This window comes from Capsicum annuum, chromosome 6 (genome assembly GCF_002878395.1).
Source record: "Capsicum annuum cultivar UCD-10X-F1 chromosome 6, UCD10Xv1.1, whole genome shotgun sequence".
Taxonomy (NCBI): domain Eukaryota; kingdom Viridiplantae; phylum Streptophyta; class Magnoliopsida; order Solanales; family Solanaceae; genus Capsicum; species Capsicum annuum.
Window position 1 is genome coordinate 1,572,586 of NC_061116.1, and position 70,841 is coordinate 1,643,426.

General features: G+C 33.3%; 5 protein-coding genes across 5 annotated transcripts; 3 read left to right on the plus strand and 2 right to left on the minus strand.

The window, feature by feature from the left end:
• The first annotated feature begins 1,014 nt into the window (after window positions 1-1,014).
• On the plus strand, window positions 1,015-8,380 carry LOC107873732. The gene is made up of 9 exons (XM_016720681.2): window positions 1,015-1,174; window positions 2,353-2,469; window positions 3,059-3,368; window positions 3,727-4,183; window positions 4,875-4,974; window positions 5,106-5,165; window positions 6,186-6,269; window positions 7,036-7,143; window positions 7,901-8,380. Exons 1-9 carry the CDS (start codon window positions 1,103-1,105, stop codon window positions 8,213-8,215), a joined length of 1,623 nt encoding a protein of 540 aa, XP_016576167.2. The 5' UTR covers window positions 1,015-1,102; the 3' UTR covers window positions 8,216-8,380.
• A 10,412-nt stretch (window positions 8,381-18,792) lies between these two features.
• On the minus strand, window positions 18,793-21,293 carry LOC124899214 (auxin-responsive protein IAA4-like). Its single transcript, XM_047413410.1, has 3 exons — window positions 21,004-21,293; window positions 20,319-20,527; window positions 18,793-19,102 (listed from the first exon to the last, which is right to left on the minus strand). Exons 1-3 carry the CDS (start codon window positions 21,156-21,158, stop codon window positions 18,924-18,926), a joined length of 543 nt encoding a protein of 180 aa, XP_047269366.1. The 5' UTR covers window positions 21,159-21,293; the 3' UTR covers window positions 18,793-18,923.
• Window positions 21,294-32,010: 10,717 nt separating this feature from the next.
• On the plus strand, window positions 32,011-36,709 carry LOC107875190 (auxin-responsive protein IAA16). The gene is made up of 5 exons (XM_016721798.2): window positions 32,011-32,294; window positions 32,851-33,074; window positions 33,877-34,000; window positions 36,115-36,176; window positions 36,448-36,709. Exons 1-5 carry the CDS (start codon window positions 32,062-32,064, stop codon window positions 36,483-36,485), a joined length of 681 nt encoding a protein of 226 aa, XP_016577284.2. The 5' UTR covers window positions 32,011-32,061; the 3' UTR covers window positions 36,486-36,709.
• Window positions 36,710-49,782: 13,073 nt separating this feature from the next.
• On the plus strand, window positions 49,783-52,834 carry LOC107873731 (probable WRKY transcription factor 21). The gene is made up of 3 exons (XM_016720679.2): window positions 49,783-51,354; window positions 51,446-51,571; window positions 52,378-52,834. Exons 1-3 carry the CDS (start codon window positions 50,591-50,593, stop codon window positions 52,520-52,522), a joined length of 1,035 nt encoding a protein of 344 aa, XP_016576165.2. The 5' UTR covers window positions 49,783-50,590; the 3' UTR covers window positions 52,523-52,834.
• A 14,885-nt stretch (window positions 52,835-67,719) lies between these two features.
• On the minus strand, window positions 67,720-69,906 carry LOC107873730. The gene has a single exon (XM_016720678.2). It carries the CDS (start codon window positions 69,878-69,880, stop codon window positions 67,889-67,891), a length of 1,992 nt encoding a protein of 663 aa, XP_016576164.2. The 5' UTR covers window positions 69,881-69,906; the 3' UTR covers window positions 67,720-67,888.
• Window positions 69,907-70,841: the final 935 nt, after the last annotated feature.

The following is a 70,841-nucleotide window of genomic DNA, read 5'->3' on the forward strand; positions in this document are numbered from 1 at the left end:
AGATACAATTCAACTTTTATCCTATAGATCCCACTTAAAAAGACCCACTTAATTAAAAATAGTGATATTATATTCTTTTAATAAAGGACAATTTGATAAAAAATCATCAAATCTTTACTTATTTCTCAAACTCCGTGCCCGATCAAATTATGAAACATAAAATGAAAAGAAGGGAGTATTCAATATGAATTCCGACAACATAAAATTTTGCTTTTTAAAAAAATAAAATTTATATATTTAGAAATCACATAATAAGCACGATATGTCACAACAGTCAACCATTCAAACTGATATGAGAACAGACAGGAATAGACAATATGACAAACAAAGAAAAAACAAGAAGAAGACACACAGATTTACGTGGAAAAAACACGGGTAGCTGTGAAGGAATTCATTATAATGGAGAGGAGTATAATGAGGAGACGAAAATCTCAACGACGTATATAAACCGTCCAAAACAACCAATTAAATCATACTTATATAATACAAGTGTACAAATAAATCGTACACCCAAAAACATATAATATACGTTCGTACGTATATAATATGCTCGTACGTGTATAATTAATACTCCCGATCCCTATGTTACCATCACAGACCCCACAAAAATCACAAACATAGGTTACACCGCCAACTTTTTAGAGTCGTATCAACATAATTTGGATCACAAACTCTAATACAAATAATTTAAAAAATATTTAAAAAAAATTATGATTAAAAAAAGAATATTCTTTGACTGTTCAAATAATAACTAAGACAAACAAATTAAAGTAAAACAAATATATATTAAATGTTTTTTCATCATATAAAATTTGAAATGAATTTTATAGAATCCATAGCTACAACCCCTTGTGACTATAGGACAAACGGTTGAATATTTAAATAGTTCATGGACATCACGTCTATGTCACCTCAATTTGTTCTTAAAAGTTTGTTGGTGCAACTCACGTTCACTTCATTCATTTTTTAATTTTTTTTTATATTTTTTGCATTAATTATTTCATATCTTAAATAAATATGTGGATGAACCAAATATTCACAAGCATCTTGGCTAAATATTTTTGAATTTTGTGTGAAAACATTACTAGTATTTTGTTTTTGAATGATGAAATTTGAAGATTTGTTGATGCAGCCAAGCGATGAGAAACAGAAAAGAATACTTCTTGAAGAAGAGGTAATAATTACTATATCTAGCTATGTGTTTCTGAGCCGAGGGTCTATCGGAAACAACCTCTCTACTTTAACTGAGGTAGTGGTATGGACTGCGTACACTTTACCCTACCCAGACCCTATTTTGTGGGAATATACTAGGTATGTTGTTGTTGTTATATCTAGCTATGTGTTTTTGAGTTGAAGGTCCAATCTCTCTACTTTATCTGAGGTAGCGGTATCAACTGCGTACACTTTATCCTCCCCAGACCCTACTTTGTAGGAATATACTGGGTATGTTGTTGTTGTTATATCTAGCTATGTCGTGTTTGGGCATGACCTTAGATAGGAAGGTGTGGAGGACGTTAAATAGGGTAACGGTTAGCTGGAAGGAGTGCGTCGATCTTTGAAGGTAGAAGTGCGTGTTGTTTTTGTTATCTGGGTTAGTAGTCGTAGTGCTACGTTTGTACTGTCTTGTCCTTGGAGTTTCGATGATGTTTGTTGTTTCATGTAGATCGATTGATTGTTTAGTTAATACTACCTACTAAGTCTTTTTCTAGACTGTTTTTGTCTTGAGCCAAGGCTGCATCGGATACAACATCTTTACCTCATCTCTGAGGTAGTGGTACGGATTGCGTATACTTTATCCTCTCCAAACCCCACTACATAGGAATATTAGTAGATAGGAGTGCGTTGTTTTGTTATCTACACTGGCAGTTGTAGTGCCACGCTTGTAGTGTCTTGTCCTTGGAGTTTCGGTGATATTTGTTGTTTCGGGTAGATCGATTGTAGTATATATTATTTTGTATTAGTCTTGTTTAGATAATATGTGTTGTTTTGTTACTACCTGCTAAGTCTTTTTCTAGATTGTTTTTGTTTTGAGTCGGGGATATCGGAAACAACAGCTCCACCTCATCATTGAGGCAGTGGTACGGGCTGTGTACACGTTACCCTCCCAGACCCCGCTGCATACGAATATACTTGGTATGTTGTTGTTGTTGTTGTTCTTGTAGCTATGTCGCTCCGACTCTTCAAAAGTATTGTTCCATCCGTGTCGCAATTCTGTAAAAAATGTGCTATATTTTTTAGACTTTCCAAAATGTACGTTATCTATCTGTGTCGAGTTCTCCGAAAATGCATGCACTTTTGAACAATGTGACACGTGCACCCGATGACATTTTTGAATGTTCGTATTGTTAACAGGTTGAGGAACTGAGAGAAGAATTAGACGGACAACTTCAGCTCAAAACAGTGTTGCAATATGCATTACAAAGACCAAATGTTGGTTCTTGTCCCTGCATATCCACCCTCCCTCGCCGGGTACGTTTCACTATCAGAAAATCGCTAATTTTTGTTTAAAGTTTTTGGTTGAATCAGTCTAAAAATTGGCGCGCTCTAATTTTGACGAACTTTGGCACAAATTTCCGTAAAAAAAAATTAGCGATTTTCTGATAGTGTTACATTTTTAGTTTGAATTTTTGTATAGAGATAGTCAAATAGATACTAAAGAAAGAAATTGTTTGAATGCTGAATGGCATACATATGTCTTCCACTTCTATCATTATCAGAAAATCGCTAATTTTTCGTGGAAAATCGCTCGTCGATAACATTTCCAATTGCTTTTTCGTCTGGAACTCCTTACCGACGAGCCAATTTCAAATGGGATATCCGTAAAAAAATTAGCAATTTTCTGATAGAAATTTCTTATGTAGTTTGAATTTTTTTTATAGACATAATTAAATAAATACAAAAGAAAGAAATTGTGTGAATGCTGCATGGCATACATATATCTTCTGTTTCTTTCACTATCAAATTTACTAAAGAAATCTCTAATATACATCTATGTTTGTTGGTACTGTCGTTCGATTTTTTTCTTTATAAATTTTAAATTTTGAATACGTGACTGCAGGTTCAACATTTGTTGGAAGAGGTGGTGATGGCGGAGGAAGAGATAGCTTGGCTAGAGAGAAAAGTCGACGCGCTAAAGAGGAAGCTGTACCGAGAGAAAGAATTGGCCGAAAAATGGGAAGTGCTGCCACTTAAACAAGTTCAGCATCAACAGCATCAGCGATTGATTTCAAAGCCCTTACCTCCTCCACGACCCGATAGATCACAAAACTATCAACTCAGAAAACAATATAGAATTCGAAAAGACAGAAGAGCCTCTGTTGGTTCCTCCATCGACTTCCACACCATTTATTCTCCGATTAATCTCAATGGTAAGTCGATTAATGCTCGCGAAAGTTACATATTTGATCGTTCGAAAAAAATAATTACAACGATACTAGCTACATATACACTTGCTAGTATAAAATATGTATACATGTACCGATATACACTAAATATACATTATCGTATATTATTTTGAAAGAGAACTATACAGTGTAAAATCTCTTAATTGCCTAAATATAAAAGTAGGCCCCACAATGTTACCAAGATAACAGACGCTCTGATAGCAATTTGTAAAAAAATAATTTATTGACCCAAAATCTTACAAATTTCTCTTAATAGCTAGTAGCATCCAAATATATTAACACTATCAATTTTTTTATTTTTTTTTTTATTTTTGGAGTTTAGAGGAGGAAATAGTTGAGAGTAGTTCAAGAGGTTCAAGAAATTGGCGCAGGCACCACAGCCAGCCAGTAGATCTAGAAACGGATAATGAGACGCCAAATAAGTTGTCAGAAGAAGTACTCAAATGCTTAATAAGTATATATCTCAAGTTAAACAAGGCATCGTTGGAGAACCAAAGTTCATCAACTATTTCAACTTCCATTGCAAAACAATCTCAAACTTGCTCGAAGAAATCCAAAAGCAGCTTCATATGCAGCAAAACTTGTACATCATCTGCTGCTGATGCTCCGATTTTCGCGCTCAACGATTACGCATCGAATCTTGATCCTTATGGGATCTTGTTAGACACTGATGGAATTCAGAGAGAGATTGGATCTTACAAGAATTTCATCCAAGTCTCAAGAACTTCTATTAACACGTGTCATATATCCGAATGTCTTCCCCAAATGGGAAAGTTAAGGTACCATTCTCAAAAATTCACACTATAAAAAGAACTGGAATTAGCTATGAATTTCATCTCTAATCTATTGTTAAATTGCTCGTACCTAACATATTCTTTTGTTAATTCGTTGCTAATCTGTTGCTAAATAGCTCACAACTGACTTATTCTTTTGACAATATGTCGCTAAATTGCTCACAACTAAAATATTTCTTTTGATAATCTGTCACTAAATTACTCGTAGATTACAGATTTTATCAATAATTTGTCGCTACATTCCTCATAGCTAACATTTTCTTTTGATAATATGTCGCTAAAATTGCTCGCAATTAACATTTTTTTTTTTTAATATTATGTCACTAAATTGATCCTAGCTACCATATTTTTTGATAATCTATCGGCTCACAGCTAACATATAGTTTTGATAATTTGAAGCAATATTAATTAACATGTTTTGTAGATAATCTATCACTAAATCGCTCATAGCTAATACATTCTTTTGATAATCTGTCACTAAATTGCTCGCAACTAATTAACGTATATACTTTTAATTATAATTTGTAGCTAACTCGTTGCTAAATAGGAGTAACGATGAATTTTGCTATTGGAATTTGTCCGTCGCTAATTTCATTTTTTTTTTAAATAATGAAAGATAGATGTCAAAAATATTAAATTGACATTATATTTTCTATTTTTTTCTGAAATTTTTTAGGTCTATGGTGCAAAAATTCAGCAATGTTGACATAACTTGCTTGACCTACAAGCAGAAATTGGCATTTTGGATCAATGTTTATAATATCTGCATAATGCATGTACAGTAAGACATGTTAATTATTCAAATAAAAATATAAATATTGAAAAAAATAATTAGAGAAAACTACAAAAATTGATGTATAATAATAACTGATGATGAAATATAATTCTTTGTATACGTTCAATCCAGGCATTTTTACAATATGGTTTGCCTTCTACAGAAGAGGAACAATTATCTCTCGTAAATAAGGTACGCACATAGTTTATTTCACCGCGAAAAAAAAGGAAAAAAAATTCGAAATATACCTGAATTTTGACGAAATTTGTTGTAATGCGCCTCAACTTTGTGGGGGAACTATGACCCTGCTCGACTATCTATTATCGTATTTCTGTGGCATATATTTGACCAGTTAGACCACAATATACGCGCACTGAGCGCGTAAGGGTCTGAAGTGGTCCAACTGGACAAATATATCTCACAGAAATACGGTAATAAATAGTCGAGGGAAGTCATGGGATCCCCACGAAGTTGAGGCGTGTTACAACAAATTTCATCAAAATTTATGTATATTTCTAACTCTTTTCCCCAAAAAACAAAAAGAAAGAAAAACTGAAATTCGTTACGAATTTCATCTCTAATTTGTCATTAAATTGCTCATAGCTAACAGAGTTTTTTTGATGATACATTAGGGGTGGATTTTGCTTAATTTAATAGTACTTAAATTCAAACATTTTATTCTAAAACTTGAGTAGAGCATCTAGTACTCGCCTGAACTATGACCAAATTTGCTAGGACACATTTTAACTTCACGGTGTTCTATTATCCCTTTGAACTCAATTTAGTGTATTTTGTCACCCTTTTTAGCTTATGTGACACCTTTTTAGCTGACGTGACACTTTTGACGTGAGTTTCATTTTTATGTAATAAAGTTGTCATGCCAGCACAAAAGAGTGACAGAAATACGCTAAAATTGAGTTCAGGGGAGTAATAGGACCCATGTGAAGTTGTGTGTCGTAACAACTTTAGTCATATATAGTTCGATGGGATACTGAATGCTTATTTTCTTAAAATGGTATTAGGATACAAAGATGACACTACAAGAAAAACTGGAATGAGCTACGAACTTCATTGCTCATCTGTCGCTAAATAGCTCATAGCTAATAATTTTTTGATAATTTATCGCTAATCCTTCGTTAAACAGGACTATTGGCGGCGAATTATGTTATTTAGCTATAGTATTTGTCCGTCGCTAATTCCTGTTTTTTGCAGGCTGCCATAAATGTTGGTGGTATTGTACTTAATGCATTAGCCATTGAACATTTCATCCTAAGGCATCCAAGGGATATTGAACATGTGAGTATGTAATATAGCTCTAGATAAACTTAGGCATAACACATAAACAGACACTGCACGCAAACGGTCAAATTTTGGCCACTTTTGGCAAGTAAACATTTAAATTATATCAGCTGACAAGTAAACAATATTATCCAACTTTGATTAAACGCGTTTAGACATGTCAACTCTGCTTCATTGTGTCAGTTGAACAGTTCAACTTTTCGAGGGTTTATGGTTGTTGGTGCTTATCATTGTACTGTCATAGTATTGTAGTCCCTGCTTGTGATATCTATCATAGTCTGTCGTTTATTGTGTTTCGATCATCACACGAGTTTGTTGTTGTTCATGTTTCTTTCTTGTAAACTTTGCATTGTTCCCTTATTAGTTGCTATATTTTCTTCACCGTCTCCTTCTTCTGCGTACTTGAATTGCTACACTTGAGACGAGGGTCTTTCGAAAACAACCTTTTACCTTTCCGAGGCAGTGATAAGGTCTGCATAGAATGTATCTTCCCCAAACCTCACTTGTGCAATTTCACTGGTTATATATGTTGTCGTTGTTGTCAGCATTAGGCGTCTATAAGACATCGTACAAACGAGTTAAGAGTGTTTAGTTATCAACTGAAAACAAGCTGAAGTATCTAGACGTGCATTCTTAAAGTTAAAGTATTTACTTGTCAACTGAACCAAATTTTGATTTTGTTTATGTATTATGTCATAAATTATACTTTCATGACTTATATTTTGATTTAATTTCACTAAATTCAAATTATTTTATTTTAAAGGGTTTGACAGATGATAATGAAAGATTTTTGAGGAATGCTTATGGTCTTGAGTATCCTGAACCTAATGTCACCTTTTCACTATGTAGAGGAAGCTGGTCTTCACCTGCAGTAAGTTCGTTATAATTTATGTGACACTTTTTTTTTAGTCGGTTTTCAATGAGACCTATCTATGTCTCGTAACAATTTTGACTTTTAACTTTTCGTTTTACGTGTTTTGATGTGATTTATAATCGCATAAATATCTTTTAAATATGAAAAAAATGATCCCTCAAGTTTGTGAATATGTTCAAAATAGTCCCTTGAGTATACAACATACAAGATCACACTAGACACTTATACAACAAAAAAATACCACAAATTATACATCAAATTGTTGCATTATACTCTATAAATAAATAAAAAGTAGCAGAAATTACAGAAATTGTACCCCTAACGCGGGCTCTCGCTAATTTCTTTTCTTGATAGTTTCGTCAAATTTAACAGATAGAGTTCGATAAATATTTGACGTAGACTAAAAGTGTTAAACTTTTATCAAACTTAAAGAATCAAAGCTGTTCAATTGCATACTTAAGGGATTGTTTTCAACTTACCATCAAACTTAAGAGACCATTTTTATTATTTTTCGAATACTTACTTCCAAGTTAATCGTCCAGCACTCAATCCAGAACTATGAACTATAACAATTTGGTATCAGAGCCCATTACCCACAGGTCCCAGGATCTTGTTTTTGATTACGTCTATTTCCATATCGCCAAAAAACTTTGGCGCTCACAATTCTTAAAAGTCTTTCTTGTATTCAGTCAAACACCTTCATAGTGAATGCGAATTCCTAGTGGTGTTAACAATGTTGTATACACTATTTCAGCTAAGGATATACACAGCAGATGAAGTGGCGAACGAGCTAGAAAGAGCGAAAATGGCATATTTGGAAGCATCAGTAGGAGTGACAAGTAAGAAGAAGATAATGGTACCAAAGCTAATGCAATGGCATATGAAAGATTTTGCAGATGATATGGAATCACTTGTAGAATGGATGTATAGCCAATTGGCAAGTTGTTGCTCTTTGAAAAAATCTATGATGGATTGTCTTGGCGCAGGCGAAAAGAAATCGCTATCGATTGCTAAGATGATTGAGGTTCAACCATACGCTTCGGAATTCAGATACTTACTTCCTCTATGATCACCAAAACATCAGTAACAATAAACAAACCAAAAAGAAAAACCGACGACCATTGATGACCTTAATAGCAGGCAAAAAGCCTCGTTTGTTTGTACTTGATGAAGAATTTAATTTTAATCATTTACATCTCATCTCAGTCATTATGAATTTTAATTTTTTTCTCAACCTCGTTTGAAATTTGAACGGAAAATGGAGAGAAAAATGGTGGAGGGAAGGAGACACTAATTTAGAAAGTGTACTTCCAAATTGGAAAGTTCACTAGAACTTTGGAGTGTTTTAAATAAAGAATACTTACTCCACATGGATAGTGAGGCAAGAACAAGGTGGTGCCTCGCGTTGTCGGCGTCGCTCGCTCGACTTCGGCTTCGGAATTGGATTCAAAGGAAAAATGACAGGAACGTAGAAAAAAAAAATCTGTGTTTTATCCTCCCTTTATATGCATGTATACAGCTAACTGTTGCAATGTTTCGAACTTTGGCTTCAGCTTCGGATTTGGATTCAAAGGAAAAATGACAGAAACGCAGAAAAAAATTCTGTGTTTTATCCTCTATTTATAAGCATGTATACAGTGAACTGTTGCAATATTTCGAACTGAACTGATGCAATGTTATGAACTGATGCTTCGGAAAGATGCAACCATTCTGTCAAATGACACACTAATTTATAAAATGACATGCCTGTTCGAAAAAGACACACTGTGTGGGCAAATAGACATGTTTTTTCAGGAAAGGTTACACCTTTTTAAGTGAACCATTGCCACTTTTCAGAAGAGGCATGTTATGGCTATATAAACCTGCTTTCATCCACAGGTTTAGACATGAAAATAATTTCTGAAACACAAACTCTTCTTGTCTTCAAATATTCTATGTGATCAATCAAACTGTTGAGTGAGTTTGTAGAATCCGACAATTTGAGGTACCTCTATTGTTCGGATTGAAGGCTATTTTATCCTGGGAGGAAGATTCCATAACCTCGGGTACAGTGAGGAGAATTATTCTTTAAGGACACTCCGTGAAGTCGGAGGACTTGGTCTAAATTTCTATTTCATCTTTTTCTGAATATTAACACACTTCTAAGATAGATTATTCATAATCTAGTGTTGACGGTGTTAAGAAACTTCATAAGTTCTTGTCTTGAACTTGAACTTGCTTTGAAGTTTGTGTTGCTTATATACAGATTCTTGTACCCGAATACATACAAAATAACAATCTTAAGGAATAATTCAGAATCTATATTACTTGTTTTTGGAGATTAAAGCTTTAAGTTTTCTACTCCGTTGAAATTTAACTAGTGATTAGAAGACATAAAATCTTCGTCACAAGTTTAAAATTTACTCGGTTGACAATTGGAAGTCATTAAAACTTCATTGTTAACTAGAAACAAGAAGAAGAATTTAAAGTTGCTTAACTTTATAAGTAGTATTCTGAAAATACTAAATATTATTGTCTTGTGGTGACAGAAAAAATGACTAACGAAAGTCAAATGCAAGATACGGCTACGACTGTGGGGGCAACTAGCATTGATTCAACAGGTCGAGCAAATGCTCCGTAACCAATGGCACCTACGAAGAAGCTTGAAAAATTTGTGGGCATTGACTTTAAGCGATGGTAGCGGAAGATGTTCTTCTACCTCACAACACTATACCTTCAAAAGTTTACTAGTGAGGATGCTCCTGAGGTGCCCGAGGGAACCTTGGACAAAGAGCATTTCATGATTATAGAAGCTTGGAAACACTCGAACTTCCTTTGCAGGAATTATATATTGAGAAGTCTCCAAGACGACCTCTACAATGTTTACAGTAGAACTAAGACATCGAACGAACTGTGGGGGGCACTAGAACGAATTGGTTGTCTCTCAAGTGTAGGAATTGCAAGTAATCATCCACGATCTCCTGACGGAAGGTATATCTTTGAAAAATACCTTAGTTGAACAAATTGAAAAGGTTCTTAATACTCACATAAACTGTTTTGTAGGTTTGATTGTGAATGATGCTTTCCAAGTAGCTGCGATAAATGAGAAGCTACCACCGATGTGAAAAGACTTCAAAAACTACTTGAAGCATAAACACAAGGAAATGACTGTCGAAGATCTTATTGTCTGACTGCGTATTGAAGAGGATAATAAAGCTACTGAGAGAAGGTCAAAAGAGAATTCTACAATTAATGGAGCACATATTATGGAAGATGACCAAAATAATTCTAAGAAAAGGAAGAAAGTTGAACAAGGAAGCAATCAACCCAAGAAGAAATTCAAGGAAAAATGCTTCAATTATGGCAAGATTGGCCACAAGTCCACGAATTGTTGCACCCCAAAGAAAGGCAAGAAAAAAGATCAAGCAAATATGCTTGAGTCCAACAAAGAATGTAATGATCTGTGTGCTATGTTCTCAGAATGCAACTTGATGGGGAATCCTCGCGAATGGTGGATGGATTCTGGTGTCACCCTCCATGTGTGTTCCAACAAAGAGTTTGTTTCGTCATTCGCTCCGGCTTAAGTAGAAAAAATTATTTACATGGCTAACTCTGCTACTGCTAAGGTAGAAGAAACAGGAAAAATATGCTTGAAAATGACTTCAGGAAAGGTCTTGACACTTAGCAATGTCTTGTATGTTCCGAAGTTACGTAAGAATTTAATTTCTGTTTCACTTCTAGACAAGAACGGATTCAAATGTGTAACCGTTTCTGGAAAAATTGTAATTAGCAAAGGAGAAATGTATGTAGGAAAAGGCTATCTCACCGAGGGCCTTTATAAGATGAATATAATGAATGTTGAAATAAATAAAACTTCAAATTCTTCTTATTTACTTAAGTCTTATGATTTATGGCATGAACGTGTTTAGGTCATGTTAATTATAAAACGCTATGAAAACTGATTAACTTAGAAGTTTTGCCGAACTTTGAGTGCAATAAATCAAAGTGTCAAACATGTGTGGAATCAAAATATGCAAAGCATCCTTATAAGTCTGTTGAAAGGAATTCCAATTCCTTAGACTTAGTACACACTGACATTTGTGATATGAAGTCAGCACCACCACGTGGTGGGAAAAAGTATTCCATAACTTTTATTGGTGATTGCACTAGATATTGTTATGTCTATGTGTTAAATAGTAAGGATGAAGAAATAGATGCATTTAGGCAATATAAAACTGAAGTTGAATATCAGTTAGATAAAAAAATAAAAATGATAAGAAGTGATAGGAGCGGAAAATATGAATCTCCCTTTGCCAAAATATGTGTAGAGAATGAAATCGTCCATCAAACTACGGCTGCGTATTCACCTCAATCTAATAGAATTGCAAAAAGAAAAAACCGAACTTTGAAGGAAATGATGAATGTCTTACTTATAAGTTCCGGTTTACCACAAAACTTATGGGGGGAGGCTATCTTTACAGCCAATCGTATACTCAATAGAGTTCCCACAGTAAGACACAATTAATTCTTTATAAAAAATAGAAATGAAGGAAACTCAACTTGAAATATTTCAAAGTGTAGGGGTGTCTAGCAAAGGTCCAAGTTCCTATGCCTAAGAGGGTTAAGATAGGACCTAAGACTGTGGACTGCGTGTTCATAGGATATGCTAAAAGCAGTAAGACTGTGGACTGCTTGTTCATAGGATATGCTAAAAGCAGTAAAACATATCGATTTTTGGTTCATAAATCTGAACATCCAGATATAAATGAAATACGATAATTGAATCAGATAATATTGAATTCTTTAAAAATATTTACCCGTATAAAACTAGACATGAACAATCTAATGGAGGATCTAAATGACCTCGAGATGAACATATTGAGAATATACATAATGAAGAGAATCCAAGACTTAGTACACGTCAAAGAACTTCTACTACGTTTGGATCATATTTTGTAACATTTCTGTTAGAAAATAAGCCTCAAACATTTAAAGAAGCGATGCCATCTTCAGATTCATCCTTTTGGAAAGAGGCAGTCAATAGTGAGATTGCTTCAATCTTAAGCAACCATACATGAAAATTGGTTGATCTTCCTCCAGAAAATAAACCTTGATACGAGTTCGACCACGAGGATGGACGAGAACGAGTGCGTATTGAATCTGTCCGAGGAAGTGCACAAGTGAAGTGTGAAAGAGTGCCTAAATGCACTAAAAACAGCCCCTAAGTTACACTTGATGGGCACCTCACCCTTGAGGGGTATTATGGTCATTTTGTATTCGATTTTGTAATGCTCTCTATATAAAACCTCTTAGGGTTTTTAGTCTTAGATGTTTATTGATATTAAAAGTTGTAAGAAGAACATTTCTCTCTTGTGAGAAAGGCCTATGGCCGAAACGTTGTAACTAGGATTTCCATCTTGAGCGTGAAATCATTCGTGTTGGATTTATGCTTGGAACGTTGGGTGCTAGAGGAGGTTGAGGTCTCTCTTGTGCTCACCGAAGAGATAGGTATTTTTAGTGTGTAGTGTTAAGGTCCAATAGTGGAATAGGCTCTTGGGTTCTTAAGATTATACCTTCACTTTGTCTATCTATCTATCTTTACGTACATTTCTTGGACTCTTTGTTGTTGTTCTAGTCAAAACCATGTGTTGTTGTTTCTATTGTATTATTGTTCATCTTGTTCTTCATCTTGATACTCTCTTTGTTAGTTTGTGGTGGTTGTTTTGGTGTCAAATACACCATTATTATCTCGTATTATTGTTCTTGTAGTGAATCCGAGAGTGGTCTCCAAAAAGGTCCTCGGATCCTTAAGATTAGCGAACTGTTCCAATGTTTCAAACCGAACTAATGCATTGTTTCGAACTGAACAGATGCAATGCTATGAACTGATGCTTCGGAAAGATGCAATCATTTAGTAAAATGACACACTAATTCATGAAATAGCATGCCTGTTCGAAAAAGACACACTGTTTGGGCGAATAGACATATTTTTTCAGGAAAGGTTACACCTTTTTCAGTGAACCATTGCTACTTTTCAGAAGAGGCATATTATGGCTATATAAACATGCTTTCATCCATAGGTTTAGACATGGAAAAATAATTTCTGAAACACAAACTCTTCTTGTCTTCAAATATTCTGTGTGATCAATCAAACTGTTGAGTGAGTTCGTAGAATCCGACAATTTGAGGTTCCGCTGTTGTTCGGATTGAAGGTTATTTTATCCTGGGAGGAAGATTCCATAACCTCGGGTACAGTGAGGGAGATTATTCCTTAAGGACAATCCGCAAAGTCGGGGGATTGGGTCTAAATTTCTGTTTCATCTTTTTCTGAATATTAACGCACTTCTAAGATAGATTATTCTTAATCTAATGTTGAAGGTGTTAAGAAACTTCATAAGTTCTTGTCTTGAACTTGAACTTGCTTTGAAGTTTGTGTTGCTTATATACAGATTCTTGTACCTGAATACATACAAAATAACAGTCTTAATATCATTAACAATAAACAAACAAACAAAAATTGACGACCATTGATTTTTTTGCATATGTTACCAAAAATGTTTGATTTGAAGTACAAATTCCATTATATATTTTTTCTCAATCTCTCACAATGAACTTAATAGTAGAAAAAAAGCTTCGTTTGTTTGTACTTAATGAATATTTTAATTTTAATTATTAAGATCTCAATTGTTATGGATTTTAATCTTTCCAATACTTGCTTCTCCTATGAACAAGGCTTCATTTGTTTGTAGTTAATGAAAATTTTAATCTTAATCATTCAAATCTCAATAATTAAGTTTGTTTATTTTGAGTAAAGCATCTAGTATTCCCTGAGCTATGATCAAATTTGCTATGATATTCCTGAATTAAATTTAAGCGTATTTTTGTCAATTTTTTCAACTGATATAATACTTTTTGTCAATCTTTTTAGCTGACATGACACTTTTAATATGGGACTCATTTTATATAATAAAGGTGTCAAATCATCATAAAAGGGTGATAAAAATACGTTAAAATTGAGTTTGAGGGTACTAGGACCCCTGTGAAGTTGGAGTGAGTCGTAACAACTTTGATCATAGTTCGAAGGGGTACCAAATGCTTATCTCGGTTATTTTTCACGCTTGAGTTTTAATCGTTCAGATCTGAAGCTCTCAAAAAAGAAAAATAAAAGTGTTCAACCTTATGTCTCAAAATTTTGCTATAACAGACAAGAAAATATCTTATTTGTTTGTACTTAATGAATTATCTTAAGCATAATCATTCAAATCTCAATTACTAAATTTATTTATCTTTTCGATTTTGAATTTTAATCATTCATATCTTAACTCCGATTTTGTATACGGAGTTAATGCATATTTATTTGTTCGATGTTAATTTGTAATATACCTAGTTAATATATGTCCAATCATTAAGAGAATTAATACAGGGAAAAAGGACATGACATGACCATTTAAAAAAAAATTGCCCATAATTGAAAAGGTGGGCATGTTGTAGTCAGTCGGCTAAAGTAATTCCCTTTTTAGCCATTTGGCCCAATTGGACACATGCAGTTCCTATACTCAATTGATATACTTTTATACCAAATTGATACACTTTTATACTATATTGATATACTTTTTTAAAAAGAGAAAGGAAATTCTATGCAAGCACATGCAGTCTCTATATCCAATTGATACTCTTTTATACCACAAAATACACTTTTATACTACATTGATACACTTGCAGTGTCCATATACTCAATTGATACTCTCTTATACTAGATTGATACATTTTTAGAATGCATGTAAAAACTATATAGAGTCGTATAAAATATGTATCTAAATAATAATTGTAGTTAAAAATATAGAATGTGTATAAAAATATTGTAATTATTAGAGTAAATACATAATTACTCCCCTGATGTTGGTCTAGATTTTCAAAAAGACACCTAAACTTTGAATTCGACCTATTACCCCACGATTCTTACTTAATCCGTTGCAAATACACCATTTTTCGCTAAATCTCATCACAACAAAGAGAGTGAACACACGCACCAATCAGGTGTTGCCACATGTCAATACGTTTAGTTTATATATTGTTTATTTTTTTAATAAAATTTTACTTTTTATTTAATTTAACCCCCCCCCCCCCATCCAGCAACTCCCTTCCCCCTTCCCCCCCCCTCCCCCCCCCGTCCAGTTCCTCCATTAAAATGGAGCTTTACGATCTCCATTTTAATGGAGCTTTAAGCTTCATTTATTTTCTTCAAATCAATTAAAAAAATAGTTTTATGATTGAATTGAGTTTTAAGGATAGTTAAATGATTGGATTGAGTTTTAAAGATAGTTAAGTGAGCTTTAATGGAGGAGCTTTAATGGAGTTTTAAAGATATTTAAAAAAAAAAACCTTCAATGGAGCTTGATAATGTTGCTCTAATTGATGTTATTGTTGTTGTAATTGATGTTTTTATTGTTGTAATTGATGTTCTTGTTGAGTTATGGTGATGAAGAAGAAGACAATAGGGGTAGGGGGTGGCGGGGGGGGGTGTATGAAATAATTTTAAAAAATTAATAAACATTTTTTTTTCAAAAAAAAAGAAGAAAAATTATATATAAAATTTTTTACACGTGGCAGCTTTTAATTGGTAGAAAAAGTCTGTTTTGAGCCTTTTCACGCACCAGTTGCGCGTGTATACACGCAGAGGGTCAAAATGATGTATTTGCAATGATTTAAGTAAGATTTGTGGGGTAATAGGTCGAAAGTAAAGTTTAGGTGTCTTTTTGCAAATCTTGGACAAGATCAGTGGGGTAATTATGTATTTACTCTAATTATTATATCGAATATGTATATGTATAGAAACTGTATCATTATTATATATAAATATATATCTGTAACAATTGTATTACATTATAAGTATATGATATTGTATTTTATTGTATAAATAAGTAAAACTAAACAAAACAAATAGTATGTTATTTTAATAATGTTGGTGAATGCAAAATAATTTGAGGAAAAAAAAAGCAATTACTCTATTGTTTAAAAAGAATAAAAAAGAGTAGAATTTTTAAAAAAGAAAAGGAGCCAAAATGGGTGATGTAGCAAATCTAATTACTAACTAATTACTGTAGTTTTAGTTAGTACTGAAAATCTAATTACTAACTACCGAAAAATGAGAAAAGTAAGACTAGCGCCTATATTACTTTACTATTAAAGATGAAAAGTCGGTCCAGGACACAAAACAGAAAGGATCTAATTGTGATGTAGAATTGAGGTGCTATTTATGGGCTTTTAAATTTAGGTGCTAGTTTTATGGAATTATTTTAGTTTTAAGTGTTATTTTTGTCCTTTCCCCTTAATACAATATCTCTGTAGTGGATTAATAATTTTGTGCTTGCAATAATAGTGAAATACACATTATGTATGCTTACGCTCTTAATAAGTGTATTAATGCATATAAAATATCTCTGCTTAATTATTTCTGTATTAATATTAAGTGTATCCATATATCTGATATAAAAATCTTAAACTATCGCTATATTATGTAATTTTTTTAAACTATATAGTGTATCATCAGGGGCGGCTCAAGCGAATCCGTGGCTTTAGGCCAAAATTGAATGAAGGCTTTAAGCTTTTAAGAAAAATTAATTACGTTTATAAAGTCTACTTTTAAAATTATATAATCGCTTTTTTCTAATAATTATTTTTTAATTAATAATATAATCAATGAATTAGTTTCTTGAGACATACTAAATATATCAAACTCCTTCTAAATTTTTTTTATATAAAAAATTTATTTCTTTTACAAATAGTATTTAATATTTTTTTAAAAAAATTGTAATCTATTATAACTAAAAAAAAATGAGGCCCCTCAAATTTGGAGGCCTAAGGCGATCGCCTTGTTTTCCGAAAGGGCAGAGCCGCCCCTGTGTATCACAATTTAATATTTCAATGCAAATTACACGTAGTCAATGGTCAAAGTTTACTACCATCACAAAAAACATTCTAAGAAAATCAAAGACTTCATTATTGTTAAATTCATAAAATGATTCAACTAATTAATTCACAATTTCATACTTAACCACTATTTTATAATTATTCAATGTTTAATATCTTTTTACATGAAAATAAAATTACGAGAAAGATATTTCTAACTAATATACGGAAAACTCCAAAATAATAATAACAACCATAACAACAACAACAACAACTGGATTAACGTATATTATATAATTACATAATTTTCAATATTAGTGTTTTCAAAGATATTTTTTTTCTTTTCTTTTTTTCCTTTAAGTGTAAGACTAGGTCAATTTCAAGAATTCTTTTTGTAAACCCTAATAGTCAATGGTCAAAATTCTTGCATGAAATTCAAAAATTGAAAAAAATTGTTTTATTTCCAAGTTATAATACGTTAATTATGTCATATATATAGGGTATAAATATGTTGCCAATTTCAATAACATTCACCATAATCACAATCCTCATTCATCATATTCTAATTCCAATAATATCAACAATGAGATCACAAAGTAATATTTTAGGTTCTACATGTAGTAAAATAACACTAATACTACTATTTTTGCTTTTATTAGGTGCTACACGAAATGAAGCTGCTCGAATTCTTTCACATAGTGGAAACAAAATCGTAATTCGAGCAACAAATGAACATCTTTTGTTGTCATCTCTTCAACGGAATCCCGGGGATCCACCATCTGACAATGATGGGACTAACTCTCTTTCTACTGACATGATAAGTCAGATATCACAAATAAATTTCGTAGGTAGTAAGACAACAAATGTACATCATTTGTTGCCATCTCTTCAGCGGAATCTTGTACAACCGTCAGCTCCCAGTGTTATCACCAACTCTCCTTCCACTGACATGACAAGTCAGATATCAGAAAGGAACTTTGCAGGTCGTAAAACAACAAATGAACACCTTTTATTGACTCCCAATGGTGGCACCAACACTCCTTCCACTGACTTGACAAATCATATATCAGAAAAAAAATTTGCAGGCCGTAAAACAACAGAACACCTTCTGTTGCCACGTTTTCAACGGGAACCTATCCCACCGCCAAGTCCCAATAAAGGCAGCGCGGGGCATCATTAGCTTGCTCCTAAGAAGGTAACGCTCCTTACTAGAGTTTTCTTCTCAGTCAATATAACCATCTTGTATTCGAAATATATATACTGACCTAACCAATTTAGATATAATCCGTGTAAATCGGTCGATTACGGATCCAATTAGAACCCATTAAAGAGGTAAAGCTCCTTAATAGAGTTTTCTTCCCAGACGATATAACCATCTTGTATTCGAAATATACTGACCTAACCAATTTGAATATAATCCGTGTAAATAGGTCGATTACGGATTCACGTAGAACCCATTAAGGAGGTAACAGTTCTTAATAGAGTTTTATTCCCAATCGATATAATCATCTTGTATTCAAAATATTCCGACCTAACCAATTTGGATATTCCGTGTAAATAGGGCGATCGAGGACATAACGCTCCCTCATGGGGATTTTCATCTTAGTCAAAAAGCTCTTAATTCGTTATAACCATCTCGTGTCCAAAAAATATACTAACCCAATTAATTTGAATTCATGCCAGTGTAACACGTTTTTGCATCTCAATCAAGAAAGCCACTCTAGATCGACTCAAATCTAGGATCTAGAATCAGTAGGCTCAAAAAACGAGTAGAACCTCATCATATATATTATATTTTAAATTATTTTTTGTGTATATTTATATATAAAATCGAGCTAAAATCAAAATTTAACCTACAGAATCCGTCTTAAATATATAAGATATAATTTCTATATACATCCCAAACCTTTAGCTTCACACCCTTTCATTATTCTAAGTCTTTTACAAGAATTAATGAACATATCCAATGGTACATCTCCAACAAGCATCCAATCACCATCTTTGTCTTCATATGTCAATACATAATTAGATCCACAAGTAGTATTGCCTTCTTTTTCCAAATATATACCTGAAAATTTATAAATCAACAAGAAAATCATAAGTTTTTTTTGTTATCTCAAGGGAAAATATAAAGTTGTAAATTGGTTTTATATTATTAGTAAGAGTAAAATATCTGGTACCTCATGAACTATGATTAAATTTGTTACAACACACTTTAATTTTACGGGGGTTCTATTACCTCCATGAACTAAATTTTAATGTATATTTGTCATCTTTTTAGCTAACGTAGATTTTTTTGTCAACTTTTTTAGCTGATTTGACGTGGGCTCCATTTTATGTAATGAAGGTGCCACATCAGCACAAAAGGGTGATAAAGCACGCTAAAATTGAGTTCAGGGGTAATAGGACCCTGTGAAGTTGGAGTGTATCGTAGCAACTTTAGCCATAGTTCAGAGGATACTAAATACTTATCTCTATTAGCAATTTTATCTGTTATAGCAAGTAACATGTCATATTTTTTCAGGTAACTGATTTCACTTATTATGATTCAATTGAATACGTAGTAATCTTTTAGGTGACTTAATAATATAAAATATTTTTATAATATTCGTGTATGGAAATTAAACTCAATATCTTTATTTTAAGTCAGTATTCATTACACATAAAATAGTGAGTAAAGTGAAAATTAGATGCATTAAATTTAAAATTCTGGTTCTGTCTCTGATCGACCTTTTAAAATTCAGATGTAAATTGGTTTTATATTATTAGTAATTTTATTTGTTATAGTAAGTTACATGTCATATATTTTTTAGATAACTTTTCATATATTCGTATATTAAAATTAAACTCAATATCTTTATTCTAAGCCGGTATTCATTACCCATAAAATAGTGAGTAAAGTGAAAATTCAAACACATTAAACCTAAAATTCTGGATCTGTCTCTGATCGACCTGAGCTATTAAAATATGACCATACAAGATAACTTAAAATTTTGATTGCACAGAAGATAACCATACGAGATAACTTAAAGTTCTTGATCTGTCTTAATCGACCTGACCTATTAAAATATGACCATACGAGATAACTTAAACTTTTGATTGCATACAAGATAACCATACGAGATAACTTAAAATTCTAGATCTGTCTTAATCGACCTGACCTATTAAAATATGACCATATGAGATAACTTAAAATTTTGATTGCACACAAGATAACCATACGAGATAACTTAAAATTCTAGATCTGCCTCTGTAACTGACTATTAATAGAAGTTAAAACTCACCAATAGGGTGCTTGAACATGTTCTCCAAAGCCTTGAGTAGTTCTTGATAACTTTTGTAAAACCTTAGGTCAATTTTTCTAAGATAAGGTGCTCCATCCATGCTAACTTTCACATACATTCCTTGGGAAATATCACAATTTGAATTCTTGGTTTGGATAACAATATTCTTCCTGTAAGATCTAACAGGTGGCCAACCAACAATTTGTACTCTGAAAAAAGAAAATAAATAAATAAATTGTTAATTTAAAACCCCTTTTAAGTCAAGAATTATAATATAAACAAGAATAAAGCATCTAGTACCTCTGAACTATGACCGAATTTGCTACAACACACTCCAACTTCACGGGGTTCCTATTACCTCCGAACTAAATTTTAGCGTATTTTGTCAACCTTATTAGCTGACGTGACCTCCATTTTATGTAATAAAGGTGTCACGTCAGCACAAAAGGGTGACAAAAATACGCTAAAATTGAGTGTTTTTTTTTTGTGTGTGTGTGGGTGGGGGGGGGGGGGGGGGGGGGGGGGGGGGGTTAATAGGACCCCTGTGAAGTTGGAGTGTGCATTGTAGCAACTTTGACTATAGTTCAGCATACATATATATGAACTATAGTAAACTTACTAACATGACTAAATTTCACATATTCCTAATTATTGTGAAAATTCTATAACATGACTAGCTACTTACTTTGGTGTAGAAGAGGAGTCTTGTTGATCATGATGATTTAAATCTGATGAAGATCTTTTATTATTCGATAATTCTGTCTTCGATTCATCTGTTGTACCAGGTAACCCTAATCTCAGCTCAGTCGCGAGATCATTATTCTCATAGATTGTTGTCATTTTCAATATTATTGATATATATGTAACTATATATATCTCAAGAACTTGTTATAATTTAATGAGTAATTTGTAATTTTGTATTGATGAACTTGGCTAACAAGTTGTGAATTGATGAATGAGAAGAGGAAGATAAGTGTGGATTTATATATTTAGGGTGACATAATATTTAGAGGACTTATTTTCTTTGTGCATGAATTTGTTAACATGGAAAATAACTCCTTCACGCTCCTTGTTAGCACGTAATAACACAAAAGTTTTGTACTCCCTCCGTTTTAGAAAGAATGATATTATTTGACTTGACACGGAGTTTAAGAAAATACAAAAGAATTCTGAATCTTGTGGTATTAAATTAAAGTTACATCAAATGGATCAAAATGTTGTTTAATCTTGACGTCTTACACATGTCATGTGGAAAGTTAGAATTAAAGTGTTGCCAAAGAAGGAAAGGATCATTCTTTCTGAAACGGACTAAAAAAGAAAGTAGGTCGTTCTTTTTTAAACGAGGACAGTATTATGTTTCATAGAAAATGATACATATATTTCCGCATAACTTATACAGTACTCCCTCCGTTTAAAAAAGAATGACTTACTTTGATTCGACACAAAGTTTAAGAAAATAAAGAAGATTTTTGAATCTTGTGACCTTAAATTAAAGTTGTGTTTGTACCAAAATGTCCTTTAATCTTGTGGTCCTAAACATGACATGTGGAAAATTGAAATTAAAGTATTGCCAAAAAAGGAAAGGGATCATTCTTTTTTAAACGAATTAAAAAGGAAAGTAGATCATTTTTTTTTAAATGAAGGGAGTATCATTTTTTAGGAATATCGAGTTTAATAGCCCCCCCTCCCCACCCACCCCTACCCCCACCCCTTCCACCCCAAAAAAAAGGATTCAAGGTGTTGATGAGAATGATCACGTATCAGATTGGACGAGAACTCTGATCTCTTTATAAGATTTGGACAATTTTCTTTTCTTTGAGCTACTTTTTGATCCTACATCTAATTTGACATAGTATTCAGGCCTGAGTAGGTGTTTGACCATGAGAATAATCTCACGTAGGACTAGGACGAAAACCCTAAATTCATTATAAAACCTAGACAATACTGATCTCTTCGAACTAACTTTTGAGGTGTGAGCATATTACTCCGCGAGTCCGCGAGTGTTAGAGACTCGAGGTTCATTGAGAGTTGTTGTGGAGTGATCAAAATGACAGGCAAGATTAGGGTGATATGATGTGAGACAAGGGAACAATGAAGGGACAACCCCATTAACACAAGGTATTATAAAAATGATCGTGGCGCAGTTAGAATATTTATAACTAATAAAATTTAAAATTATATAAAAATTATCGAGTATATCGCTTGACTAATATAATATATGCTGATAGAGTTCTTTTGCGCGTTTTTAACTTATATAGTATGCTGATATCTATCTGATTATACAACTGATACTCGTTGTCTGAATATAACTCTGTAATACAATTGAGACCCGCTTAATACAATAATTGTAGCTACGTCTTGTGAACACTTACATCATAGCTACACTTTGTAATTACGTTCTAAACTATAGCTATTTATAAGAAAAATTAATGTAACTTATACAGTATGCTGATACTCATCTGATTATACAACTGATACTCGCTGTCTGAATATAACTCTTGATACAATTGAAACCTGCTTAATACAATAATTGTAGCTCCATCTTGTGAATACAAATCATAGCTACATTTTGTAATTACGTTTTAAATTATAGTTATTTTTTTTTAAAAAATCTAATCTATATAATTAAAGCATTTTTTTTTATAAATTGTCTTTATTCCAAAAAAGTAAAAAAAAATAAGACATGCACACGTTCTATCCTTTACATACTCAATTTATAAAATCGCACTAAATATATTATCATCGTTATCAAAGGCAATTAATTAATTAATGTGGGGAAAGGGGAACAACCTCCACGTGACATTGGTCCCAATTACATGGACATAATATGAATTTCTGATTAATATATATTACCTACCATAATTAATATTCTTGATTTTTCATGATTTTTTTGGACAGATGTCTAAATTCTTGAGTCTTGATGAAACATTTTGGGTATGGTTTGATAGGCATGAACGTGTGTGCATATATTTAATGAGACGAATTCAAAATTTGACATTTATGGATTGTTATAATAATTCTAATTAATAAATATTTCTAAATAATATGATATTTATATCTAAATTCAACTTCAACTATGTATATACCGAGGTAAATTTAGGAAGGAAAGCTCAAAAATGTGATCGAATTATTGAAAATAGCTTATTTATGTCATTTGTTATATATTTGGTTCATCTATGCCATCATTTTTAAAAGTTTGGTTTATGTATGCCACTATCGTTACAGAAAAGTTTATTTGTGTTATTATTTTGTAAAGGTGATTTTTTGCAAAATTATTTTTTCCACGAGACTTCTTATTAGAAGTCCACGTCACCAACTCTAAATTAACCAATATTACTTAAATCAAAATAAAAAAGCAAACCTATTAAAATAAAATCTGACACAATTAATGGATTTAATTTTTATTTTGAATTAGTCCAATTTTTACTTTTAATAAGTCCAATTTTTAGTTTTACCGTGTGGATCAAATTTTATTTAATGGATCTGATTTTAGATTTTTTATTTTAAATAATATTGATTGATTTGAATTTGATAATGTGGACCTCTAATAAGAGGTCACACGACAAAAATGATTTTATAAAAATGATTGTGACAAAATAATGACACGAAATAATCTTTTTGTAATGAAGTGACATAGTTGAGCCATGCTTTCAATGATAGCAGCATAAATGAGTCAAACTTATAACGGACGATACAAATGAGCTATTTTTAATAATTCAATGACATATGTGAGCTTTTTCCATTTGGAAATTACTAAAACCAGTACGTTCATAATGAATGTGATCTTGTTTTGGTATACATTTCAAATTTTTTTTGACATGTGTGTTTATAGTAATAACTAATAATGATAGATTGTTGAAAGTAATTAGTAATTGTAATGTTGTTCATCCACGAATATTATAAATGGTGGAGACGGTGTTGATTGTGGGTGGTGAATATAATGGTGATGGTTCAAGCGTTGAAAACAGCCTCTGGCAGAAATGCAAAGTAAGGTTGCGTACGATACATCCTTGTGGTGGGGCCCTTCTCCGAACACCGCGCATAGCGATAGCTTTAGTGCATCGGGCTGCCCTTTTTTTAGTATCCTGTCCAAACAACGTGTGTCTGACCGACATGGAGCCATGCACATGATTTCAAGAGGACGTGTTTTTGTCTTATACAGCTCGGGATGAAGATCGAGGATAAGAGAAAGCTTATTTTTAGGAGTAATTTTCCGCCTTTATTAAGGAGATATAAAACAAGCTTACTTGGTGAAATCATAAATTCTAGTCTTAATAAAATATGATACTTATATTTTTAACTACACACGTGGATCAAAGGATGACAATTTTTTTTTTAATAAAAAAATGATACACACGTGTAACGCAACGTATAAATTAATTGATAGTGAGATGTGGGCCTCCCACACGTGTAGTTGAGTTTTTTTGGACTTTTATTACATCCTTTTTAAGGTACTTACTTTCTTGTCTGTGGGTGGGTTTTATTTGGGTCAGCCCAATGCCTATGGGCCCATTATCATGCATTTATGTTCCTTACATAGTTATTCCCTTGGGGCCCATTATATGAAGGAGTATGTCTATCCATGAATTATTACCTCAATTTCAATGACAAACAATATAAATTTCGACAGTTTGGAGCATAATTATGGAAAATTCTAATATTTTATATAATTATTGAAAATTTTGATTCTGGGTCTGTTGAGATATATAATTAGCTCCCGATACATCCAGAGAATATACATTTTTTTTCCTTTGTAAATTAGCTCCCGATATATTTTTTCGATTTTGGATCTGTCGAGATACATAATACATACAATAAAGATACATTTTTTTTCTTTGTAAAAATACATAATTATCTTCCAATACATTTTTTTTTATTTTGGATCTGTCGGGATACATAATTAGTTCCTGATATATCCAATGAAGATAAATATTTAGTTGGAATTTTTATAATTACGTTGTAATGATGGGGATTTGTGTAAATATGATATGTTTCAATAGAAAAAATGTAATTTTTTTTCTTTGAATAAATAATAAAAGAAAAGTTGATCTTAGAGTGGAAGGCGCGGAGAACAAGAATTAGGGTAAAAGTTTAGTAGATATGAGTGCGTTTATACTAATAGATAGGAGTGCCTTGTCTTGCTGCCCTTACTAGCTAGTAGTCGTAGGACTACTCTTTTAGTTTCTTATTCTTTGGTCTATGTTAATATCTAGTAAGTATTTCATATAGTTCAGTTGCAGTAATATCTGTTGTAGTAAGGTCTATTACTATCTGTTGTTTTTGTTACTTCCGATTATCTCTTGTACTTTCTTTACGTCTTTTTCTAGCATGTTCTTGTCTTGAGCCGAGTTTCTTTTAGAAACAGTCTATCTATCTCATATTTGGGGTAGAGGTAAGATCTGTGAATACTCTAACCTCCTCAGACCCCACTTCGTTAGACTACACTGGTTATGTTGTTGTGTTATTGAATAGCTGAACTTGCACGTGGATGTCGATTTTGACCCATAAATTGTGTACCCCGTCCAACATTCAAATTTGGACGGATTGACTCGATGACATATGTGTTAACATATCGAAAAATTAAGTGCACACGAAGCATCTTATCTAAAAGCTTGAGTTCAACAACAAGCGATGAAAAAGACTTTTTTGAGTTAGCGAGTTGAGTTATGACTTACTTTCTATCCATCTATATATTGATCCAAGTAAACTTAGGGACAATTTGGGTCAGCCCATGGGCCCATTAGGGCCCATTGTATGTATATGTCTACCCATGAATTATTATTACCTCAATTTCAATGACAAAAATGTAATATTTTTTTTGTTTGACTAAATAATAATAGAGAAAAGAATAATCAAAGGTATGCGTGGATGTCGATTTTGACCCATATGTGTACCCCGTCCAACGATTCAAATTTGGAGGGACTAACCCAGCGATGTACGTGTTAAACAGATAAAAAATAAGTGTACGCGAATCAGACTATGACTTACTTTAGATCGATATTGATCCAAATAAACTTGGGACAACACAAGGGTTAGGGCACTATTCGCCCTGGAGTGGTTCGGTCATCAAGGTACTTGTGGGGTATACGATTAGAACGGTGGTTTGTTGTGGTTGTACATAGTGTTAGTGTTGATTTAACGAATAATGGTTGTACATAGTGGTGTAAAACTGTATATTGTCGGTGTATATAAAAGTTAAATTTATTTCGATTGATTTTTGAAAGTCATTTAAAGCATCATATGGACCATGGGCCATGGTGTGTTATGAAGAGAGTTTTTGGAACAAATAAAGGTCCAAATTAATAAGAAGTTTTGAATTTGAGTTTGAAAATGAAAAAATTCTTGGAATAGAAGCATTTTTCTCTATAAAATGAACATATCTAATAATGTGAATTCAGATTAGTCTAGCTAGCGAACTTTCGAGGTGAATGGTTAATCAAAAGAAACTTGGTCGAAGAAGTAGTAGTGAACCAAGATACGTAATGAAACTGTTCAATATTTTTTCATCCTTAATCAGATATCTCGAATTTGAATTTCAAAAATAGAATATTTTATCGTAGGAAGCATTTTGCTCCTCAAAATGATCATATCGATTGACGTAAATTTAAATTAATCAGGTCAATAAACTTTGAACTAATTTTCTACAAGTACTTATAGAAACATAGATGATAGAAACATCAATATAAATAATTTCCATTAGCAATGATGATTGACTTATGATCATCCATATTCTTGACACACAAATTATAATGTTATATTAATAATTAAGGGCTAATCTTTAAGCATGTGATTGGATTAATAACTATGACTCAAACATAGTTAACAATCGAACTACAATAAGACTTAAATAAGTAATAAAAACCACTTTAATTCCAACACCCATAAAAAATATACAACACCCAATGCAATATAATTGTTATAAGAATAACACATTTCTATGAGTTTCTCAAAATATTTTTTCACTCTATTCACTTTTTATAATATTAACTGAGTTCTAGATTTAATATTTATAGATATTTTGTAAATATATTAGAGCGAAGGTTTCTGAGTTCTCGTGAACCTGTATAGGTATAAAGTTGTTTTGGAACTACCACTTATACTCCTTATCGAAAGTTTCTTAGATCCTCAGCTCGAACTCAATAGTTTTTAACTATCACTTATACTCTCTATCGAATGGTTCTTCGATCCTCAGCTCGAACTCGATACTTCTTAACAACCACTTGTATTCTCTATCGAAAGATTCTTAGATCCTTAACTCGAACTCGATACTTTTTAACTACCACTTATATTTCCTATCGAAAGGTTCTTAGATCCTCAGTTCGAAGTCGATACTTTTAAACTACCACTTATACTCTCTATGGAAAGGTTCTTCGATCCTCAGCTCGAACTCGATACTTTTTAACTACCACTTATTCTCCCTATCGAAAGGTTTTAGATCCTCAGCTCGAATTCGATACTTTTTAACAATCACTTATACTCCCTATCGAAAGGTTCTTAGATCCTCAATTCAAACTCGATACTTTTTAATTACCACTTATACTCTCTATAGAAAGGTTCTTAAATCCTTATCTCGAACTCGATACTTTTTAACTACCACTTATACTCTCTATCGAAAGATTCTTAAATCCTCAACTCGAACTCGATACTTTTTAATTACTACTTATACTCTTTTGATCGATACTTTTTAATTACTACTTATACTCTTTATCGAAAGGTTCTTAGATCCTCAGCTCGAACTCGATACTTTTAGTTAAAAGCAGAGAAAAATCAATATGTACCATATAGTTGGGAAGCTAAATAGGGTTGGAGGACACATGTAATAGGGTTTGACTCCAAAGGTGACAAAAATCCAACAAGTTCACATGCAACCTATGAAATGAATCTTTGTGCACATGCTTTATCCCCTATTGTTTTGGGTCCTTTGTCTGTACATATTCCTAGCAGGCATAAGCCATAAATATACTTTTAAATTTCATAGCAAATTACATCTATGACCTTTAATTTTGAGTGTATATAAGTAGACACTTAACTTGTATAAAATTGAATAGATAAACACACAAATCTTATGTGACATAATACACGTAGAACGTCATGTAGGACAAGAATTAATCATGTAGGATGCCACATAAAAAATATGTGTCTACTAGTTCAACTTTATACAAATTTAACTACCTACTTATGCACATCCAAAATTGAAGGTCATAGATATGACCTAAGACGAATTAAAAAACATGTTTATGTATTATGCTAATCTAACCATCCTCTCTCTGAAGGTGTATATAAATTAAATATTACTCCTTCTGATATAGACCCTCCACTCAAATAAAAGGACTATTCAATTCACTAAGCATTCTGCATTTACAAAGGATCCAACATGCATTTGACTTTCTATAAGTTAAAAATAATTAAGGGAAGTTTGGTGCATGAAGCATCAAGCCATGTGAAGATATTTTTTTATGTGTGTTTTAGATCTTTAAATTTTTTGAAATAAAGGACAATCATGTGGATAAAGTATTTTTGCGTTCATGAAGGATTTCGAAGAAAGGTCATACCTCAACGGGGTGTGATATAAGGAGTTTACCCTATTAATTATCGATAATTGATATCACAACTCTAACATATAACCTATAATTAAGTTATACGAAAATAATTTTACTGTTGATCCAAAATTTCCTTTCCAATGTTTTAAAAATGAAAATCCCATAATTGAAAACTACACAAAAAACACTGTAATAGTTAATGATACAAAATATTTTAAAATTATTGAAGAAAAGTGTGATTAAAAGAAACTATTTAACTCATCAAATAATAATGTTACCAACTTACCGTATGAGGGGTATAATTATATGTTTTTGAAATGAAATCCCATAATTGGAAACTACACAAAAACACTGTAATAGTTAATGATACAAAATATTTTAAAATTATTGAAGAAAAGTGTGACTAAAAGAAATTATTTAACTCATCAAATAATAATGTTACCATATGAGGGGTATAATTATATATATTAATTGTTTCTAAATTGATAGAGGTGTGAAAAAGACAGTAGTGTTTGTCTTTAAGAGAAAAAGTGAATGAGCAGTTGATGAAATGGAAAGGAATTAAGGAATTCGCCGACATGAATTATGATGGAATGATATTTATTTTATGAAAATAATTTTATTTTTGATGTAATTATTTTTATTTCTGCTGTTAATATTGAAATTTCTCTATTCTTAATTAAAGATTTCGACTTCAAACTTTTGAAAACGAAAAAAATACTACTGAAATTGCTATACATTTAAAAAAATAAATCTTGAAAAACGTGAATTCAAATTTAATTGACTTTATCAATAATAATAATAATTGAAAGGAATCCAACATCACCATTCTAGAATATTAATTCGTTTACGTGCACGCTAGTCCATCAAAATCAAATCATCAATAATTAAACAATTTAGAATAATGAAAATATGATAAAAACTTAGTTTGCATCACATGTTCTTAAGACTTGATCATAATTAAGTGATATATACATTTTTATTTATTAATTTTTAAAATTCATTAACTAGAACTTATACGAGGTATCACAATAAAGTTTATCTTTAATCCGTTTTTAGGTTCGATATAGAACTTTTTTGAAGTTATATTCTATTATTTAATTAGATATAAACACTCAATACGTGAACTGTTGCTGCCACGTGATTAGGAGGTCATGATTAGTTCAAGCTGTGAAAACAATCTCTGATAGAAATACAAGGTAAGACTGCATGCGTATGATAGACCCTTGTAGTTCGATCTAGATATAAACACTCCATACACGGAGTGTCGCTGCCATGTGATTAGGAGGTCATGTTCAGTTCAAGCTGTGAAAACAATCTCTGACAGAAATACGAGGTAAGACTGCATGCGTACAATATACCCTTATAGTCCGATCCCTTCTCCGAAAGTCTTGCACAACGAAAGTTTTAGTACATTCAATTATCACTTATAAACACTCAATCATATATGAATACAAAAGGAAATGCAATGCATGAGAAGGACGTCATGATCAGTTCAAGCTGTGAAAACAATCTCTGACAAAGACTGCATGCATATAATAGATTCGAAAGCTTTAATACATCTAAACATCAGTATGAATAAAAAAGGAAATGCAATGCATGAGAGGATGACTCAAAACACTTGATAAGATCAAACTATAACCCAACAAGATAGAAAAAATTCCACCTCCTCAACTATAACAAGTGTCAACACATCATTTATCAAAGTGAAGACAAAAACAACCCATTCCCCACAACCTTTAATTTGCCATATTGATAGTACTATTACACTCTTTTTAGCCCAAACATACCCTTCCCCATTTCATTTAATTGTATCTACATGTCTCCTTCTATTTTTCTATTGAATATCTAGTTTGTTTGTTTTTTCTTTTGCTAGTCACTACCTAGGTGGTAAAACTTTTTATTTTGGGATTTTCTAGAGTTTGAAAATGAGAAGTCCTTTCTTAAAGTTTTTTTTGGTTTATTTTAGAGGAAAGCATCTAGTAATTTTGAACTATGATTAAATTTATTACGACACACTTTACTTTTACAGGGGTTCTATTATCTCATGAACTTAATTTTAGCGTATTTTTGTCACTTTTTTTTAGCTGATGTGACACTTTTTAGCTGACGTGACACATTTGACGTGAGTTTCATTTTTATGTAATAAAGTTGTTATGTTAGCACAAAAGGGTGATAAAAACATGCTAAAATTGAGTTTAGAAGGGTAATAGAACCCATGTGAAGTTAGAGTATGTCGTCGCAACTTTGGACATAATTTGAGAGGATATTGGATGCTTATCTCTTTATTTTATATGACATATTTTTATTTTTCATTAAATTTAATTTATAGATAAAATATACCTTTGAATTGTTTGAAATAGGGTTAACTTTATCCTCTATTATATTTATATTTTTGGCTCAAGAATATCCACGGCATTAAATAATTAACTCAAAAATATCCTTCAACTAGCTAAATAGATTAAAAATACTCTTCCTACTAATTAATAATTTCTCCAAAGTAAAGAAAAATAACCAATTTTACCCTTCAACCATATGAAGTTAAGTGATTTTGCCATACATTTTTCTATGTAATAAAAGTCTCTTCCTGATTTTTGAATTTCATGCAGTGGGGAGCCTCTATTTTCACTAAGGTGATTACTTAAAATAAAGAAATAAATATATATAAAAAGTCAACGGGATTCAACATCAACTAAACCTACATAAAATATATATTTTCACCTACATAGATAGTCCTTGTGCCCCGACCCCTGAGTCCACCTCTAATTTCGTGCTCAGTCAAACACTGTTATACTCCCTCTGTTCGCTTTATTTGTCACTAATTTTCAAATTGAATTTCTACTTTTACTTATCATTTTGAATATATCAAGAAAAGACAAAATTTTTCCTATTTTACCCCTAGAATTAATTGTTTTTCTCCAAATTAATTTCAAAACAAAATGTAAACATCATTTAATAAGCTTAAATTGTGGTAAAATAGTCATGTTATTAATTATTTTTCTTAATAGGCGTGTCAATTTAAATTGTGACAAGTAAAACCGAACTATAATTTTTTTTTGGGGGTGGGGGCGGAAGGGGGGGGGGGGTTAAATTAAAAATTTAAGCTCTACCAAGTCCAAACTAGTTGCTATATATATATATATATACATTTTTAACTTTCACTTCTCTCTCTCAAACCCAAAACTCTCAAAAGATTAACAAAAATGGTAGGGGAAGAAGAAAATACTATTAATAAGTTGGATTTTGAGGAGACAGAACTAAGGTTAGGGTTGTCTTGTGGAAGAAAAAAAGTTCATCATGATAATGATACTACTAATGTTAATGGAAAAAGAGGCTTTGTTGATTTGAAACTCAACATTTCTTCTCATGATATTAACAACAAGAATACTCAGCTGGAATTCAAGAATAATTCATCACTCAAAACCCAAGTTGCCAAGTATGTTTCTTTAATTAATTTTATCTTCTTCTACTTATTCTCTACCTGCGAAGCCAGAAATTTGGCGAAGGGTGTGCTAATCTGATCTTCTTTATTCTGAGTTTGTGTTAAAGTTGTGCTAAGTTAAATATACAGTTATAATAGCTAATAGGTGTACATGCATTGGATCACCCTTCGCCTAAGGTGGCTCCGCTCATGCTCTACAAGAAAACTAGCTTCGAAATATATTTAAACTTTGGAGAAATTTGCTGTAACACGCCTTAATTTTGCGGAGGTGATATGACCCCCCTCGACTGCTTATTCTTGTATTTTGTGGCATATATTTGTCTAGCTGGACCACTATGTGAATACACGCACGCTGAGCGTGTGAGGGTCTGAAGTGGTCCAGCTGGACAAATATATGCCACAGAAATACGATAATAAATAGTTGAGGGGGTCATAGGATCCCTGCAAAGTTCAGGCGTGTTACAACAAATTTCGCAAAAGTTTAGTTATATTTCTGACTCTTTTCCCTATATATAACTTCTTTGATTTCACATATTCAAATGATGATCAGGACACAAGTTGTGGGTTGGCCACCAGTAAGATCCTCAAGGAAGAATATTTTGATTTCTCAAAAGATTATTGGACATCAAGAGAATGACAAAATTGGCAATGGTGTTTTAGTGAAGGTCAGCATGGATGGTGCACCTTACCTTAGAAAAGTGGACTTAAACATGTACAAAAGTTATCAAGAATTGTTTGATGCCTTAGCCAAGATGTTTAGTTCCTTCACTATTGGTATGTGACCTATATTTTCTTTGAATTCAACTTATCGTCAGCGGATTAGAATTTTGAGTTTATTGATTCTGAACTTTAGGAAAAGGTAACTCAATTACAACGTTCAATTTAGTCGCAGAACCGGAGTCGGGATTTGAATTTTATATATTCTAATAAATCTTAATCAGTGGTGGACTTAGTATTTAGGGATCGTGGGTGAACGGAAGGTTCAAACACATATATTAACATTTAAAGCTTTACGGTTCTGCCTGGAAACTAAAGCACCCAGTTATTTTTTGGCTTCTGGGTACTTTTCTAAATCTTATACCAGATTTATACATTTTTATATAATTATACCTAGTTTGCGTCGAGTTTAATGGGTGTCGAAGTACCAAAAGTTTGACTATAGGTCGGTCTCTGACCTTAATTATATTTTGGATTCTAAACTAATAATTTTTATATATTAAATGATTATTTTTCAGAAAAATACAATATTTGAACCAAGGTTACTAGATTCAGCCAAACCCATATCTCGACCTCTAATTAACTCTACTCAGGTTCTGAATAAATTATCTATGCATATTAAATGAATTTTTTTAAACACAAATATCGAGCTTTGCTAAAACTACTGTCTGACAAATTCGTACCTGATACTCTAGCTCCACCCCTATAAGGCTGAACTTCTATATGCTAACTAACACAATAATGCCAATTACATCTATTATATAGAGCATATAAACTATATTTATTATTTTAGTGTATATAAGTTAAATTCTATTTTCAAATATATATTATAATTTGTATGTATATGTTTTATCAACAGTCCAAGGAATGAAAGATTTCATGAATGAGAGGAAATTGATGGACCTTTTGAATAGTTCTGATTATGTTTCTACCTATCAAGACAAAGATGGTGATTGGATGCTTGTTGGAGATGTCCCTTGGGGGTAAGACTTTAACACCTCAACTACATATATTTTTATAAATTATATTTACTTATTGAGGAAAAAAACCATAATTTCTAATTAAGTTATTTGGAAAGTACAACAACAATAATATGAAGTGAAAAATTTCACAAGTGAGGTGTGGAGAGGATAGAATAATGCAGGGGTGGACCTAAGTTCAAACATATAATGCTTTGGCATTCGTTAAACCTGACTAGAATAGGTATAATTATATAAGAATTGTACAAAAATTGGTACAAGATGGAAAAAAACACCCATGAAACCGAGAAGATAGCTGGATGCTTTGATTTCAGGCGGAATCTTAAAGCTCTGGGAGTTAATATGTGTGTTTGAACCTCCCGAACACCCACAACCCTTAAATGTTGGATCTGTCAATGATAAAATGTATGTAGACCTTATCACTACCCCTAAAGGTAAAGAGATTGTTTTCGAAAGTCATTTATAAAGTAAATAAACATAAATTTTATGGTAGGCATTAATTGATGACATGGTAAAGACATTAATAATCTGATTTAATTATAAAGCTCTTCAGTTTTTATCTTCCTTCCGATATGGGATTCGGTTAAGATGTCATGTACGCCCTTTCTTTAGATGCTTGTCAGCTTAGAAGTTTGGCCTTCCGTCATGGGCATTATATACACCTCCTTTACGAACTCATCGTCCTTTGCTGAGGTTTGCCCTTTCACCTTAAGAAGAGAGAGACCTGACTTTAATATCGTATTTGTCCCTAACCTTGCTTTAAAGATTCGTATTGTTCGCTTTAACCTAACAAGCCTTACAGATTTGTCACCTTGGACGATATCCTCTGTCAAGTAAAATATGTGCATACCATACAACAACAATATATTCAGCTTATTTAGATAAAGTGGGGTCTGGAGAAGGTATAATATATGCAGTCTAAACCACTATCTCAAACAAAGTAGAGAGACTATTTTTTATAGACCCCCACTCACGATAAATAACAATAATAGAAAAGATAGAACAACAAACAGCAAATTACACACCAATAGATAATATAAGAAACAAGACATTACGTCAACTTGTATTATGCAACTCTTCATGTTCTCTCTCATTAATTCCGACGTTGAATTCTCTTAAAGTATCATGTGTAGGTATTCTTAAAAGACTTACCAAACCTAAAAATTTGTCAGTCGTTCTGTGACTCATCTTCATCAGCCCGCCCTCCATCATCATGATCACACTTTACTTATTATACGTCTTCTTACAAAACCTGTCAAACCTAAAAATCTGCCAGTCCTTTTGTGACTCATCTTCATCAGTCCGCCCTCCATCATCATGATCATACTATACTTATTATACCTCTTCTTAAAAAGCTTGTCAAACCTAAAAATCTGGCTGTCTTTCTGTGACTTGTCCTCATCAGCCTGATCTCCATCATCATGATTACACTATACTTATTATGCGTCTCTTCTTAAAAAACTTCTCAAACCTAAAAATCCGCTAGTTCTTCTATGACCATTCTCATCAGCCCGCCCTCCATCATCATGATTGCACTATACTTATTATGCGTCTCTTCTTAAAAAACTTGTCAAACCTAAAAATCCGCTAGTTCTTCTATGACCATTCTCATCAGCCCGCCCTCCATCATCATGATTGCACTATACTTATTATACGTCTTCTTAAAAAACTTTTCAAACCTAAAAATCTGCTAGTTCTTCTATGACCATTCTCATCAGCCCGCCCTCCATCATCATGATTGCACTATACTTATTATACGTCTTCTTAAAAAACTTGTCAAACCTAAAAATCTGCTAGTTCTTCTATGACCATCCTCATCAGCCTGTCTTCCATCATCATGATCACACTACACTTATTATATGTCTTCTTAAAAAACTGGTCAAACCTAAATCTTACAGTTTTCCTGTGACTCATCATTATCAGCCCGCCCTCCATTATCATGATCACACTATACTTACTATACATCTTCTTAAAAAAACTTGTCAAACCTAAAAATCTGTCAGTCTTTCTGTGACTATCCTCATCGGTTCGCCCTCCATCATCATGATCACACTATACTTATGCCTTGGATTAATTTTCACCTTATTAATACTAACATTATTTCCTCAAATGGACAGGATGTTTGTTGATTCTTGCAAGCGCTTGCGCATCATGAAAGGAATAGAAGCAATTGGACTAGGTATGAAATTTAATTCCTACTACTTACTTATGGTATGGAGGAAAATATTTTCTGAAAAATATTTTTCATATTTGTCGGTCAAAATATTTTCTCTCAAAAAATAAATTTTTTTAAGTAGCATCAATTTCATCATCCTCCATGTTGTTTCCTAAATTACATATAAATGCTCAAACACCAAAAAATAACTAAAAGAAATCGCTTTTTTTCTTCGTACCAAACACATTCTTAGTATATCGACTAGAATATTGAATTATTGATGTTTGAATTTCAGCACCTAAAGCTATGGAGAAATGCAAGAATAGAAGTTGAATTATTGCTGTGTTGCACGTGTATTTCATGCTAATCGATACAAATATCCCACTATCTTGATTGGAGAAATCAAGCTAATAGTGTGCTATGTAATGTTAATACTATATAATGAAGTGCTTGTATGTATTCATTAATTTATCTAGAGCTTAAATATTTCTTGCTTAATACTGAACTTATTATTATAAAGTTTGTCCTATAATTTAGTGTAAGGTTGTTACTTATAATGCCTTGTTGTCTTTGTCCACAACAACAACATACCCAGTATATACCTATCAAGTGGGGTCTGGGGAGGGTAAGTGTACGTAATTCATACCATACTTAGATGAAACAGAGAGGTTGTTTCCGATAGATCCTGAGTCAATTATCTATTTTTCATATTCATGTCCCCATCAGAATATGTACTCTCCCTCTCTTAATGTTTATTTGCTTATGGTAATTTTATTATAAGTCATCTACATGCAATTAGAAAATGAATTGAAAATGATTAGTGCTTAATAATAATGAGGGTAAAATAGGTATAAAATAGCAAATTATCTCTTATTTGTTAAACATTTACATAATTATAAAGAGAAAATATGTGCATGCATGTGCGTATGTGCTTAATTTTTGTCACCCAAAAACAAGATTTAGAGATATGATAGTCGAGAATGAATTTGATATTATATAGATATCTTATAAATTATAATCGTTATTTTTCTCTTTCTTTACATGATATTTTTATTTCGAAATTTTTTGTACACTAAAACTAGGGTAGACTTTGATAGTACATGTTTACGACTTTCTCTGTAACTTGTGCTTGTAATTATAAGGTTTGTAAATATAAGGTACAAGGTAATATGTTCATCAATCCACACTACTACATCTTGAGGTGTGCGATAAACCTTTTCTTTAATTGTCCCGTTAAACTTAGCAAATTTGTATGTCATCTGAGAACATCTTTAGAAGTAAGCCTTTTGTCTTTCCTTTTTACTTTGTATTTGGGAATTGGACAAAAATGCAATCAAGTAATTGTTGTTTTGACAGTGGGATCAATTTACGTTTTTGCTTCTGGAATCAATGACGGCTATTGTGCTATTATCCATACAAGCCCAACAACAATCCGCACTTTGTTTGACTAAAAAGGTCTCGTTTCAATAAAATTAGTGACTTAAAACCAAATTTAATAAAAGGTACTAAATATATACACATACATATTAAATTAATATTGTACTCCTAATAATTTAGAGTTACCTTTTTAATTCTTGTCTATAACTAACTTCACATAGTAACATTATTATTTATAAAAATAAGAATTAAATTTAGTTAATAAGATGTTACAATTTGTTTGCAATACATCAATTTGGATGTTGTAGTAAAAACTTTATTTATTAGTATGACGTTTGAGTTGTTTAATTCAAAGTTCTAAAATGTTTTCGATAAAAATTTGATAGCTTTCTTTCTTTATTTCTTTATACATATATTTACAACAACAACATATCCTGTAAAATTTCATAAGTGAGGTCTGGGCTCTGAGGAAGATAAAATGTATGCAGATCTTACCACTGTCTTAGGAAGGTAGAGAGGTTGTTTTCGGAAGACCCTTGGCTATTTTCGAATCGGTTTTGGTTTTCAATTTTTGAAATTCGGTTAAATGGTTTGGTTTTTGGTTTTTCAAAAAAATAATTCAGATACACTGATTAACCGAAATTTTATAAATAATTAATAATATATATATTTTATTACATATATATAGTATTTAATATATAATAATATAATATAATATACATATATAATAATAACCCTAATAACTAATAAGTAATAGCACGCCACATACAACTAACAACATACATCAGTCCAATAGTCGAACAATCAATCGAACCATAGACCACCGGCGAGATTGTCGTCTGTACAACAACACCAGAGCCGGCGACCAGATGACCATTGTGGGCTGCAGCCCACAGTGCTGACTGTGGTCTTTCCGGCAGCGACCATTCTTCCGAGTTCCGACTGTTTATGCAAACTTATGCATAATGAAGTTATATAGTATGTTAAACTCATGGTTATATATCATTTAGTTCTATCCATGCTGAGTTATTTATATATGGGAAATGAAAAATAGGCTTGAATTTTAAAAAAAAAATCATTAATTTTAAATGTTCAGTCATTACAAAGAGAGGTTCACTACTTTAATCTTCAAAACCGAAATAACCGAACCGAATTTATAGAAACCGAGCCAAACCGAATTTATTTTGGTTTGGTTACTGTTGTCATTTTTATTAATCCAAAAATCGAAAAACCGAACCGATATTATACTATCAAACCGAATGCCCAGCCCTACCCTCGACTCAAGTGTAGCAAATCCAGGGAAAAAAAAGAAGAGGAAATCGGTGATGAAAATTTGACAACTAACAAGGGAACATTTCCATTGTTATTTACTTATTTTATAATCTTCACTGTTATCTCAAATGAAGTTAAAATCATAAAATTCACGATTAAAATTTTTTGAGGCCTTAAAAAGTTTGGTTGTCCAAAACAAACGGTTTACTAGCGTAACTTACAAGTTACAATGTCATTTAAACAAGGAAATAAAGATATGTTACTATTTTAGGTTATTTGTTTTGTTACACATTAATCAAGGTAAATTTTTCATTATCTAAACTAGTCAATTAGCGAAAATAGCACTTTTTGACTCCATAAATGTGCTTTAAATAAAAATTTACACGAGTCTTTTTATGTTCTTGTTATGTACATTGTATCTCATGTTAGTTAATTTGTGTTATATAATAAGTTTTTCTTATGAGATACCATCTAACCATACAACAACATACCCAGTGTATTTTCGAAAAATGAAATCTGAAGAGGGTAGTATCCGGGGCGGAGCCAGCCTTCTGTTCGGGGGTTCGGCCGAACCTCTTTCGACGGAAAAATATACTATTTATATATATTAAAATTATTTTTTATGTGGTTATAGTAGGTGTTGAACCCCATTCGACTAAGTTTTCTTTGAAGGAACCCCCTTAGTTGAAATCCTAAGTTTTCTTTGAATATGGAACCTCCTTCGGTGAAATCCTGGCTCCGCCTCTAGGTAGAATGTACACAGACCATGTTACTATCTCAGATGACGAACTAGCACAATAGTTTAATTTAAAACCATTTTTTTTACTAATCGTTATTCCATAATAAGGAGAAAAAGTCAATTTTGCTCTCAAAATTATTCAAAATGGTATAACTTTAAAGCCAAAAACATAACGAAAGGTGTTTTTATCGAGGAAAAACTCAGTAGCTTTAGTTGGTTGACTACCTGAACTTCTACTTTATTGGTGAGGTTCAATTCTCCAGTTTGTAATCTCCAATATAAGAAAAAGAAAATGAAAATACACTCGTTGTGAACCCGAATAGCCCATAAGCTGGCCAAGTTGTTGGGCCTAAAGCTAAACCACAAAGAGGCCCAGTAATTAGACAGCCCAACAATAGATTTGCTCGGGATCCAAGTTGAGTAGAGATAAAAGGGTGGTTGTTGCAGTCTGAGTTCGAAAACAATCTCTCTACATCGAAAACAACCTTTCTACCTCTCAGGTTCTATCCGGAACAGCCTCTCTACTTCACTGAGGTAGTGGTCTGGTCTGCGTACACTTTACCCCTCCCCAGACCGGCAGACCCCACTATGTGGGAATAGGCTGGACATGTTGTTGTTGTTGTCGTCATTGTCTATTTACATTTTCAAGTTTACACTAACAAAAAAAGGTTCTTTCAACATCTAGTTAGCAACATCCGCGATGCACCCTAGGTTTATCTCCTTCTGAATGGATCGCTTTCGCCATTTAACTCACCTAGCTCAACTCGATTCTTCATTCGCTACATTGTCTGTATCTATCAATACGCGTTACTATATTTCTTCTGTCGTTCGATAAATGTTAGGAGATTTCATGACATTGTTTGTTTGTTGTTTCCTGTTTCTTGTTAAGTTTGATTTTTCCAGGCTTGATCTTTCAACACCAATAAGGCACGCTTCCATGCCTTGTCCAGATATTCTACGGCCAGTATATCCAGTCTGAGAAGATTCGGAAGTTCGTGAAGGGTAGAGGATCAAATTAAATTTCGTTTTCCATTGAGAAAGCTAACAAGGCAGAATTAGCAAGAACATCCTATAGTAGTAACTTAGATACACTGAATGCATCCTATATTACCTTTGTTATACTCCATGCATAGTTGTCCATTTTCTCAAATCAAGAGTGTTTTATTACTTCTTAGAAGCAACATCTCTGGTTGACTTCCGATTATTTCTTTTCTCGATCTTCTTTGATATGTTTCTCTTTGAGTCGAGGGTCTATCGAAAACAACCTCTCTACCTCTCAAGGTAAGGAAGACTTAGAGTAACTGGTAAAGTTGTTGCCATGACTAGGAGGTCACGAGTTGATCAAGCCTTTGAAACAATCTCACAGGAATGTAAGGTAAGGCTGCATACAATACACCCTTGTGGTCGGACCCTTCCTCGGACCCTTCGAATAGCGGGAGCTTTAATGCACCGGACTGGCCTTTTATTCCATAAATGTGCAACAACACATCCAGTGTATTTCCACAAAATGAGTCCTGGGGAGGGTAAAATGTACGTTCTCCATACCACTTCCTCAGATGAAGTAGAAAAATTGTTTCCGATAGACCCCCGGCTTAGGACAAACACCGATATAACAAACACAAAACATAAAAACACACAACAAAATGATACAAGAAACAAGACACCCATAGATTAATACTATAAACTATCTATCCGAAATCACCAACAACATCAAACCATCACAAACAAGAAACTACAAGACACATGCATAACGCTATATGACTAGCACAACTACACACAAAGCACTCCTCCATAAATGTAATTTTCTGAAAATGTTTGGTCTTTCCTGTTTCTTTTCAAGTTTGATTTTTCCAGGCCTGATCATAATCTGGAACTGGAAGATGTAAGAGCAAAGATATTCCTTTAGACCTTATGCAGGTAATTCTGTAGAACATGAAACTTGGAAACTTAACTATATATCATGATTCTCAACCAAGGCAGAATTAGCAAGAACATCCTATATTAAGAACTTAGATACAGTACTGAATGAGCTGAGAATCTGTTGAGCAACTTGAGTTTTCTGTTGGTTTCGATTGGTGTGAATGAAAAATGGAGGGGCACAATCTTTTGAGGAAAAGACACATTGTTTTGAAAAAGAAGTGACTGTTCGGATAGCTGTGTCTGTTCAGAAAAAAGACACAATCTTTTGAATGAACAGACATGACTCTTCCAAAAGATACACCTTTTCGGATGAACCATTGACACCTTTCGGAAGGGGCACTTTATGGCTATATAAATCTGCATTTTTTCCACAGGTTTAGTATGAAAAAAAAAAATTCTGCATAAGAAAAATATTCTCTTGCTACAAAAAACTCTGTGTAATCATCTCCCGTTGAGTGAGTTTGAAGAAAACTAGAAAGTTTGAGCTACCGCTACATTCTGGTTGTGAAGCCATTTTATCCTGAGAGGAATTATTTCCTTAAGGACACTCCGTGAATTCGTAGGACTTGGCTTGTTCTGCTTCATCTATTGTTACTGAAGTAGCGAATGAAAGTGCTTCTGGCATTGCGTACTGGAACTAGTCTGTTCTCAACCACTGGAAAGAGGAACAGTTTAACAACTAATCCTTGGATTCACCCAAGTTCAGTGGTGCTGTGGGCGAGGATGCCTACGAGTTCTTGATTGATTGCCGGGAGAAGTTGTATTACCTTGGATCGCTCGAGTCACATGGAGTTGCTTACACTACCTATCAGTTGAGAGATGTAGCCAGGGACTGGTGGAGGCCACTTGTTAGTTGCAGACCCCACCAGAGATGACTTGGAATCAGTTTGTTGAACCCTCTTTGGATAGGTTTGTGCCCTACAGGTTGAGGGATCAGATGAGAGACTAGTTTGATCACTTGGAGCGGGGCTTAATGACTATCGTCGCGTATGAGGCACGTTTTCATGACTTGTCCAGATATTCTATTGCCAGTATTGTCACCGAGTCTGAGAAGAGTCAGAAGTTCGTGAAGGGATTGGATGCTACGTTTCAGTTGGCTACAACCCAGATGGTAGTGTCAGGGGCGTCATTTCAGAGTGTGGTGGATCATGCGAAGATGACCGAATGTATCCTTCGATCTACTCAGGGAAGCGCCAAGAGGGTGCACCGTCAGGGCGAGCCTTCTAGTAATCCCACACCAGACAAAGGAACTGACAATGACGCTGAACAACAAGAAGGCAAAGTTGATTTGTGGAAATCCTTGGGTTGTTTTGTGGAAGGAGGTCTAATTCAATTTGGTTCTCATTAGTAGACTGTGAAGACCACATAGTTATCAAAAGCGAAAAGCGCAAAAAGACTCCAAGGTTCGTAGGGGGTTTAAGCGCAAAATGCGAATCAAACATGGGAAGCACAAAGGGAGAAAAAAAAAATACAAATATATATGTATGTTTGGTCCAAGATTAACAATATAAGCATGAACGACAAATATATGAATGAAGAAACTGAAACAAAAATTACGATAAAGTGAAATATCTGTTGTTTAGTGTCGCCTCTTCAGAAGAGGCTCAACCCCAAGGAAAAGTATGCCTTAGAAAATTGATGACGACATTGAAGCGCACATTAAGCGAGGCGAAACACAACACATTTTGAGCCTCGTTTTAGAGCTTAAGCAAGTCTTTGATAAAAAGAAATGCTTTATGTGTCGGTGTTTCTGAGTCCGATTAAAAAGGAAAAAGTGTCACGTAAATTGAGACGGGGGGTGTAATGTTTTATGGCCTTGTTGGAGTGAAAAGTTGTGAGAGTGATGCACAATTTCTTCTTCTCCAGTTTTGCAATTTGGTGATAGTTTCTGTTTGGGTAGCTATAGGATGGCATGCCCGATTTCTCCGAATACAAATACGCTAAGTTGCTTGGACCTCCAGAATTGTTGCCACACTCGTGTCAGATTCTTCAGAAATACACTATTTTGAAGGATCCTACACTCGCCTGATGACATCTTTGAAGAGTCTGAGCAACTTATCAAATAAAAAAGAAAAATAGAAGTGACAGGTTATAGTGACTACTTTGTGTCTTTCCTAATATATAGTAGATGCTGAACCTCATTTGGCTAGTTCGTGTGTGCACTTTTGAACCCCGCAAATGAAAATCCTTACTCCGCCATTGAGTACGAGTACATAGGAGTTAACAACCTGTGACATCTCAAGTTTGAATTTGAATTCGCGCTACAACTCTTGGTGTGAGCCTACCTGTAAAACCTTATTGTGGAGAATTACCTATGCGAGATGTGATTACTCGAGGTGTGCATAAGTTGGCCTGTACAATGCTGACATCAAAAGGATAACATATACAGACAGTGTTGACTGCATTGTGTTAAGAAACTTCAATGGAATATAAGTCCGCGAGTAGTTGAGTCGTAGGAGTAACAACTTGTGACATCTCAAGTTTGAATTCGCGCTACGACTCTTGGTGTGAGCCTACCTCCAAAACCTTGCTGTGGAGAATTACCTTTGCGAGATGTGATTACTCGAGGTGTGCACAAGTTAGCTTGTGCAACACTGACATCAAAAGGATAATATATACAGACAGTGTTGACTTCATCAAGTAGTTGAGTCATAGGAGTAACAATCTGCGACGTCTCAAGTTTGAATTTGCGCTACGACTCTTGGTGTGAGCCTACCTCCAACATCTTGGTGTGCAGACTTACCAAAAGCGAGATGTGACTACTCGAGGTGTGCATAAGTTGGCCTGTTCAACGCTGATATCAAAAGGATAATATATACAGACGGTGTTGACTACATCGAGTTGTTAATAAACTTGAATGGAATAAATCCGCGAGTGGTTGAGTCGTAGGAGTAACAACCTGTGACATCTCAAGTTTGGATTCGCGCTACAACTCTTGGTGTGAGCCTACCTCTAAAACCTTGCTGTGCAGAATTACCTATGCGAGATGTGATTAGTCGAGGTGTGCAAAAGTTGGCCTGCATAACGCAGAAATCAAAAGGATAATATTGAACTAAATAGGAACTTGGCTTTAAGGTTTACTGTCATTTTGAATTAGGTGAATGCCAAGACTAGTAGGCAACTTCCCACTTTTGATGAGTTACCTAGGCTCTGTCTAGTGTGCTATGTTGCTCGAACTCTTCAGAAGTATTGGCGTTGGATCTTCCAAAAAGATACTACTTTAATTTTGGCACATTCGACACACACCTGTTGACAGTTTTGAAGAGTCTATGTTGCTTGGACTCTTCAAAAGTATAGGTGCACCTGTGTCGATTCATCCAAAAAGACTAATTTTGGAGGATTCAGCACGTACCTGATGACGTTTTGGAAGAGTATGTTGCTTGGACTCTTCAAAAGTATAGGTGCACCCGTGTCAGTTCATTCCAAAAGGCACTACTTTTGTAGGATTCGGCATGCACCTAATGACATTTTTGAAGAGTCTATGTTGCTCGTGCTCTTCAAAAGTATTGGTGCACCCGGAATCGGTTCATCCAAAAAGGCACTAATTTTAGATGATCCGGCACACAACTGATAACATTTTTGAAGAGTATATGTTGCTCGTACTCTTCAAAAGTATTGGTGCATCCATGTCGGTTCATTCCAAAAGACACTACTTTTGGAGGATCCGACACGTACTCGTTCACACTTCTGAAGAGTAGTATGTTGCTTGGATTTTCTAAAGTATTGGTGCACCTATATAGATTGGATCATAAAATAAAAGGCACTACTTTGAAGGATCTAGCATGCATCTGTTGACATTTTCGACGAGTCCGAGCAACATAGCTTGTACTACTCAAGTGATACATGAATTGCTCACCCCAAACTTGGCTATGTTTATTTACTCTGCATGGCTGCACCTAAACTATTGGTCGAGTCAAACTATATCATATAAGTTGGAACATGTTTTGTTTTGCAAAGACAACCTAATAATTTTGGATCAAATTATGTATATATGTACAAAAGAATTATAAAATTAGCATAAATAAAATATTTTAATCCCACTAGATTAAAGATCTCAAATTCCAGCGTTCAGAATTAATTTTCTTTTATTAGAAGCCATAAAACCCTATAATATAAATTCTACTGCACATGAAACCGAATAATTTTAATAAGTGAATTTCGAACACTAGATGACTAAACAAAAGAGAAGTCAAATGAGTCAACGTAATAAAAAAAAGTTAGCTTGGTACACTAAAGCTCTCGCTATGCGCAGGATCTAGAGAAGGGCCTCACTACTAGGGTATATTGTATGCAGCCTTACCTTGCATTTGTGTCAGAGAAAATGATAGCCCGATACACTAAAGCTCTCGCTATGAGCAGGGTCCGAAAAAGGATCCACCACGTATATTATACGTAGTCTTACCTTGCACTTCTATCAGAAAAAAGGGTAGTCTGATGCACTAAAGCTCCCGCTATGTGTAGGGTCCGGAGAAGGACTCCATCACAAGAATATATTGTACGCAGTTTTACTTTGCGTTTCTAATAGAGAGAAGGACAATCGGTGCCTAAAGTTCCTGCTATACACAGGATTTGAAAAAGGACCCACCACAAGGGTGTTTTGTATACCGTCTTACTTTATATTTCTGTCATACAGTATTTTCAAGACTTAAACCCGAGATCTCCTGCTCACACGATAATAACCGCAATTCATCTTGTTTTTCTTGTTTTGTTTTCATTCGATTTTGGAGTTTCAATTAATGATTAATTCAAATTCACGTACGTAACACCTATTATAAAAATAATTATTCAACATTTTTTTATATTCAGAACTCGAATATGAACTTCGATAACATGTAACGGGTCCCTAGCAAGTCCCTTTAGTCCACCACAAAAAGAAAAAGTTAGTGTTCACTTTTTTATTTTATTTTCTGCTCTCAATTATTCCAACAATAATGACTACACGAATTAAAGCAATTTATATTACTGTAAAGGCTGACCTCATATCATAATTAATTTGAAAGATTCTTACAGTATTTCTTTTTAAATAAATTTTTAATCAAAAAAGTGTTTGTATAAATTATTTTTATATATTTTTCTTATCCTTAATAAGAGATTTTAGATTTTAACCTCTTAGAGATAAGAAAAACTTTGTTGCGAGTATCGTTTTTAGAAATTGACTCTATAATGTACGAATTCAAATTTAATATGATCTTAATTTAATATGAATACCAAGCGAGAAAAAAAATAGAAAAATACAATAAAAAAAAAGTTACTTTCTCCGTTTTAAAAAGAATGACTTGGTTTGATTTAGCACAGAATGTAAGAAAAGAGTAAAATATCTAGTATTTCCTCGACTATGACCAAATTTAAAACGATACACTCCAACTTCAAGGGGGTCCTATTATCCCCTAATTAAAATTTAGCGTATTTTATCGATCTTTTTAGCTGACGTAAGGTTCATTTTTTATAATAAAGATGTCACATCAGTACAAAATGGTGACAAGAATATGTTAACTTTAGTTCAGGAAAATAATAGGACTTATGCAAAGTTGAAATGTGTCGTACCAATTGTAGCCACTGTTAAGAAGTTACTGAATGCTTATCTCGTAAAAAAACTTTTGAATTTTATAATTTTAAATTAAAATTGTATAAAATATATCAAAATAGGGTCCTATTACCCCTTAATTAAGATTTAGCATATTTGGTCAATATTTTTAGTTGACGTGACATCTTTTATCAATCTTTTTAGCCGATATAATATATTTATCGTAAGACTCATTTTATGTAATAAAGGTATCACATTTACACAAAATAGTAACAAAAATATGTTAAATTTAGTTCAGAAAAGTAGTAGAAATCATGTGAAGTTGAAATGTGTTATAGCACTTTGGCCACTGTTCAGAAGTTACTGAAAAATACTTATCTCGTAAGAAAACTTTTGAATATTATAATATTAAATTAATTATATAAAATATATTAAAATATATTTTAATTTTATAATTTAAATATATCACGTGAAAAATTAAAATTAATACTGTAAAAAGATAATCATATTCTTTTGAAAAAAGAAAGAGTAACAAAGGTCATATATTGGGACCCACTTTGAACTGTGTGAGTCTATGACAGAGACTGCATTTTTAGTTTAGTCCTTTGTTTTCCTCAGGTATTTATTACAATAGTTGACAAATAATCCACCATAAATGACAATCATGATCTCTATGACACGTTCATTAAAAAAATAAAAATAATTTAGAGAATAATCAGTTAATACTGTCAATAAAAAAACATAGTTGGATATACTAAAACTTCCGTTATGCTTATAATTAATTTTATCTTATATTTTTATCAGAAATTATTTTTAAGATTTAAATTTATGATCTCATATTACATGATAACAATTAATATTAAAGATAATATAGAAAAAAAAATCGTCTTTTCTTGGATAGATCAAATGTAATAAGTAAAAATAAAAATTCAATTAGAAAAAATAGTGACAAATAAAAATAAATGAAGAAAGTATTTGAGGATAGATCTAAAATAATCCCTTAAGTATATATTGAATAAAATTTTAATCATTTAAATCTTAAAAAAAATAATAACTTTTAGGGTCGGTTAAATAATAACAATTTATGTTTGTTAGATTAGATGAAAATAGTGAAAATATTATTATAAATATCAAAAAAACCTTATCAATTTTGTAAACATGTAAGACATAAAGATATTTAGAATAGAAAAAATAACAATAACAACAATATAATTAGTGTAATGTAAGTTCGATAATATGAGTTCGCTAATTTCTTTCTCTTTTCATTTATTTATTTCGTCCAATCTAACATATAAAGTTCGATAAATATTTAATAGAAATCAAATAACTATTGATAAACTTAAAATATCAAAATTGTTCAAAACATACCTAATAAATTATTTTTAATCTACCCTCATATATTAAGGTGTCATTTTTTTTTTTTCTCATTAATAAAGTCATAAATGTCCAAAAATAAAAATAATCAATTAGTCAAAAGACATGAGAAATAAATCTTAGATGTAATGCTATTTACTACTTTGACTAATAGCTACTTGCACTGTTCTATATATTCTCTCTCTAATCTAATAAGTACCATTAAAAAAAAATTAGATTGGTGCATTAAAGTTTTTGTTATAAATATAATTTTAAAACAAATTCAAAATTATAAAAATTTATTATACTCATTCTTACTCACGTTTTTATAAGAGATTGCTTTCACGACTTTAACTTGTGACATTTTTTTTTTAATTACAAACAACAATTTTACTGTTTATTTTAAGCTCCTTTTCAAAATAAACACTCATAAGAGAGTGGGTTGATGTACTAAAACTTTCGTTTTAAGTAAGGTTTGAGAAAAATTTAAAATCAGAAGGATTTATTGTACGCATTCTTAATCCATGTTTCTGCAAGAGGTTACTTCTATTATTTGAAATCGTGATTTTCTCATCACAAATAATAAGTTTATCGATTACTCAATGCTACCCTTTAAAATAAACATATCATAAGAAAATTAGTTTGGTGTACTAAAACTTTCGTTATGTACATGACTCTGAAAATATTTGAAACTCCAAAGATTTATTATAAGCATACTCACTGCACGTTTTTAGAAGAGACTATTTTCTTCACTTGAATTTGTAACTTTCTGATCCCAAACGACAGCTTTATCAAGCTCCTGCTATGCGAAGAATCTGAAGAAGGAGCTTTGGAGAAGGACCCACCACAAAAGTTATGGACAAGGGCCCACCACAAGGGTGTATTATATGCAGTCTTACCTTATATTTCTACGGAAGACAATTTTCAAGAATTAAATTCGTAACGTAATAACAACTTTACCATAACTTGAAGCTCTCATTCAAAATAAACAATCATACATAAAAGGACAATTCAGTGCACTAAAACTTCTGATATGCGCAAAATTCAGAGGACTTCAAAAATTTTGAAGAAGAGCCTCACCACAACGACATACCTTATATTTCTCAAAGTATATTTTCAAAATTTGAATCTATACACTTCTGATGACATGACAACTAATTTTATCGATTACTCGAATACTACCTTCAAAATAAACAACCATACATAGTGGAGTAAATATTAAAGATTGATACTTTGCATACTTTTGGACTTTGTGATGTTGATTTTTCTCTAGCTGAGCAAAAAAGTCTCCTCTTTCACACCCCCCAAAACCTTTTTTCCCTCATCACCCCTACCCCCAACCCCCAACCCCGCCACCCCACGCCACCCCACCCCACTCCACCCCCACTCCCTTATGAAGATTGAAAGAATCTAGGGTTCAACAACACACCATATTAAGTGTAAAGATCCACTCTTTATTGTCATTTTTGCATTTTATGTTAATTTTTCCCATCTTGGATATGTTTTGTTTTGTGTTAATTTCATTCTAATTAGTGTAAAGATCCAATGTTTATTGCATTTGCTGCTGTTTTTATGCTGATTTTCCCATTTGGGGTTGTTTTATTTTCTGTTAAATTTCAGCTCTTGATGTCCTTAGCTGGTAGTTTGAGCATACTTTCTTTGTTGAGTTTGGCTTAATTTCAAGAACCCCTTCTTGTTTTTGGGTGTATATGTGTGTGTAGTTTTTCTTGTGTTTTTGTGTGTGGTTTTTCTTGTGTTTTGGGGGGCAACTCTTTTGGTTTTAGGAGTTAAACTTGCTGCCCTTTGGATGGTTCTTGAAAAGGAACAGTTCAAGAAGGTTCAATTGGTTGAAATGAATTTCTAGATTCGCGAATTTATCGACATCAAGTTGATAAAAAGAACCAAATTCTTGTTCAATTTTCTTGAGGGGGTGGTTTTTGTTTGTTTTTGTGTGGTTTGAGTTGAGCTTAAATGAAGCATTGAGTATTCGTATAGTCGATCTCAACTTGTATGAGACTGTGGCGTAGTAATAGTAGGAAGTGATAGCAAATTTATTGACATCAAGTTGATAAAAAGAACCAAATTCTTGTTCAATTTTCTTGAGGGGGTGGTTTTTGTTTGTTTTGTGTGGTTTGAGTTGAGCTTAAATGAATCATTTGAGTGTTTGTATAGTCGATCTCAACTTGTATGAGACTGAGGCGTAGTAATAGTAGGAAGTGAAGTTTTGGTATTTTGGGGGCTGAGAGAGGTGAAATGGAGGAAATAGAAGAAGCGAATAATGCTGCCGTTGAGAATTGTCATAGAGTGATGAGTCTTTTATCGTCTGGAACACACGATCGGAATCAGTATATGAATTTAGTTAGAGAAACTGGAGAAGCAGTAAACAAGTTCAAGAAAGTTGTCACTCTTTTGAATTCAACTTTAGGTCATGCAAGAGTGAGGAAATCGAACAAATTCAAGACCCCTTTACCTCATAACATCCTTGTAGAAAACCCGAATTGCAAAATCGATGATCAGGCGAAAGCTCTTAGGTCACGTCCTATCGATGAAAATCGAGTCCTAGAGATGGGGGGTACTAATGTGAAATGCAATCTTACTTTAGGAAGACCTTCTTTGGAATTAAGTTCAAATAGTAGAAATCCCCTTAATTTTGGCCAACAAACGCATTTGCCGAGCTACAACTATCTTCAACAGCAGCAGCAGCAACAACGGCTGTTTCTACTTCAGCAGCAGCAATTGAAACAGCCGGCGGAGATGATGTACAGGCGGAGCAGTAGTGGCGTTAGTCTAAATTTTGATAGCTCGACATGTACTCCGACCATGTCCTCGACTAGGTCTTTTATCTCCTCATTGAGTGTGGACGGTAGCGTTGCTAATGGTAGTAACTTTCATTTAGTTGGGGCTTCACAATCTTTGGATCAGAGCTCGTTCCAACACAAGAGAAGGTGCTCGGAAAGGGGAGACGAAGGAAGCGTGAAATGTGGAAGCAGTGGGAAATGCCACTGTTCAAAGAAGAGGTTTGTATTTTATCTTGCTTTATACGTTCTCTATTTTTGTCGTGTAATGTCTTGTATGTGATTAATAAACTTCGGAATTGTCTTCATATAGGAAACACAGAGTGAAAAGATCAATCAAAGTACCTGCTGTAAGTAACAAGCTAGCTGATATTCCTTCCGACGAGTATTCTTGGAGAAAGTATGGACAAAAGCCGATCAAAGGTTCTCCGCATCCTAGGTATTATTCATGCTTCCTTCCGTAAGCTGCAGCTCAATTACCGTGCGCTTACAAATCGGAACTTTATGATCATCATTTTAAACACATTCTAATCATGTGCCTATTGATCATACAATTGGAGAGTGAGGATCACTTGTCATGTTTGATGTCTGTATTCAATTGCGGATGCAGAGTATGAAGTACGGATTCACGGGAACCGAGTAGCTTTTACCCATACCCTGTATATGTATTAAGAAATCCACTGAATATCTATAGATATTTGACTGTGAACCTAGTTATAATCGTATCTTATCTTAAGATTAGTGTAGGAACCGATAAACTTCAAATCATGAATCTGCATCTGTCCGTATTATTGCTGTTTGCAAAAGTTATCGGTAAAAGAAGATAAGTTATTAGGAGCTCCAGTCTAACATGAACGCTTATCTTCTTCACATGACTACCGTCCTTTTCGTTTGGCATTTAGACATACTTCATATTTGGGTGGTGAAGTGAGCAGCTCGATTAATGTACTGGCTTGGAGGCTGCATAACGATTAACTTAACGATCTCTCTTCTTATTTTTTCCAATTAGAAAAGAACAATTTTTGTGCTTGACTTGTCGATTCTTCCAAACATTTAACTGATACTCAATAGTTTGCACATATCGATATGATGTTATATTAGTCTTTGCTTTTACTTCCGGGATCTGTGGTGTGATAGTGGCTCTATCAAGTCTCTTTTATTGATCACAACAACCAATACTCGCTTCGATTCAGAGCAATTTTAATGCATATTCGCGTAGACTAACGTCTTTCTTGACGTATTCAGGGGATACTATAAATGTAGCAGCATGAGAGGCTGCCCTGCCCGGAAACATGTTGAGAGATGCTTGGAAGACCCTTCAATGCTTATCGTGACTTACGAAGGTGAACATAATCATCCCAGAATGCCATCACAATCAGCTAATACCTGAAAACTATTGGGAAAAATTTAAGAAAGCTGATCACAATCCTCGACAGGTTTTGTGTACTTTGTTATCGATTGGCTTTGTTGTTACTGTACATATGGTATTTCGAATGATAAAACATCCATTCCGAGTCGAACAACTATGCGATGGGATTCAAGATTTTCCTGATTGTAAGAATATTTCTTCATCAAGTAAGAATCCTTTTTGTAATTTAGCCATTGTGGTAACTTTAGTTTTGTGATAGAATGTAAGATGCATGCTTTGAGATTGTATAGTTAGATTTGTCACAATGTCAAGGAAATTTATATTCCTTTTGAAGTTGCTCGGACTCCTCAAAAATGTTGTCGGAAATTCCTTTCTAAGTTGCTCGGACTCTCCAAAAATGTTGCCGCACCCGTGTCGGATCCTTCAAAAATACACTATTTTTGAAGGATCCGACACGCACCCGATGACAATTTTGAAGAGTTCGAGCAACTTATATTCCTTTAATCTATCCTCCATCCTTATACTCCCCCCTCCCCCTCATCCCGACCTGCAGGTCTAGGGACTTAATTACAGGTTTACGTGAATTCAGTAATTTTTGCCCAGACACACGGTACATGGTAGGAAATATACTAAATGTTTACAAATATTTGACCGTAAATACGGTTAGTATGATACTACAAAGTTGAGGTTGATGTTGGAACTCATAAAAGGTTCACATGAGCAAGGAAATTATGGTCTTTGCTCTTGCATGCTTATCCTTAGCCGGGGATCTATCGGAAACAGTCTCTCTACTTCTGACCTTGTTGTCGAGGAAGTCTTGGAGACCTTACGCCCGTGACATTGGAGTTGACGATCCCAGTCTTTTCTGTTTGCGCGGGCGTTCTTCCTCTTGATCGAGAAAAGCAAATGTGAAGAATAAAGAGGACACCTTGTGACATTTTATTCCATTCTTACTAACAAATCAACAATGGATACACAAACAAGAAGGATTGTAAGGTAGAGTATCATGTGAAATAGCATCATATTCCCCAAACAAGAACCATTCTTGTAGTGGAATATTATAAGCATATGGCAATTGAAAAAAAGAATAATATGTTATGTTAGTGCCCAAAGAATTGTTCACTTTTTGTCACTATGTGATTAGATGTGATTTACTTTCCTTGTTTTGTGATTTTATAAGAAAGGGAACAACTAGAAAATGATACTCCCTCCGTTTAAAAAAGAATGACCTGTTTTGATTTGACACAAAGTTTAAGAAAATAAATAAACTTTTGAATCTTGTGGTCTTAAATTAAAGTAGTGTCAAATGTACCAAAATACCCTTTCATCTTGTGGTCATAAACATGTCATGTGGAAAGTTGTACCAAAATACCCTTTCATCTTGTGGTCATAAACATGTCACGTGGAAAGTTGAAATTAAAATATTGTCAAAAAAGAAAAGGGGTCATTTTTTTTGAAACGGACTAAAAAAAAAAGTAGGTCATTTTTTTTTTAAACGGAACGGAGAGAGTATTTATTGTCTTTATGTCCAATTCTAAGTTAATCTTGAAAAGGTAGTAGTAGTAGTAGGTAACTCTATGACTATGACATTCATTAACTTTTTGTTATGGAATCATTGGATGTAACTATGAGACAAACTCATTCACTAGGTGGGTTCTTCCCCCTCTGTTCTAGTCTCAGTGGATAGAGTTATTTGGTACCTGTTGCTGGTGGGAGGTGGTTGGTGGCTGGTATCCCGTTGATTTAATCGAGGTGCGCACAAGATGGTCTGGACATCACGTTTCTTTGAAAGCTTGCTAACGTAGAATGGTCTGGACATCACGTTTCTTTGAAAGCTTGCTAACGTAGAAGCCTGGCAATCCTTCACCTCGACTCGCCCTACATTAAAAGGCATCACATACACACCCTTAGGGGTCGTTTGGTAGAGTGTATAAGAACAATGCAAAATATGATGTGTTAGTAATGCTTGTGTTAGCTATGCGTGTAGTTTTCTTATGCAGTATTTGGTTTGAAGTATTAAAAATAATATGGATTAAATACTTTTTAAGATTTTTTTTTTTTTTTACAAAAATATCCTTCATATATATGTTGGAAAGGATGTGAATTTTTTTTTTAGCGATAATAGTGTCTTTAATCATGTTAATGCATGTATTAGATCCATTGCATTGCTAATACCATAGATTTTGAGGTATTAGTAATACACACCTCAATACACAATAGAGTGTATAACTAATGCAAGTATTAGTTATACATAGGGTGTAAAAGTATACCAAACAAAGTATTAGTAATACATATTAAATTAATGCATGCATTAGTTTTTCAATGCACTCTACCAAACGACCGTAGAGACTTGTCATAAATCAAGTCCAGGACACAAGTTGTCGCAATTTGGTTCAATAGACCTAGGGCTTGTCATAAATCAAGTCCATGACACAAGTTGTCACAATTTGGTTCAATGTACCTAGGGCTGGGCATAAAATACCGAAAATCGAATTATTGAACCGAACTAAAAAATTTGGTAATTGATATTCGGTAATTTGGTATTTAGTATGGTATTTGGGAGCAAAATTTTAATATTTTGGTATTCGGGATTGGGTTTGGTATAAGATATTAATACCGTTTGGCATTCGGTATTTACCGAATATTCTATATATGTGTGTGTGTGTGTGAGTTTGTGTGTGTGTGTGTCTAACCAACCCAATAGACAATAGTATTAGTCATCCCAAAGAATCTCTTGGACGTTGGTAATCTATTCGTAAAAAGCAACAAAAAGAATACTAAATAGGGTTTCTATTAAATATACTCTTTGAAATGTAAATGTACATTTACACATTTCCAACTTTAATATGGTATTATCAAATACCATACCGAACCGAAGTTTAATTTACCAATTACCGAATTACCGAACCGATGTTTATAAGTATGGTATATGGTATCTACGTTTAAATACCAATTATCAAATTACCAAATCCAAACTTTGAAAATGTCGAACCGAATACCGAACGCCCACTCCTAAATAAACCTCACAAATTTCCTTTTTCTTTTGTGAGGCTTTACTATCATCAAGCCCAAAAGTAAATTGCGTGAAATTAAATCAATCAAACAATAATATTTTAATACATATGAAATTATTTGGCTTAATTAATTTGTCCATTTAAAATTGTCTAGGAGGAATTGCAAGACAAGCAAGGTTCGAAAATTTTTTGCAAAAAAGGATTTTATTTCTTTTGGTATTTTAGAAAGGGTCGATTAGTAGAGGAAGGTATATGTACTTGAATAACTATAAGTTGACGTGTGTACTATGCAAATCACCATAAAAGTCCGTTCGCAAATTTATAGTAGTCCGAGAGCTATAATTATCATACTTTAAATTTAAACTCATGACATTCCATACCATCAAGGCTTATCGTCTAGCTAGCATGGGTGTCAATGAGAGTCGATCAATTCTCGTTACCTTCTTTCTTCCGGAACCCTCCGCCCTACCACAAATGTAGGAAATTTTGAATTTTCTTTTTTAAAACTATTTTTTTTTCATGTATGGTTGGACATACTGTTTTGAAAAACGTTTTTCTTGGAAAATAAGTTTCTTAAATATAAGAAAAATAACTTTTCTAGTAGGGAAAATAAGTTCCATAATTGCCCCGCTCTTGCCTGCCCGGCTCGCGGGAGCAGCTCGAGCAGTCCGTCTACAGCTGTCAGGTTCGAGATTGGGACCCTGTGCCCAACCCTTAATGCCAATGTCCAATTTCCTAGATTTTATTTAAATGTTATTGGGATTAATATTTTCTTACTTACCTAACAAATCCTAGAAAATAAATAAGAAAAGCAAGAAACTCAACGCCACTAATCTTGAACAACTTGAAGCCGGGCTTTCTTACCTTGCGCGATTTTTTTTTTACCTCCAAGACAAAAATATCGAATTCCTTGATCATAGAACCAGCTAGGACTGAAACAACTATCGAATTAATAACAATCATTCGATTGATTGCTCTTACTCTTCGTAGCCATTTGACCATGAAAACTAAATTTTTTTGGAATTGGAGTTGAAATTGGAGTTGGAGTTGTGTTTGGCCATGTCTTATTTGAATTTTTTTTTTTGACTTTTGAAAAAACTTTTTTAAATATGATTTTATGCCCTAACTTTTACAAACTATCAAAATCACCCAACTAAAATTTACCTACTAATGGAAAAAGAACACAATTAGCCACTATTATAAAAATAATTACATATACATGACCATATTTACTGAATTTCAATTATGACATATATAATATTTACATTAATAGCCGTTTTTAAAAATTTTAAATATAAATGTTATATTGACAGATCACTGCTTCCTGATTTTTAGGTAATAAATATTATCTTTCAAACAAATTTATTTTTTTTAGAAATTTCTTTAATTTATTTCCTTCATTTTTTGTTCCTAAAAAATAGGAAATGATGATTTGTTATTAAATTTTAGGGTGCCGCTAATTTATTTCTTTAATTTTCTTATACATGAAAGATTTTACTATGTGTGACTAAATTATTTCTATTTAAAACATGCTTTGCATATTTATGGTATATTATATCATATACCATAAATATATAATTATGCTTAGTATGTTTCTTTATACTTTGTATTTTTATATATGTGTGTATATGGTATATACATGGTATAAACTTCATATATAACATACTTTATATATTTATATTATAAATATGCTTAGTATGTTTCTTAATATTTTGTATATTTATATATGTGTATATGGTATATACATGGTATAGACTTTATATATAGCATATTTTGTATATTTCTATTATAAATATAATACTTTATATATTTATGGGTATAAATATAAATTAGCAGTAAAATAATGTCTTAAATAAGGGAGAAAATTATAAATAAGGGATAAAAATAATGATGAGAGAGAAAAAGAGATATATATTAATTAGGATAACATTAAGTTTGAAATTATAATTATCTTATTCTTTAAAACTGCTATATACGTAATATTGAAAAAATAATGTTATAAGGAGAGTTTTATGTAAAAATTTAAAAGATTGGAGTTATATGTAATAATAATAAAAGTTGAAATTGGAGTTGAAAAATTGTGAAAACAACAAAAATCTGTTTTCCCTTTACAGAAAAATTTTTCGAAATTATTTTCTAAATTTTTATGTCCAAACACCACAATTTTCAACTTTACAAAAATTTTCCGGAAAAAAAAGAAAAATTCCATGTGCTTCCTTCACATACATAAGAGATCACTCCTTTCGGACAAACATTCTTCCTTCAAAACATGTACACACCTAACGGAACAGAGTAAAGCATCCACTACCTCCGAACTATGGACAAATTTGTTATGATACACTCCAATTTCACAGGGTCCTATTACCCTCGAACTATGGCCAAATTTGCTACACTCCAATTTCACAGGGTCCTATTACCACCCCGAACTATGACCAAATTTGCTACGATATACTCCAACTTCACGGGATCCTATTACCCCCTCCCCCCTCCCGCGAACTAAATTTCAGCGTATTTTTGTCATCCCTTTTAGCTGACGTGACACTTTTTGTCAACCGTTTTAACTGATGTGGGCTTCATTTTATGTAATAAAGATGTCACGTCAGCATAAAAGGGTGATAAAAATATGCTAAAATTGAGTTCAGGGGGTAATAGGATCCTGTGAAGTTGGAGGGTGTCGTAACAACTTTGACCATAATTCGGGAGGGTACTGGATGCTTATCTCAAAAGAAAATAACAAAAATTAAGAGCACATACTTGTTGTAGTTGAGGGGAATGAAGCCTGGTCCGAAATCATTCGATATATATATATATATATATATATATATATATGTAAAATTCTCTACCTTCTATAGTATTTTTCATTCATGTTGCCTTCTAATGAAAGATCTCGAACCAGACAACATTCACCTCAACAATATTACATATGTTTCTCTCTTTCTGTGTTGTTGTTTGTGAGAAATAGAAAGGATAGAGAGAGTATTGTGCATTACTCTTCTTAGGGTTCTCTAATTATATGCCCTAAGTATGAGAATAAATTCTTATATTCCTCTTCTAATGTGCTTTTCACACCTAAGATTGACTATACAAGTGAGGCTTGCTCGAATAGTCAAGCAGCTTCATCATTAATCGGTAGGTTGAGGAGTCGAGCTATGTTGGAGGATAAGTGACAACAGACGACTTAAGCAACATGCACGAATCAAACTAATGATAGACCGCCTAAAGTTACTTGAGCTGAAATCGGTTTAATGTTGGTCATAGCTCAATTAGTCAAAATCTAACCTTTTTGAAAAAAAATTACTTTTTCATTAATGGCCCAACAAAACTTTTTTTTTCTTTATTATGACTACTATATATAACGCTAACATAATATTTTAGTTAAAGTATTTTATTAAAATTTTTCATGAATCAATTTAGGGATATACCAACAAAATATTTAGATGTGTTTTAAATTGAATAGATCAAAATAGACTGAATCGAATAAATTAAAAGAGCAAATCAATAATGAGTCCAAATTTAAATTGGCTAGACATGTTATATGATTATGCTTTGAGAATCTCTAATGTAAAGTTTATTAATTAGATTATTATAAAATTCCACTTTAAAGGTTGACATGCTTAAAAGTAAATGATAAGGGAGTTTATTCCCCAAGCAAAGGATGTCTTTTGCTTTCCACTTTAGTAAAGGATGGATGGTAGTATCACACACGTTAGAGTTTGTGAGTCAAATTTTATTGATTTGATTCTGAAAAGTTAGTGGTGTGATTTATGTTTGTAATTTTTTATGGGGTCTGTGGTGATAGCGTATGAATTCGTATGTTTTTGGGCCTAGGATTTATTTGTACGTGCGTATTATATAAGTGTAATTAGTGAGTTGTTTTTTGATGTTCAGAAAATCCGTCATTGAGACTACGTCTCCAACCTTGTACTCCTTTCTATAGTGAATTTCCTCTGCCTCCGCCCGTGATTTTTGTTAGAGTGGGTAAAAGTCCCATATTGGTTGGGGAATGGACTGGTGGTTTGCTTATATGGACTTGGTAATCCTCTCCTCTTGAGCTAGCTTTTGAGGTTGAGTTAGGCCTAAGGTCCATTCTTGACATGGTATCAGAGTCAGGTTCATTCCCGTTTTGGGCTCCCGATCCACGCGCTAGTGCCAGTTGGGCCTGGGCATGAGGGGGGTGTTAGAGTGGGTAAAAGTCCCATATTGGTTGGGGAATGGACTGGTGGTTTGCTTATATGAACTTGGGCAATCCTCTCCTCTTGAACTAGCTTTTGAGGTTGAGTTAGGCCTAAAGTTCATTCTTGACATGGTATCAGAGTCAGGTTCATCCCCGTTTTGGGTTCCCGATCCACGCGTCAGTGCCAGTTTGACCTGGGCGGGGGGAGGGGGGTGTTAGAGTGGGTAAAAGTTCCATATTGGTTGGGGAATAGACTGGTGGTTTGCTTATATGGATTTGGATAATCCTTACCTCTTGAGGTTGAGTTAGACCCAAGGTCCATTCTTGATAGTTCTTTCCACAAGGATTTCCACGTAAATTTGTGTGTTCTTCATGTTTTTCATTTGCTTGTGGTTTGCTTAATACTATCCGATTTGTTTCGTCTGCCCCCGTCAATTTTTATTTGTCATTTTATATTTTTTGAAAGTCTAAAAAATTTTGATCAATATTTTAAGATATCTATATTTGTAATCATATTGATATAAGGATTGTAACTTATAGCATTTCTTGCACAATTTTCAAATATCTAAATTTGAAATTTAAAATATTCGATTAATCTAATTTAAGTTTAGTTTTAAAGTTTAGTTAAATTGACATTCATAAAGCAAAATGTGATATGTAAAAATCAAGGAAAGAAGTATTATTTGATGAACAACAATAACGTATCAGTGTAATTTCATAAGTAAAGTTTGAAGATAATAAAATATATGAAGATTATATAAAGATGTTATTTTCGATAAATTCTCGATTTGAAAAAGTATTATTTTTTCATAAACAAATTTGAAAAATACAACTTCTCTTGATGCCAAGCTTAAATGTCAAGCTTTTTGCTGGTCCACAAATATAAGAACCAACCATGGATAATTTAAATATTATTGTCTTATTAGTTTGACCATATTGAATATTTTAAATTATTTTATCAATTGTTTACCCCATTTTCTGTTTGTCTGAGATAGATGACTATTTGTACTATTTAAAAACAAAAATGTCCTTCAACCGATACAAACAAATATTCAACAGAAAAATTATTTTATTGGGATTATATCGCATTCGACTATCTACTAATCTTCTACCATAATCTTTAACATATCATTTAGATCGATTTTAATATATATATATTTTAATTATATTGTCATGAAAAAAGAATTATAACTTATAGTATTTTTCATATAATTTTTGAATATCTAAGTTTTAATTTTTAAATATTAAAATGAAAATTAAAATATTGAAACTAATTTAATGCAATATAATTTTACATTATTTATTATTGCAAACCTCAGAATTCAGTTTTCTTTTTGTTTCAACTTTTTCATGCTAGTTTTCGATGATTGATAGGTATCGTTTGATAATGTATCGTATCATACTATATTATGTTGTATTGTATTGTTTTGACTAATAATAATTATTACAATAGTTTGATAGATTATATTACTTTTCATTGTTAGTTAATGTTATACATCAACAATAATATAAACCTAATTAAAGAAAAGTAAAATTAGGGTAAATGATAATAAAAAAAAAGATAACGATATGATGTGATCACACCAACTCGGTATTTACGTAAAATTGAACTTATCATCGTTATGTAATGATGGATTCAACAATATGATATTATAAAATTTTAAATAACAATCAAAATAAATATTGTGTACTATATAATACAAAACAATATGTAACAATCATCAATACAAGGTGTATTAGATTTCAAATTTGGTGTTTTTTTTTACATGAGTTTCGTGTGTTTAGAGAGTTCAATGTATTATTAGTAGTATAGGGATGTATTGATGACTAATTTCATTTCTAGTTTTATTTGAGCCGTGGAATCAGCCACCGATGCTTGCATCAGGGTAGGTTGATTACATCTCATCCCTTAGAATAACGGTTCTTCTCCGAACTGTGCATGGACACACGAGGCTTAGTGCACCGAGTTGTCCTTTTATTGAACCTTGCAAAAATATTCATGCTTCTTGCATCTCTTTTGTGTTGGGCAATAGTTAAATACTTAAATTCCAAATGCCATAGGATTTTATTGCTAGTTTCCAACTGTATTTTTGCTTGTCTACTAACTTCACAAGGGATAAGGCTGCATACACAACTCACTTACATTGGTTATAATGTCAAGGCAACAACATAGATGTACAACACCACAATAGAAGTGCTTCACCAATTTTATAGACCACAAGGTGGGTTTTATATTATTGGGAAAAACTTAAATATGTCATTGAACTATCAGAAATGAATTTCTTATTTATGCCATCAGTTAAAAGTTTGACTCATTCATGTCATCGCCGTTACAAAATCAGTTCATCCATGATATTACTTTTTAATGGTGGATTTTCAAAAACAGCTTTGCCATGTGGCTTTTTATTAAAGGTTCATGTCATTAATTAAAATAAGAGAAAATGTTTAAATATGCCATTGAACTATCAGAAATGACTCATTTATGTCATCAGTTAAAGTTTGGCTCATTCTTGCCATCGTGGTTATAAAATCAGCTCATCCATGGGATTACTTTTTAATGGTGAGTTTTCAAAAACAGTTCTGTCATGTTGCTTTCTATTAGAGGTCCACGCCATTAATTAAAATAAATTTATATTAATTTTAAAATATCTGAAATTAGTTAGTATCGGGATTATTTGTCCCACCATTTATACCATAGTGATGGAATAAGTTATCCTATATAAATCGCAGAATAATTTAGATAGCGGACTTCTTTTACGCCGTTATTTGGAAATGATTTTTCAACAATGTATGTTCCCCTGATTCGTGATGAGAGAATGAAGAAGTTCTATATTGGTACGCCTCATTTTTCTTGCTTGCCCTAATCTTTCATTGGATTCTTTTTTTTGCAACTTTGGAGTATATATTGGAGTCACTAAAATTACAACTAATTAGTTACTGCAGGATAAAATAAAAAGTTATTGTAGGATAGAACTTTTGAGGCTTCTGATAGTTCATTGGCTTTTTTTCTTGCAAGAATGAGCCGAACTTTTAACTGATGGCATAAATAAGTCATTTCTGATATTTCAATGCATATTTGAGCCTTTTTCCTTAAATTTTTTTTGGCTCATTTAATTAATGACGTAGACGAATCATTGTTGACCACGTGTACAAAATGGTTTTGCCAAAAACCACCAAACTAAATTGTTAAAAAGAAGGCATGAATGAGCCAAACTTTAAACGGATGGCATAGATGATCCCTTTCTCAAAGTTCGATGACATATTTGAGTCTTTTCCCTATATTATTTAAGATAGAAAGCAAATGAAAAAGATAAATAAATGAGATTGCACTGTTAGCTTCCTATAATAAAACTGATACATTTCAATAATGACAAACTAATAAAATAAATATGTAAGCTACCTTTCAGAGGAGATCAAGGCAAAGAATCAACAGATATTGAACCCTCAAATTATATTTGGAAGAGCTCATAGGAAGATTTAGAAGATCGCCGAATAAGGGGAGTCAAGGATTCTAATAGAGCAACAATCATGGAAGAAAGATCTCGCACGAAGTCGAGCAAGGAAGAAAATTATATCCCTTATACAGACATATCTGATATGGACGTGTATGGATGTGAATCACCATTTAAGAAAGGAAGGTCATATCACACGCACAAACATATCTAATATGGACGTGCCAATAATGTGAATTCTCAATCAAGGTGTAACACCCGATATTTTCAGGCTAGAATTCGAATTGCTACGTGTATAGACACGAAACCAATGATTCTATGTCAACGTAAGGATGATGATCAATTCATAGTGTGGGAACATCTTTGGAGATTAATTGAGATAGTAAAAATCTCCTAACTCAAAGACGAGTTGAGAATATTTCTACCGATTGAGATTTAGTGAGCGTACCTATTGGGGTCAACTTCCAACGACCATTACTTCTTGAATATAACAATATAGGTGACCTAATATATACCAAATGAAAGATCTTTTAGTCTTATTTCCAACGCATTCAGTTTCACCTTAATCCAATATCAGAGTAGAAAGTTGTGCTTATTTTACTTGGGAGTGTTTGTCTGTCGAAAAGTGATGACTAGGCTGATGAGCCTTCAGCTAGGTGACGACTAAGGTGACGAGTCATCAGCTTAACTTGTCATCCTTAACCAAAAAATGACAAAATCCAGCTTGAAAGTGACGAGACGTCATCTAATTGACGGGCCGGGCCATCAACCTTGTTGTCAACTGACGAATTTTTACAATTTTTTTGGCTTTTTAGGGACAGTTTGGTCTTTTCCTCACCCCACTCCTCCCCCACAACTTAAAAACACTAATATGCCCTATTATATTTAATTATATAAATTAAAATACTGTTCCCTCTTCTCTAAATCCTTAAGTCAAGAACACTAGGGTTTTTTCAAGGTTGGTCCTCATAGCTTCAAGAGTTGATTTCTTTCCGTAATTCTTAATATCTCAGGCATGTTCCTCTTTCCCAAATCTTATTTTATCAAGAGTATGTGTTTATAATTGTACCTTTGTGATTTTATTGATGATTTTAAACGTGAGTTAAGGGTTATTGAACATTGTTGAGTTAATAGCTTTTCCAATGACTTTTATGAATCATGTATGGTTTGAATTGATGGTTTGAACATGTGGAGTGCATGGGCATGGTGAATAAATTAGGGGGTCATGGTTTTCCCTAAATTTGTGAATTTGATAATTGAATTGGTATAACCCCAACCCAATCTTGTGAAATTGGCTTTAAATATGAATATATGCACATTGAACTACTCTTGAATTATGGAAATTGCATAAAAAGGCTAATGAAACATAGTGATTTGAAAGGCCTTTATGACCATGAATTGATTTTGAGATGGAACTTTGGAGTCCAGATGGCTAAACGAGTTCGAGTCCCAAATGACTAAATATTTTAAAGTCTTATTGGCTGATGGGTTAGAGTCACAGTTGGCTAAATAGGTTGGAGTTCTATTGGTTAGTGCCTTAGTGGGTTAGAGTCCCATTAACTATTTGATTTGGCATGATAACATTCACTTGCAAGCTATAGGTGGTATGATGATACCACTTGATATTGCCTAAAACAATGACTCCTTGATTAAATGAATGAGTTATGTGCTAAATATTTTAATTGGGCTTAAAGACGATTGTGTAGCTAAGCCGTGAAAGTGGAGGCCCCGAGGGACCACCACTGAAAATCGTATTTACTGGGGCGAGGGTCAAAATGATCGGGTGTTCGAGTCACCCTTGCTTTATGATCTGGTGTTTATGTCACCCTTGGTATATGACCGGGAGGTTCAAGTCCCCTGTGCATGTATGTTATGATTATTCTCCAATTTGTGCGGCTACTTGCAGTGGGACCCGATCAGAGGGTGAGAGTTGGGGCCCATATAGCCCGTGGGTAATGTTATGATGGTTACACAACATAGCCAGGCTAATATATATATATGTGTGTGTGTGTGTGTGCGTGCGCGCGTGCATGTGGATTTTATTATGATTTCTGACTTGGCATTATTTTATCTCTTCCCTAAATTACATGCTAGCACTTATCCCACTAACCGTCTTTGGATGTTGTATCCCCATGTGATATGGAGAATGGAGACACTTCTACTTTTCTTCTCAGTGATAGGATTTCTGGGTTGTCAGCAGTCAGCTTTGAAGTGGTGAATTTTTATTTTCCGAAAGAGCTATCATTTTAAAGTCTTGTTTTCTTTATGTCTTAGACTACCATTATTGGATTCTTTTGGATATCGATGGAGGCATGTCCCGATTAATGTTGATTTTTTTTCTAGAGGCTTTGTGGATTACTGTGGATTAGGATGTTTGTCGAACTCTTAGAACTATGTGTTGGTTTTGCTTATCTTGCTTATATCTATTTGGATTGCTTTCACTGTCATATATGTGTTGTATTTTGTTTGACTAGGCAAAGGGGTAGTCTTCGGTCCTCGACGGACTTAAGATACCTATCATGGTCAAGCTCTGATTCGGGTCGTGACACAAGAAATCAATACAAATCCTTGATTGAAAGAAAATCAAGATCACCCTACAATGATTTTTACAAAAAGTTATCCCACTATGTTAATTTAGACACACACACAAGCCCTGCTGATTTTCCTAATCACCTTAAGCTTTGCGTGACGAAAGTTCACAAACAGACAGTTCAGTTGAGACTTTCATCAAACACAATTGAAAGAATAGAAAAGAAGCTGTTTTGGTGGTGCTTAAGAGCTACCTGAATAACGGGGACCTAAAGCTTATCCCCTCTCATATCTTCAACATATTGCTTAATCTTTAAAGTAAAATCTTCAAGTTGAGGGCTCTTTACAAGTTTGACAGTTTTCAACGAACGCTGAAACTAGGCAGAATCTTTTCATGCTTACTATATCCCCACAGTTTTCCTCTCTAAACTCCTATTTAGCAAGAACCCCATGTTGCTTTCTTCCCCTCGATAATTGTTTCTTCCCCTCGATAATTGTTCAAACAACTTCGTCTCCTATTGTTGATACTGAATCAGATGTCATGTTAGAGGATAAAGTCCCACAACATCAATGTTTTCAAATTAGAAAGGAAGTGAAAATTCCACGATCAATCTGATGCTACCTCAGTGTCATTTGAGTTTGAACTTTCAAAACTGACGAATTCTAATTCAATTTTGGGAACTAAAATCACTTTGTTGAATAATCCATGACACTAAATTCAAGATTTTGAATATCCGTTGTATCATTCAAATAGGAAAGCACGAATTTTTCTAATGATCTCAATTTCTCTAACCTTTAAGTCCTCTGCTATTAGTATTGGTTTGTTTGAATTCAAATCATAGAATGCAACACTCGCAACTTTACAAGATAACTAATACTGGATAATAGTACCTTAAATGTCAAGCTTATTGATGGTCCACCTTTTGGAATTTTGATGAGACAAATGTAAGAACCATCTATAGATAATTTAAAGGCGCCTAGCAAGAATGTATCAATAAAATTAGTAGTTTAAAGCCAAATTTTAATTTGAGACTTAAAAATATATATAAACATAATAAATAAAATATTAATATTTTTTTTCTTATTTTTTCATAATTATTGTTTTTAGTATAGTGTTATATTTCACATAGTAATATTATAATTTATAATAGTAAGGATTGATTCAAGTTAATAATAGGTTAACAATGTGTTTTCAATATATTACCTTGGATGTTAATGCAAACATATTGTTTATTATTATAAAGATTTGAGTAGCTTAATTCAAAGTTTCAAAAATATTTCTATTGAATGGTGATAATTTAAAAAAAAACTATATTCAATATTGCTAATTTTTTTTTTTTAATCAAATTAACAACTAAAATCTTTTTGAGGCTTAAAGATTTTGGAGGCCTAAAAGAAAGATTTTATTAGTTTCACCCTTGAGCCATCTGTGACCTGGGAGATGTGCAAAATTATTAATGAAAAGAATCACAAATATTATTGTCTTATTAGTTTTGACCATATTGGAATATTTTAATTATTTTATCAATTCTTGACCCCATTTTCTGTTTGTATGAGATACTTGAATATGTGTATTTAAAAACAAAAATGTCCTTCAGACGATGCACACAAAAATTCAACAGAAAAATCATTTTATTGGGATTATAGCACGTTGGACTATATATTAACCTTCTACCACAATCTCTGACATATCATTTTGATCGATTTTAAAATATATATTTTTATATAGCAAGATTTAGTATGTATTGCTTCAATGTGTTTTACTATCTGTTGTGTCATTTGGTTTGTATTTTGATATCTTACTATTATTATTATTTTTTTTTCTGAATATCTTGTTTTTTGAGCCATGGTCTATCAGAAACGTCCCCTCTATCCCCGCAAAGATAGAGATAAGGTTTTCGCACATCTTACCGTCCTTAGGCCCCATTTGTGGGACTACACTGGGTATGTTGTCGTCGTCGTTGTTGATATGTTGCTTGAATTTATTTGATATTCAATATTTTTTGTTCATTTTAGTTTTATCTATTCTTTTAAACTAACCTGATTTTATCCATAAATGTTTATTCCATCATACAACCCATACAAACAAGTGCTACATGATATCTGAACTCACGAACTATATAGGAGACAACTATACTAAACTCTTATCTGTATCTATGTGGTAGAGGTAAGGTTGCGTACGCACCACCCTATTCAGACTCCACGTATTTTGTTGTGGTCAACAATTCATCCATAGTACATCGTCGAATTCACCTCTTAACTTATCTCCTACTAGCACGCTCTGTTCTGTGTCCCCCCTGGTTGTCATAGGCATAACCAAAGGGTGCCACGCCGGAGTTCCATTCTCATATCCGTTACATGTCAGTCGTCGCAATCCACTCCCATCCAACTTCACCAAGTACAAGTCACCGTAAGGCTGGAACTGGTTAGGCAATGACACTGGTTCTGCTGTCACTCCGCTCAAATTGCCCGTGAACAAGAGCCATTCGCTGTTGTTACTAAAGCATACGTGATTTAGTCTCTCCATATTCACATCATCAGAACTCTCCGGCCCTGCTACGTGGATCCTCCGTAGCCCTGTTCCATCCGGATGAATAACGTAAATGCTGAAGCAATTGATGTTATCCGGATTATGCCTGTTGGAAGAAAATGCAATCAGTTTTCCATCAGGTGACCAGCTTGGCATTGTATCAATCCATGGCCCCTCAGTTAATCGAAGGATTTCTCCCCGCTCTAGCTCTCCATTGACTGCATCAACAATATACAGATTCTTATGCCCTGAGCGACCTGACCGGAATACCACGTGCTTCCCATCTGGCGAGCAAGATGGGAATGCGTTGTTTCCAGTCTTCTCCTCTGTGAGAACTTTTATTTCTACTGGAATTTCCACACCATCATCGCGATTTAGCCTTGCTGAGTTGAATGAAACTCGCGCGATTTGGACTGTTGTTCTTACAGATTCGAATATAGGTCCTATTGATGTAAAGATCACGCCGCTTTCAGATGGAGACCAGGAGTTACAGAAGGCTGTACGATCTTTGATCAATGTCCACTTCTTAGAACCATCATATTTGACGATGTTGAGCCCTGTGAATCCAGGGTTGAACGCGACAAAGTCACCCGAGGGAGAGAAGGAAGGGAAGTATCCATTTAGTCTCAGCATTGTCAATCCTTTTTCAGGTGAAACTACAGGGTCCAAGTAAGGAATTATTGTTTCTCCTGATGATGGTGATTCGCCTCGGTATCTATGATAACCGAGGTATGTAGACTCAGGAGAGAAGAACGGATTATAATGATGGGTAGTCGGGTTGATCAACTCGGTTACTGGATAGAACTTTTGTAACTCCACATCGAAGATCTCAATGTGCCGATAGCTCTTCCCTGGTCTTCGTGTAGCAACAGCAATCATTGATTTGGAACCGTGTGAGGCTGCAGGAGTAAAGCAGTGTAATCCAGGCGGAGTGACACGAACCAAACCAAAACCAGCACGCGAGTTGGTTAAGTCCTCTGGCAACTCAACTCGAAAAATGCTCCACCAACCATCTTCATCTTTTCGGTGAAAGTAGATAGTCGAATCACCGGACCATGTTGGCCAGCCACCGCGTTGACACACGACTGTTCGCTTATCAGGTTCTGATTCAGGGAAAACAACAATGTCAGTAGTCAGGTGATTGAACTCATCACTAGGCCAACGACGTTCTCCATAAGATGCAACAGCTATCAAGCATCCAGACCGTGAAATCGCTGGACTGTAATCAACGTAGCCATCCAGCGTCAAGCGGATTATCTCATTACCATCCTCATTGCCACCCTCGACAGCACTGGAGTAAAGAGCGGACGAGCTGGTGAAAATTTTCGAGGGTGTCTGATGAGAGGAGATATAAAAGAGACGTTTATTTTGAATGAATGGACGGTCAAGAAATACGCTATTAACAGAAGTAGGAAGTAGTTTGATCACTACATGTGTGGAGGGATGGTCCCACCTCAAGTAAATGCGCGGAGCACCTAATCTCTCAGAGACGAAGACCAGTGTCTGGTCTTCGTCAATGAATTGACCGTTGAAGTTAACAGATGCACCGTCTGTAAGACGGCGCTCTGTAGGAGAATCGAGGAAAGAAAACGGCGATTCGATAGAGAAAATATCGAAACCGTAATTGGTTCTACCAACAGTAGAGAAAATAATAGTACCATTTGATGAATGCGAATCCATAATGATTTTGTTGATGTGATTTTGTAGAGCTGGGGAATGAGAATTTATAGAGAAATTTAAGCTCAATTGTTGGTGGGGAACACTTGAAAGTTCCTAAAGACGTTAGAAAGAGATTTAATTAGCCAGCGTAATCGATAGAAAAAGTTATCCATGATGTTGATGTTAGGCATGACGTTTGTTTTTTTGTTTTGTGTTGAATGTTGATGTTGGGCATGATGTTTGTTTTTTTGTTTTGTGTTGACCGTTGTTTTACCTTAATACGGAATGAAGCGTAAACCTGAGGTGCTGGATATAAGTTTTTACTTTATTCATTTTTAATTTGACATGAAATTTAAAAAATTAAAGATTTGTAATTTTAAACTAAACATAGGTAGAATATATGAGAATGTTTCTATTTTTATATTATTTTTACACAATTAAAAATATTTTTAATGTATATATAGTAAATGTTGAAACCCTTTCAACTAATTCGTATGTTTACTTTTGAACCCTTTAATGAAAATCATGACTCCGCTTCACACCTACAAATTGCTCCAACGTCTTTTCCCATTGGGTCAAACCCTAATGGGAAAGGAAAAAGATTCCTTACTATTTTTATACTAAGTGGGCCAGGCTGGGCCCGAGTTGGGGTTAAGTGGACTGGGCCGGGTCGGGCTCAACAGTAAAAATTTTAAAAATAGCCCTAACCTGGCTCACTTAATCCAACCCGGTCAAAACCACCTAAACCCAGTTAAAAATATAGTAAAAAAAAGTTTTTTTCAATGTACACTATATATACCCACCTATATACATTTTAAATACGTTAAACAATATATATACACTATATATATAGTATATACTACATTAGAATTTAAAAAATATATACACATTTACACAATTACATATATATACGCACCATTTAATGTATATGTACTACTTTAAAGTTTAAATAAAATATATTGCAATATATATACATTACAAT

Bases quoted from the DNA above. Each gene is read 5' to 3' on its own strand.
- LOC107873731 (XM_016720679.2), top strand. From the start codon at position 50,591: ATGGAGGAAATAGAAGAAGCGAATAATGCTGCCGTTGAGAATTGTCAT. The intron at 51,355-51,445 runs GTTTGTATTTTA...GTCTTCATATAG, and splicing joins TGCCACTGTTCAAAGAAGAG to GAAACACAGAGTGAAAAGAT. The intron at 51,572-52,377 runs GTATTATTCATG...TGACGTATTCAG, and splicing joins AAAGGTTCTCCGCATCCTAG to GGGATACTATAAATGTAGCA.
- LOC107873732 (XM_016720681.2), top strand. From the start codon at position 1,103: ATGATGAAATTTGAAGATTTGTTGATGCAGCCAAGCGATGAGAAACAG. The intron at 1,175-2,352 runs GTAATAATTACT...TATTGTTAACAG, and splicing joins GAATACTTCTTGAAGAAGAG to GTTGAGGAACTGAGAGAAGA. The intron at 2,470-3,058 runs GTACGTTTCACT...ACGTGACTGCAG, and splicing joins TATCCACCCTCCCTCGCCGG to GTTCAACATTTGTTGGAAGA.
- LOC107873730 (XM_016720678.2), bottom strand. From the start codon at position 69,880: ATGGATTCGCATTCATCAAATGGTACTATTATTTTCTCTACTGTTGGT.
- LOC107875190 (XM_016721798.2), top strand. From the start codon at position 32,062: ATGGTAGGGGAAGAAGAAAATACTATTAATAAGTTGGATTTTGAGGAG. The intron at 32,295-32,850 runs GTATGTTTCTTT...AATGATGATCAG, and splicing joins CTCAAAACCCAAGTTGCCAA to GACACAAGTTGTGGGTTGGC. The intron at 34,001-36,114 runs GTAAGACTTTAA...TCAAATGGACAG, and splicing joins GTTGGAGATGTCCCTTGGGG to GATGTTTGTTGATTCTTGCA.
- LOC124899214 (XM_047413410.1), bottom strand. From the start codon at position 21,158: ATGACAACAATCTATGAGAATAATGATCTCGCGACTGAGCTGAGATTA. The intron at 20,528-21,003 runs GTAAGTAGCTAG...TTCTTTTTTCAG, and splicing joins GACTCCTCTTCTACACCAAA to AGTACAAATTGTTGGTTGGC. The intron at 19,103-20,318 runs GTGAGTTTTAAC...ATAAATTTTCAG, and splicing joins CATGTTCAAGCACCCTATTG to GTATATATTTGGAAAAAGAA.